Here is a 72,089-nt window from a genome sequence, read left to right on the forward strand (position 1 = left end):
GGAATGGGGAACCTCTGACCCCCCCCCTCCAGTTGTTGCCAGACTATATTCCCATCATGCCTGACTGCTGGGCATGGAGATGGATTCCAATTGCACCGGACAGGCAAGAGGTTCCTCACTCCTAGGATAAATGGGTGGAATTGTTCTCCACACCTGTAATTAAATAAGAATAAACACAGGCACAGTTTCATGCTGTGCATTTAGCAAAAGGTATGATTTGATCATCAACCTGTTTCTTCCCCACAAAGGTTCACACTATGCTTTGCTTTCAGTAGTTGCAGTAAGCCAAGTCAACCAAAATCTGATGTAACATTAGTTTTGCATGTCAGAAGAGGTAAATCTGACCTTGGGCAGATGCTAGGAGAGCTTTGGCGAACTGGTGCCCTCCAGATGTTTTGTCTACAATTCCATGCTGGCTGGGGCAGATGGGAGTTGTAGTCTAGAACATCTGAGGGACACCTGGTTAATGAAGACTGTCCTAGAGGAACAAAACCCCAAACTAGCAAACAGGGATGGATGGACCTGCAATTTCAGTTCTGTCGGTTACTCACTTTCCCAATATTAAATGCAATTCTCCACTTTTCTGCAGCAATTTGCTTTAAAAAAAAACTATTCATGAAAATCCACCAGCATTTTAATGTGACTTTCTCATAGTAAACAAGTTTTGTATGCCACACAAGCACACATTTGAGCAAAAGCAAATGTAATGCATATTTTGAATTTTATTTTCACTAATAGATGCATGTTTATGCACACTTTGCCCTAGTTTACACTTATTTATACACATTACTTTGCTGCTGAACTGCACTGCAAAATTCAGAGAAGTGTGAATTTCAAAGGATGGCCACATTTTAGTTCATATATCGTTTCAAAAAATTTGGATTTCTTAGGCCTACCTTTTAAATATGACCCAATTCAAAGTTCTCCCCCAGGGGAGGTTGGACTGGACAAAAAATCCACACAGGAAGAGTGACTTTGTGTTAAATCTCACTTGATATTTATCTCAGAAACTGTGACAAAGAGGAAGATAATAACAAGAAAGAACTGTTGGGAAAGATTGGGAATATAATGGACTATAATGATAAGATTGAAATTTGGACTAGGGTGGCAGCAAGTATCATTATTCAGAATCCCCAGATTTTGAAGCATGGGAAGTAAAAAAAAAAGTGATTTGGTATAATATTTGGTTTAATTGATATGTATTTGTATAATTTGGAATAATTGATATGATATAATTGGTTTGTAATTGGGAAATTTAATAAAAATTGTTCAATTCAAAGTTCTCCCCCCAAACCTATTGGCAAAACAGAAACCTGCACTAGATTATTGGTGGCAGGGAGAGGATGATAATCCACAATGGATTATTCTCCTGAATTATTCTGAGACCTAATTGGAGCATTTGCATGAAAAATTGCTCTCCTTGCTCATCTTCATGCTACCAGGAAGGCAAACCATTTTGAAATTATGAAGGGAGAATACAAAGAGTGTATGAACCACCTGCTCATATTTTGGACTCAAAGTGTTTATATTTCATGGCATCTCTTTGGTGTAGATGTCATTCTTCATTTCCCCCTCTTGCAGTGGTTGATTGGGGGAGAAAAGGATCAAAGTATAAAAGCTTTGCTTTGGGGGATATCTGCTTTAATGTTCAACAGATGCCATCAATCTGCTCCCTTTTAATGAGTTGCAGTGCGAGTCCCTCAGAATTAATTATCTCCCGACAAATATTAGCCTGTTGTTTATTTTTATTTTTCTATGCTAAATGCTGAGTACAAAAAATAATAATAATGTAATCCTGTGGCATCAAATAATTATAAAACAAGAACAATGTGCAATAATTCTGTTGTTGTTGTTTTGGATGATGTCCTTGAACCGTATCTTTGTTTGTAGAACAACAGTTCCACTTGAAGGACCCAGTTATCACAAATGTCATTCTGAAATCTAAAATGAAATTATAATTGGATGTAATCTCACCCAAGCAACACAGGTCTCTGTACCTTTTCTCTTATTGCCCACTCTAGTTTATAGAAAAAGGTTCAAGATTGATGGGTTGTTCCCCTGCCTCTATAAAGCATTTTCGTGTGTGTGTGTGTGTGTGTGTGTGTGTGTGTGTGTGTTTAATTCAGAGACAGTTATGGGTATTTTTTTTAAAAAAAGAACAAAAACCCTGAAGAGCCTGTTTTTCTTCTGTGTACCATATCATAATTAACAGTGCAATCCTTGGGACTTATTCCCATGTAAGAGTAGGATTGCAACCTAAATATATAAAAAAAGCATCGAAACACTAAAATAGCTATTGCTACCAAAATTGGGTGCCTCCCCCTCTCTCTGCTGAGCGGTGGCAAGAGTCCATGGGATTCCAGGCACTTACCCATGTTTCTTTGGAGAATTAAGCAATGGCAGAGACTGTCATAGCTTTAAGAAACTTGGTTTATTCACCTATTTACACCTTCAGTCTGAATGGAGGGAGTCCAGATCTTACAGCATGGTCATTTTAAGAGGGGCTTCTCCCCCACAGCAGTGCAGCCATAGAATCTGAGGCATCTCTCCCAGCTTGTCTTCAGCCAGCCTGCCCAAAATGGATCCCAGTCTTTTCTCCTCCTCCTTCTTCCCAGCAACACTTGCTCAAGACTCCCTTTTTCCTATCACCTCAAACACACACACCCCAATCTCCTTGGCAACATTTGTCTCCCCAGGCCAAAGGATTGCTCTCAGATGGCCCATCAACACCTTTTGTCATGTTAACAGATTTGCTTTTCACTAGGCCAACAAGACTATTTTGCATAAGCCAGGCCAGTGATTCCTTGTCTGGCACAGTTCTGCAGCTTGTACTTTGATCCATATCCCAATAAATCAAAATCCTACCATTTATTAATTTATTGGCTTTAGCCAACTAAGTTTGTTCTGTGCATGCACACGAGAGCTTATACCCAGAACAAACTTAGTTGGTCTCTAAGGTGCTACTGGACAATAGAATCATAGAGTTGGAAGAGACCACAAGGGCCAACCACTCTAACCCCCTGCCAAGCAGGAAACACCATCAAAGCATTCTTGACATATACCTGTCAAGCCTCTGCTTAAAGACCTCCAAAGAAGGAGACTCCACCACACTCCTTGGGAGCAAATTCCACTGCCGAACAGCTCTTACTGTCAGGAAGTTCTTCCTAATGTTTAGGTGGAATCTTCTTTCTTGTAGTTTGAATCCATTGCTCCGTGTCCGCTTCTCTGGAGCAGCAAAAAACAACCTTTCTCCCTCCTCTATATGACATCATTTTATATATTTGAACATGGCTATCATATCACCCCTTAACCTTCTCTTCTCCAGGCTAAACATACCCAGCTCCCTAAGCCGTTCCTCATAAGGCATTGTTTCCAGGCCTTTGACCATTTTGGTTGCCCTCTTCTGGACACGTTCCAGCTTGTCAGTATCCTTCTTGAACTGTGGTGCCCAGAACTGGACACAGTACTCCAGGTGAGGTCTGACCAGTACAGTGGTACTATTACTTCCCTTGATCTAGATGCTATACTCCTATTGATGCAGCCCATAATTTCATTGGCTTCTTTAGCTGCTGCATCACACTGCTGACTCATGTCAAGTTTGTGGTCTACCAAGACTCCTAGATCCTTTTCACATGTACTGCTCTCAAGCCAGGTGTCTCCCATCCTTTATTTGTGCCTTTCATTATTATTTTTGCCCAAGTGTAGTACTTTACGTTTCTCCTTGTTAAAATTCATCCTGTTTGCTATGGCCCAGTTGTCTAATCTGTGAAGGTCATTTTGAAGAGTGATCCCACCCTCTGGGGTATTAGCCACCCCTCCCAATTTTGTGTCATCTGCGAACTTGCTCAGGATGCCCTCAAGCCCATCATCTAAGTCAGCCCCAAACAATTATGGTTAACTTGAAAGTAGTTCAGTGAGTGGTGGTAGTCACCATTCAGTATTGACTCCACCACAATGAAAGCCCTGATCCAAGTAACAGAGGGTTGCTCTTTTGCAGATGAAATAACTGTCAAAGTAAACACGTATTAACCACATGAATGCATTGGACCTGCATGTTCTTTTTATACAAATAGCAGCTGAGGAAAAGGCCAAGCAGCCTTTGTATTATGGTTGTGGGGAAAGGAAGCTGGAATCTTTTTTTTGGTGTCACAGTTCTGCCGTGCATTCTATATCCACACTATCGTGAATAAGAGGCAGTACAACCAGGGAATGGAGGACGGTATAGAAAGACCATTGTATTACAGCAATAGGACAAAAACTATTTCCCCTTTTTTCCAGCATCTTGTATAAAAAACCAAGTGATTCTTCACTTTTCTGGATTGACTCTATAAGTGCTTTGTGCTCATTCGTATTGCAAAAGAAAGGGTAGTTACACACACACACACACACACACACACACACACACACACTTTTCCTCTCACAAAAGATTCACAAGACAGTAACACTTCAGCGTTCAATGAGGTAAGAATTATAGCACTGGAAAACGACCCTGTTACTGTGATTTATTATTATTATTATTATTATTTAAAAAGTAGATGCAGGAAAAACTGAATGGGGAAGAGAGCTCTTTTGTTACCCTTGTGTTGATTTGTAGTGAAAGAAGTGCAAATACAGTAATTTGTTGAAACTGTGCTAATGCCACCATTTCAGAGATGATGGGGAGAGGGGGGTGGGAAGGAATGCAACATCGAAAGTCTCCCACTTTCAAGGTTAAAACTAGGGGTTTGGTTAATTTCTCTAACTCCACCCCATCTTCATCCTAAACTGGGTGAAGCTTGGATTATTTTTTACTGTTTCACAATAGTAATATTGGTTCAGGTATAAATATAAACATGAATCAGCCCTCCCCCTATGAACATTATTTCAGGATTCAGATTACATTTCTTTGAAGCACAATTTATTCTACAAATTGGGTTGGGCTGCAGTCCTACAAGTAGACTGGATCGTCAATTGGTTTCTGCTTTTTCAGCACCATTTCCCCTTCCTTGTTGTTACTTCCTTTTACTTGAGTGATTCCATCCATTTTGTTGTTGTTTAGTTGTTTAGTCGTGTCTGACTCTTCATGATCCCATGGACCAGAGCACGCCAGGCACTCCTGTCTTCCACTGCCTCCCACAGTTTGGTCAGACTCATGTTGAGAACACTGTCCAACTATCTCGTCCTCTGTCGTCCCTCATCCCCTTCTCCTTGTGCCTTCAATCTTACTCATGAGTGATTCCATCCAGGATCGTGAAGATGCCCCAGTTTTCCACAACAGCATGTTGGAGGGTATGCAACTGAAGGCAATTTAAGCAAACCCCCAACCATTTTTGCAAGGAATGTCAAAGGGGATTGGAAATAGTAATGAAACTACTAGAGCTAAATTGGTGCCACTGCACATGAATGTCAATAGTTGAAAACATCTGTCTCTTCCTCCAGTGATTAACCATAATGTTGGTTTTCTTGAATATTCAAAGTTGCTTTTGAGCCGGTCTAATGTCAATACTGTCTGTTTAAGAAAAACAGGTACCAGTAATCTCTATTTAATTGCTCACAGGTGTGGGCTCTACTACTTGTATATAAGGCTCTGTTGGAAAGCATTTTGTGTGGTAGTTGTGTTGGAGTATGGTGGGAGGTTTGAAGGGTTGGAATGTGGGTATGTAAAGTTGCTGGGAGAGAGAGTGTTTATCTTTAGTTTAAAGTCTCTTCCGAGTCAGTTTGTTCTTCTGTTAAAGAAAGCCAACCTTTTGTTTTTCATCTGTATACTTTAAACAGTATACTGCTAGTCAGGGGTTTCATGCTAGGTTGGTCTTTAAACTCTTGGTGGTGTATTTTAGCCAAGTCAATTTCTGTTTGCGTATTTTGTTTTTCTATATACTCTGTGTGCAGCGTACTTTGAAGGGCCACTGGGGTATATGATTTATGTTAGCACTCTTAATACCCAGTGTTCCCCAATATTATTTCATAATACATAACTATACAGCTCTGCTAAATACTGGGGGTAACCTGATCATCAGTCTTGCCAATCAAGAATCCCACAGAGGTGCTGCCACAAGATACTTCTGCTCACTTTTTTATTTTGAAGTTATGGCAGAGTTCTGTCCTATTCAGAAATACTCCACCAAATACACTGGGACTTACTCTGAAGTAGGTGTGCTTATTACATGTCTGAAGTAGAATATGGTGGCTAGAGTTTTCACAGGAGTTTCTAACCTTCTGATGGTAACAAAAAAACACCCCAAAACACAACATTATAAACTTCAAGCGAATAATATGTGAGTTTTGTGTGTACTACTCAGCATGTAAGGACTGCTTCCATTCCACCATTGAAACACCTGTTTCCCCAACCTTTCCTGTTTATTGACACCTGGTCCCAATGCTCTGCAGTCAGGTGGGGTGTTAACATTGCATTACTTGTCTACAAGCTGAGCTGAGCCTGTTTTGAATAGTTGAGTCTAATCAGATAATGCTTTTCTCCGCAGAAAGAATTTGGACTTTTTGTGCATACTTGCCTGCTCCTTTTTTGATGGCAATCTTCTAATCAATTGTACAAAAAAAATGCTTCTAATACACCTTATATAAACAGTGGCATCTCCCTTTTTTGCCCTACCTTGTTTCCCTTAAAAACAACTATTAGCTTGGTGTAGCTGGAGCTCCACAAAAGAGGAAATAGATTTACTACCCACCAGGGTCTTTGAGAGACATATGTGCTAAATACTTCCCTGCTGGAATCCAGTTTGTAAATATAGACTTTATCGCAGAGAGATAACATTTGGGTGAATTGACACCTTTCGTTAAGATACCATAAGTAGCGGTGGTGGTGGGAGTTATGGCAGCTCTTAAGATTTTTAAGGCATGTTCCCATTGGGAACTAAAATACTTCCGCCTGCAACATGCGAACTCATTTCCAGAAGCTTGCTTCTTTCCTACAGTTCACTTTATCTATAATCCTTAACGTTTCTATTCCTGTAACATTTCAGAACGTTCAAATGATTTCATATCCAATATACCAATAATTGCTAATCAGCCACAGTGAGATTATGAACCGCTGGCCTTATGTGAGGTAGGCTGAAGTTCTGCTAGCAACTATCACTTGTAAATAAGAAGCAAGGATTGTACAAATATCCCAAATTATTCTCTAGCTCAGATTTGATTAAAACCTGGAGAATAATATCAGTCTGTCCTCTTTCATGCCTCTGGTCTTCCTCTCTCATTCCCACCCACTTGGCTCCAAGTATCCCCAAACCCCTCTCCAATGGACCCATCTCCACACCTTCCTCATTCTCCTGTGGTGGGGAAATTTCTTCTTTGCTCTTCCCATAACTGGAGCAGCAGCAAGTTTTGGCTGAGACAGGAAAGGCAGGGACCAATCACTGAAGCAGGAAAAGAAGGATCTCTCTCTCCCCCCCTCGCCCTCCCTCTGACACCTAACCCCAATGCTGCTACATGCTATGGGACAAAGCTCAGTGATACAACAGGTTCAATCGCTGACATTTTTGGGTAAGGCTTGGAGAGAGACCTGTCTGACATCCTATGAGGGACAGTCCTGGATTTACAGAAGTTGTCCCAGTTTCAGATTTGATCCCAGAATGCTCTGCTTTTCTTTAAAGGTTAAGGTACCCCTGACCATTAGGTCCAGTCGTGGACGACTCTGGCGTTGCGGCGCTCATCTCGCTCTATAGGCCGAGGGAGCCGGTGTTTGTCCACGGACAGCTTCTGGGTCATGTGACTAAGCCTCTCCCCCCCCCAAAAAAGAAGCCAAGGAGATAAGTATCTATACAACCTTTAGAAAGGACCTGAAGGCAGCCCTGTATAGGTTTTTTAAATGTTTTTATATATGTTGGAAGATGCCCTGAGTGGCTTGGGCAACACAGGTTGGATGGGGTATGGGGTGGGTGGGGTATAAATAATAAATACAGTGGTACTTCGGTTGCGAACGAGATCCATTCCAGAGGTCCGGCTGGATCCCAAGGTTTCCACAACCCGAGGATCACTGTTCTGCACATGTGCACAGCGGTAGACTGCTTCTGCTCATGTGCGGGGGTGGGGGGCGAAACCCGGTCCGATACTTCCGGGTTTGCAGCTTTCGCAATGTGAAGTTTACATAACCAGAGGGTTACGTAAGCCAAGGTGCTACTGTATTATTATTATTATTGAACAGGACATCCATATTTTCATCGGAGAAATGTTGGAGGGTATGAGCTACTGTCAATCATTGTAGGCATTACTGAGCTAAACAGATCAATGAATTGACTCAATATAAGGCTGCTTCCTGCATTCCTATGTAGCAGCAGAGCTGGCCCAAGACATTTTCCTCCAACAGAGGGGAACAGTCAAGTGCTGCTGATGCCCTTCCACAACTGCTGTCTGTGGCGGTTGCTTCCCTCTGCCCAATGTTCACACCAGCCATGTGTAGCAGACAGTCAGACATCAGGCACTGTGGAAACTTAGTAAGGTTACCATAACTTCCGTCATAGAGCTTCAGTATGCTGATGACAATGTAGTGTGTGCACGCTCAGAGGATGACCTCCAAACCATCCTAAATATCTTTGCAGAAGCTTACGAAAAGCTTGGCCTATCACTTAACATCCAAAAAACCAAAGTGCAAAATAACCCCTGTGCAGCGCCACAAATCCAGCTCAGTGGTGTAACGTTGGAAAATGTTGATCACTTCTCCTACCTAGGCAGTTACCTTTCCACAAGGGCCAACATTGATGCCGAAATCCAGCATTGCCTGAGCTCTGCGAGTGCGGCTTTCTCCCGATTGAAGTGCAGAGTGTTTGAGGACTGGGATATTCGCAGGGAAACTAAAATGCTTGTTTACAAAGCTATTGTACTACCAACCTTACTATATGCTTGTGAAACAAGGGCCACTTATAAACACCATCTCCAACTCCTCGAAAGATTCCATCAACAGTGTCTCCGAAAATTTTTACACATCACTTGGGAAGACAGGCAAACTAATATCAGTGTACTGGAAGAAACAAAGGTCACCAGTGTTGAAACAATGATTCTTCAACATCAGCTTCGTTGGACTGGTCATGTTGTGTGTATGCCTGATGATTGTCTTCCAAAGCAACTACTCTATTCTGAACTTAAAAATGAAAAGCATAATGCTGGTGGTCAACAAAAGAGGTTTAAAGACTGTCTCAAGGCAAATCTTTAAAATTGTAGTATAAACAGTGACAACTGGGAAACACTGGCCTGCGAGCGCTCCAGTTGGAGAATAGCCCTTGCCAAAGGTGTCATGGGCTTTGAAGACACTCGATCTCAGGATGCAAGGGAGAAACATGTAATCCACACCATGATCAACTTCCACCTGGAAACCAATGCCCCCACTGTGGAAGGACGTGTGGATCCAGAATTGGCCTCCACGGTCCCTTACGTACTCATTGTTAAAACCGTGTTAATGGAAGACAATCTTACTCAGCTATGAGTGATCGCCAAAGAGAAGAGAGAAGAGACTGTAGAAACTGGAATGTCTTTGTGCTTTGTGTGTCAGGGAAGTAGCTGGAATATGCTTGGTGGGAGGGAAGGTGGAAAGGAATTGGTTGCCACTGTACCCCTCCCCTGACTGGAATCTGAGTTAACTGCATTTTCAGTAAGATAGTATAAGCTATGGAAATAAGAAGAAAAGTTTTGCTTATTGCTACTTGTCAGGAAATGTGCATTTCTGTCTCTCTCTTATAAATGTCGCTATGATCTTCAAATCTATAACACAGTGAAGAAAAGCCTTCTTTCCAGTTATAAAGTTGAATTTATCTTGCTACGGCACAGAGGCTTTTGAGTGCATTCAAACTGAAATAACCATTTGAGTTTTGAAAAGGTTCATGCATTAGGCAGAGTGCATTAATTGTATCCAAAAGTTGCTGAAGAGGTATTAAATTGTCTACTGGAAAACAGACTTATACAGCATCTTTTTATATCTCAGCTGTTTCTCTTGTCAGTGTTGGTTTTATGATTGCAGAAATGTAATAGTTTCTTTGCATCTTTCAGAGAGTTCAAAATTTCAAGCAGCACTAGAAATCACCAGTTAAAATTGAAACAGAAACTTTGTTTTCTTTTCCTTTGCCTTCCCGAGAAACCTCTTCAGTGCCTTCAGCATGTATTTGAAATCTGCAGCATAGCATATTTACCCGTAATTCATACTTTTGACATTAATTTTCTTTTTTTCAACTTGCATACAGGTAAAGTAGGAAGGAAACTGCTCAACCAAAGGAAACAGGGAAAAAAATAGCAGCTAATTATTGTGCTTTGGCATATTCAAAACGCAGTGGGCTGGATCCAGGCAATCTTGGTTGAAAATTGGTCCCATTAAAATGAACAGTGCCATTTTTCTAGAAAAAGAGGTGCTGGAACTCACCCCACCTTGTTTGTTCTCTTATAATGGAACGGAGTTCTGGCAAGTTCCAGCTGAAGAAAAGCCCTGGAGTTGAATGAGATAAGTTGCTCATGACTTAACACATGGGTAGGCAAACTAAGGCCCGGGGGCCAGATCTGGCCCAATTGCCTTCTGAATCTGGCCTGCAGACGGTCCGGGAATCAGTGTGTTTTAGAATGTGCCCTTTTATTTAAAATGCATCTCTGGGTTATTTGTGGGGGCCTGCCTGGTGTTTTTTTTTTACATGAGTAGAATGTGCCCTTTTATTTAAAATGCATCTCTGGGTTATTTGTGGGGCATAGGAATTCATTCATATTTTCCCCCCAAAATATAGTCCGGCCCCCCACAAGATCTGAGGGACAGTGGACCAGTCCCCTGCTGGAAAAGTTTGCTGGCCCCTGACTTAACGAGTCACTGATTTAATTGGGAACTATGTATCAGCTTCCTGCCAACCTAGCAGTTCGAAAGCACGTCAAAATGCAAGTAGATAAATAGGAACCGCTACAGCGGGAAGGTAAACGGTGTTTCCATGTGCTGCTCTGGTTTGCCAGAAGCGGCTTTGTCATGCTGGCCACATGACCTGGAAGCTATACGCCGGCTCCCTCGGCCAATAATGCGAGATGAGCGCGCAACCCCAGAGTCGGTCACGACTGGACCTAATGGTCAGGGGTCCCTTTACCTTTACCTTATGTATCAGCTACTTTAGTTTGGATACCAATCCAATGATCAGGAGTTGATCTCATGCCAAACCTTGGGTGGGTTTAAAAGAGGATTGCACAAATTCATAGGGGACAAGGCAGTATGCCTCTGAATGCCAGAAAATGGGAATCATAAGTGGGGAGGAAGGCTGTTGCTATCACGTCCTGATTTGGGCTTCCCATAGGGATCTGGTTTACCACTCTGGCTAAGATGTTAGCTTCGGCCTGTTCCTGCAGGGAGAATCTTCTTATGTCCTTAAGAAAATAAAGCAGTAAGAACAAAGGGAGTTGATGAAGTCAAGAACTGGGAAAGCAATGTACACCAGACATAAGCCAGAGGAACTGGAGGTGGATGGGTGTAGAAATTTGAAGGGATGTCATGTGATCGGTAAACTCGTACCTCTCTCCCAAGCAATATTTCTCTCCCATCTCCTTATGAAACTTGGAACTGTGAAGAGGGAATGTGGGAGTTTGCTGTGCATCCTTTATCACCGCTTCCTTGCAACACTCACAGTGATGGTAAGTGGTTTGTGAATCACAGTGTTAACAATGCAGCTAACAATAAAAGTCTTGCGCTTTGTCACTTAACATCCTCGTTGCAGACAGATGGAATGTTATCATTTCATTATGAATACTTTGCAAGGTTTAATGTTTCATAATGGAGAATCGGGCAGGCACTGAAATTACTGTCAATCAATAAGAAAATGGCTTTTGCGATAATGTTTATGCTTCTCTGTTATGGAAACATTTGAGCAATAAAGATTCGTAGATCAGCTTTCTGTGAGTTCATTCAAATGTACTTGATATCCCTTTTTTAAACACTTAATTATTCATATTTGAGATGTAGGTTAGGGAATGAAGTGAAAGCCAAGTACTATGTGTGTTTTTCTTTTAAAAAACAACAACCATATCTTTTACATTTAAAATGTGGTGCTGACATTACTTTTGATTTCTAAAACTGGTGATATTAATTGGCCTTTTAGGTTTACAACACATGCTGCCGACGTTACTTATTATTACTAACACTGCTGCTTCTTACAGTGTGGAAAGAGCTGGGATTAATCATTTGCCTTTCTCTTCTTTGGCAATTAGGGGGAGGGATGTAGGTGACAAAGATTTTCCCTACTGTCGGTGTGGTGGGGATAAGATCCCAGTAATTTTTGGTAGGACCCAGGGCATACCATTAAGATGAAGTGAGAGCAGGTAAAAAAACCCTCTCTCTTAATTGTATTACTTGGTCTCTCTCTCTCTCTCTCTCTCTCTCTCTCTCTCTCTCTCTCTCTCTCTCTCTGCGAGGTCATGTAAATTGGCCCATTGGAAGGTAAAGGTAAAGGACCCCTGGACGGTTAAGTCCAGCCAAAGGCGACTATGGGGTTGCGGCGCTCATTTCACTTTCAGGCCAAGGGAGCCGGCGTTTGTCCGCAGACAGCTTTCCGAGTCATGTGGCCAGCAGGACCAAACTGCTTCTGACACAAAGGGACAGTCTAGGGCTGATGGGAGTTAGAGGCACATGCACACAAGGTGCTGAAGTTCATAGAATCATAGAGTTGGGAGGCCCTGCTACACAAGGACCATCCAGTCCAACCCCCTGCCGAGCAGGAAACGCCATCAAAGCATTCTTGACATATGCCTGTCAAGCCTCTGCTTAAAGACCTCCAAAGAAGAAGACTCCACCACACTCCTTGGTAGCAAATTCCACTGCCGAACAGCTCTTACTGTCAGGAAGTTTTTCCTAATGTATTAGCCACCCCTCCCAATTTGGTGTCATCTGCAAACTTGCTTAGGATGACCTCAAGCCCATCATCCAAGTTATTGATAAAGATGTTGAATAAGTCATGTTTCTTAACATGAAAGCATCTTATGCCAAGCACTCTTAACTGAGCAATCATATACACATCTACTCAGAAGAATCCCCCCCCAATCGCTAAGGCGTGTATAGGATCGCAGCCTAAAATTCTCAAACCAGAGTGCAGAATATGTTCCTTGGTTTCGTTTTGGCTTAGTAGCAGGGATCCACTAAACTCACAGCTGTCACCAGACACAGAGTCTGAACAATTATGGAGGAATTTCAGGCTTTATCTCTGTTTAGCAGCTGGCTTCTCCAGAGGACAGAAAAATGAGCTTTGGTAAATATCCAGCCTATTAGCACCTCATGCTCAGATCTCCTAGCCTTTTCCATAATGTTTATCCCATCACAGATGGATCAGTGCTTGTGAGGATGGTACAATAATGCTTTCTACCGCTTCATAGACCTATTTCCTGATATAATATTATATGTATAGTAAATCCTTTCAGAAACAGCAGTGTCCTGATTCTATTTATATGATGCATTACTCAACAGAACACATTCCTAGCACAATGCCTGAACTGTTTTCTTTTAAAGAGAGTTCATCTTATTTTTGTGTGGTTCCCCATGGCTTGGCAGCCACAGAAGTTTCATATACGGTATATATATATATGATATTTTGGAGGACTCTTAGTTTTCTTTCCCCTTCAGCTAACCTATAAACTCAACTGGAATTAATTTCCTAATAACCAGGATTTGAGAAAAGAAAGGAAATAGCTTTTAAAGATTTTAATGCAAGTTTCCTGCTGTGTGGATTTTGCTTGTGCGACTGAGCGTGTGTGGATGAAAGTCTGCTAAATTTTAGCACTTCTAGTTTGGCTCGGATGCAGAACTCATGGAGAGAACAACTCCAGTGAAGAAAATTCATTGGATGAGTTCACACAATGATTCTCTTCGCTCAGGTCTTCTCTGCAGGGCTTCAGTTCAAGAACATAGCAGGGGGTAAAAAATAGTCCTTAAATCAGTGTGCTTCCCTCCCCTGCTCTAAAAATCTAACTCTGGACAGCTGTCCTTGAATATTCTGTTTTGCCTTACAGCTGCAATGCCTTTACCTGCTTTCTTGTATTTGGATGAAACATCTACAATATGAGTCATCAAAAATTAATGATGGTTGGCTGACGATGGTATTGCACAACCAGACCAAAATTAATAAGGCAATCCAAAACACTGTTTGATTACCAAGGCAATCATAACCATGTCCACTCAGAAGTAAGTAAGTCCTATTCAATTACAGTGGTACCTTGGTTCTCAAACTTAATCCGTTTTGGAAGTCCGTTCCAAAACCAAAGCGTTCCAAAACCAAGGCGTATTTTCCCATAGCAGGTAATGCAAAACGGATTAATCCGTTACAGACTTTTAAAAACAACCCTGAAAAGAGCAATTTAACATGAATTCTACTATCTAACGAGACCACTGATCCATAAAATGAAAGCAATAATCAATGTACAGAACTATAAAATAAATAAGACAGTACTGTAGTTGATAAAAATTGAAATTATTATTTTTCTCACCTGCACTGAGTTTAGTCATTGTTTAGATGGGGTTTTTTTATCCATTTCTGCAACCACACAATCAATCAATCAGTAGCTGAACTGGGTTCCACATGGTCACAAAAAAGCCTCAAAAACAAAAAGACAAAATAAATAGCAAAAACAAAAGTGCCAAACTTAATCCATTCCAGAAGTCTGTTTGACTTCTGAAATGTTCAAAAACCAAGGCACAGATTCTGATTGGTGCAGGTGTCCTGGAAACAATAGTTGACGTCCGCATTGGACGTTCGGCTTCCAAAAAATGTTCGAAAACTGGAACACTTACTTCCGGGCTTTTGGCGTTTGAGAACCAAGGCGTTTGAGAGCTAAGGTAAATGGGGTTTGCTCCCAGTGAGCTAGGGTTAGAATTGCAGCCTAAATTGACTTTAATAACACTGTTTTGCCACATTCTTGGATGGATGCCCTTACATGCCTGCAAGGGTTTAATAGCAACTGCTGAGCTACATGAACACAAATCATATGGTGCAGTTCTTGCTGGTTGGCAGTGACAACTCCAAATTGTGTAACCTCTTGAGCAAGACTCCTTCCTTGGTGAGACCAGCTCCTCGGTGCTTGGCAATGCCAATGGCTGCTGATGCCACATCTGTGTTGCCAAGTTCACTTTCCAGGGAGAAGGCTGGCAGGAAGGAGAGTGAGCCGGCAATGGCAGCTGCTGTTCCTCTTTCTCACTACTGTTGCTCAATCTCTCAGCTCCTATGGATCCAAGGAAAAAGACGACAAGCAAACAAGCAAGTCGATAGTAGTGCTGAGGAAGAGCAGCAGCAAGGACTAATAGTCTTTGATGATGATTCGCCTTGCAATAACAAGACCCTTGACTGGTGGCCATCCTAGCAACACATGATGCCATGTGGTATAGAAATTAGGGTCAGTCTAGATGAGGGGATACTTGATTCAAAACCAAAGTCAACTACAAAGCCTCCTGTGCCAGCTATAATCTTTCACCCTAACATACAGTGGTACCTCAGTTTATGAACACAATTGGTTCCGGAAGTCTGTTCATAAACTGAAGCGTTCATAAACTGAAGCAAACTTTCCCATTGAAAGTAATGGAAAGTGAATTAATTCGTTCCATATGTGTCCACGGCATTCGTAAACCAAAAATTCATAAACCAAGGTTCCACTGTACCTCAAAAGGTATTTGTGAGGATAAGATATGAAGAGTGGGGAAACCATGCCTGTCATCCTTGGAAGAAGGACATAATGATAATTTAATAAATCAACTCTAAATATTTACGAGTTTATCGAGTTTTGGGATTTATTTTCTCAGAGAAGTTGAATTAACTTTTCCTTTTAATAGTATTCTTTTGAATTGATGCGTACATTTTCCCAGACAAGAGTGTTTGCTTTTATACTTAAGTCCTTCATGTTTGCTTTTTACCAATGGATTTTGCAAATTAGCTTTCTAGTCAGGATCAGTTTGAAATATTTACATTCGGCTCAGTTCAGTATCATAATTTATTGTGCTAATGTTGGTGCATATATTGTTTATATTTTATTATCTAGGATAGTGTGAGACATGCTAGAAATCATCGATTTAATGACCATAGCATTATGGAGAGGGCTCTGTGGACCATTCCCCTGCTTGCTTGAAGAAATCCAGAGCATCCCCAACAGATGACTGCCTAACCTAGCAGAAGCCAACATGGTGTATTCCCTGGACCACAATTCCCAACAGCAGCAGGCAGCATGGACAATGATCAGGGAGGATGAAATTTATAGTCCATAATGTATTGAGGGCACCATGTTGGCCACCTATGGTCTAGTTTCTGCTTGAGGATCTCCAGAGAGGGAGAAATATAGAATCATAAAAGTTGGAAGGGACCAGGAGGATCATCTAGTCCCTGCAATTTAGGAATCTTTTGCCCAGTTTTGGGTTCAAACCCATGGCCCTGAGATTGAGTGTCAAACTGTTCTTATTCTTAAAATGTTTCACTTAATGTTCAACTAAAATCTACAATCTACAATCTTGTAACTTAAGCCCTTTGGATTGGCATAGAATAAGTCTTTGCCCACTTGTATGTGGCAGATCTTCGTGTATTTGAAGAGTATATGTGCACCCATCTGGCGTTGACTGTTGCGTTGGTATGGCTTGAACCTTCCACCAGCAGGGTCACATTGCATCATGCTAAATCTACCTCTGGCATGTGTATTCCATGCTTGCGAATGTCTACCTGTCTACTGAAGATAAACTCAGAATTCGCCTGAAGTCTAGCAGCAGAGAAACCCAAGAAACACTCAGCAGAGTATCCTATCCTGGTAGAGGCAAAGAGACACGCCTAAAGTCCTCCGGAAGCTGTTGGATCCTGAGGGTATTTGCACAGGATAAGCATGGAGAGGCAGTAACACTGAAGAACTGACATTTTGCAAATAGTAAGGTTCTGTTTCTGTTAAGAAAAATGTCATAATTCCACTCTAACGGTGGTTATATTGGAATTGTAGTGTGGGCTAATAATAGGCAACCGTGTGGGTATAGAAAGAAACTGCAAGTCCCTATGGACCTGGCACTGACGATCTCTGATTAATTAACTTGGAAGAGTTGGATTTAATCTCAAAAACTTATGTTTGTCACTTAATTTAATTAGGTGTTGCACTGTTTTCGCACAAGCTGGTGGTGTTTATTTCTGAGAGCAGGACTGGGTAGGAGGAGGCAACTCCCCCGGAAAAGTGGGAGACATCACAGAAGTTTAAGGAAGGGCACTTTCAATTCCATCTTGCTTCTGTTTGAGTGTGTGTGTGTGTGTGTGTGTGTGTGTGTGTGTGTGTGTGTGTGGATGTAGAGAGTGTGAGGTGCACATGACTCAATGTTTCACCATGCAAACACCACTCTGGTTAGAAGGCAGCTTCTATTTTTTTTGCATGACTTCAGACATTTTCACTCAATGCACATAATTACCCTGTTGGGCATGGGGGGGGGGAGAATTTCAGTGTGCGCGGTGTTTCAGCTTACCTTGCTTTTGTGATGTGGCTGAGGGTGGTGTGGGTTTCTTTCCATTAAACATTTTCTCCAGCCTTCCCAGCTACCTGAACTTTCAGACTGACAAAAACCACATTGGAGGCATTACCTTATGATGCCTCCTCCTGAGATTTTAACTGAAATGTGGGCACCTGCCAAGGCTGCAGAGATAAAACTCATGTAACTTCTACATGTCTGGATAGGCTTCCATAGCAGGCACCAAAAGAAAAGAAAAAAGAACACAAAGAAGGTACTTGTCTGAAGTCAATAGGCAGGTCATTCCAAAGTGTAAAGGTAAAGACCGTGACCGACTCTGGGGTTGCGGCGCTCATCTCGTGTTATTGGCCGAGGGAGTCGGCGTACAGCTTCCAGGTCATGTGGCCAGCATGACAAAGCCATTTCTGGCGAACCACAGAAGCACATGGAAACACCGTTTACCTTCCCACTGTAGTGGTATCTATTTATCCACTTGCACTTTGATGTGCTTTCGAACTGCTAGGTTGGCAGGAGCTGGGACCGAGCAATGGGAGCTCACCCTGTCGTGGGGATTCGAATCGCCGACCTTCGGATCGGCAAGCCCAAGGCTCAGTAGCTTAACCCACCCGCGTCCCGCATTCCAAAGTGTAGATGCATTTAAATAAGTATATATTATGTAGTTCTTGAGGTTATAACCACAACACAAAATTTGTAGAAGCAAAATATCCAACCTATTGTTACCTTTCATGTGTGCAAAGTAGGACAGCAGCATGGGAAGGTAGCAACGGCCAATGAGACAAGAAATCAGCTTCAAAAGAATTAATATGCTCAGTGAGGGGTCCCCATCCCCCACCATACCATTTCTTTATACTGTATAGGTATGTCACCTATGGTGGTTTTGAAATACATATCAAAATTCAAGAATATCCAGGAAAGCATCCTTTCAAGACAGAAAAAGGCAGCCTCAGCAACTTAAATTAGCACACGTAACAATGGAAGTCTAGTATGAGTAATAGCTTCCCTATTCACTTCTGAGTCCAGGGCAGCTGTGTCTATGCAATGAGGAAATATGCATGGTAGCGAGAAGGAAAATGTTGCTAAAATTAGAGATCCATCCATACACTGGAACTTCCACTGGGCTAGGAGTCAAGATGTCTGAGTTTCCAGCACTGCTCCCATGTCATAAAGGTAAAGGGACCCCTGACCATTAGGTCCAGTCGTGACCGACTCTGGGGTTGCGCGCTCATCTCGCATTATTGGCCGAGGGAGCCGGCGTATAGCTTCCAGGTCATGTGGCCAGCATGACAAAGCCGCTTCTGGCAAACCAGAGCAGCACATGGAAATGCCGTTTACCTTCCCGCTGTAGCGGTTCCTATTTATCTACTTGCATTTTGACGTGCTTTCAAACTGCTAGGTTGGCAGGAGCTGGGACCAAGCAACGGGAGCTCACCCCGTCACAGGGATTCGAACCGCCGACCTTCTGATCAACAAGCCCTAGGCTCAGTGGTTTAACCACAGCGCCACCTGGGTCCCTGCTCCCATGTCATAAGAGGATGCAATTTTGTCCATATACAAAGGCTATGGGAGAGAAACTAACATGGTTACGGGACAATAATGTGAAAAGCCAGCAGCAAGAGTTGAAACCAATCTGGGGATCCCTGGGGGTGGGGGACCACTGATGAATTTTAAGAGAAGCCTATTGTTTCAATAAGAATAGCACAGTTCCCAGGGTGGGGTGAGGCTGAACATCCCTACAAAAATGCAAAATATTGGGTAATTGTGCCCACCTGGCACAAAAGGCACTTCTCCGAATTTTCATTGATTCTATTCGTGCTTTTGAAGACAACAGAGCTAGCCACACAGATATGTTTGCAAACAGAAAGATGTTATGCACATTCAAAGGACAGACATTTTATAGATGAAGTGAATTGCAGGCTAGCTTTATTACACTAAACACTGTAATAAGGCTCATAATGACACTTACACATGAATGATTCAGTTGACTACCTCCTGCTATAACCAACATTAAAGTGAAGGCGCTTACATTGCAGGTGATAAATTATGAAGGCTCTTATTTTAGTGAACGTATTTAAAATAGTTAAGGGATCTGTTGAAAGACAGGTGCTATCTTGCATCACATCATTTGTCTCGCTGAGCTCTCACAAAACACTGCTCTGGAGGTATTGTACCACCCAGAAATTACGTGATCATGTATAGGAAATTATGCACCCAGTGCATAGCAAGGTGTCTATGGGATTGGACAGGTGTGCACAGGCCCGGAATGGCGTGGCATAGGTTTTTGCAAATGGTTTTTGCATAGGACAGGGATCCAATGATTGTGAAGCCCGCTTGCTGGCTAATTGCATCATCTCAAACCAAATGCTGGGATAACATTAAAGGGAATTGCATGTTCCCGGGGGGGGGGGGGCACTGCATGAAGCACTACTGCAGGGTTTCTCAAGCAACCTGGGACCGTGTTTACTATGCCAACTTCACATGGATCTTAGGACTTGGAGCAACATCCCAAGACTGCCATAAGGGGTCCCCTCCTGTGGAAAAAGGGTTTCCCCCCACCTGTTTATACAATGGGTCCAGACCAACCTCTCCAATGACAAGCTGGTACGTGTCCAGAGGAGGGCAACCAAAATGGTCAAAGACCTGGAAACAATGCCTTATGAGGAAGGGCTTAGGGAGCTGGGTATGTTTAGCCTGGAGAAGAGAAGGTTAAGGGGTGATATGATAGCCATGTTCAAAAATATAAAAGGATGTCATATAGAAGAGGGTGAAAGGTTATTTTCTGCTGCTCCAGAGAAGCGAACACAGAGCAACGGATTCAAGCTACAAGAAAGAAGATTCCACCTAAACATTGGGAAGAAATTCCTGACAGTAAGAGCTGTTTGACAGTGGAATTTGCTGCCAAGGAGTGTGGTGGAGTCTCCTTCTCTGGAGGTCTTTAAGCGGAGGCTTGACAGGCATATGTCAGGAATGCTTTGATGGTGTTTCCTGTTTGGCAGGGGGTTGGACTGGATGGCCCTTGTGGTCTCTTCCAACTCTATGATTCTAAGTTGTTACAAATGTCGATGTACATAAACAACCAGACAAATGCTGCTCCGAGGAAGCCAAAAATCTCACAGCCCTGGTCCTCCCCAAAAAGGCTGTAGATAAAATCCCTTCTGAGCCCTTCAGCTGCCAGGGGTTGCAAACATTTTCAGCAGGGTTTTTTCACACACACACCCCCCAGTTTTTTTCCAGGCCTTCCCATCTCTACACGAGGCTAGGCCTCTGGTTAAGGCTCTGAAGTGGACCAGAGTGAGAATTTTCTCCTGATGGGGTGCCATCTAGGGGGGGCGGACGGGCAATGCCACCCAAAAAAATTCAAGGTGGGAGCCAGGCCCTCTCAAAATTCTATGGCGCCCCATGCATGCACGCCACCTGATTGCCTCACCTTACTCATGCACGCTGTGGGCCATGCAGACATCAGTTGCACAGTCCACATGGCATGGGCCATGTAAAAACACGCTGATTCCCGGACCTTCCATGGGCCAGATTTAGAAGGTGATTGGGCCATATCCGGTCCCCGGGCCTTAGTTTGCCTACCCATGGTCTTATCCATTTGCAACCCTGCTAACCTGGAAAATCACAAGGGAGTTTTGTGCTGTAATTTCACATGAGAAGCTTTGGACTGGCATTTTGGCATACAGTGATACCTCAGTTTATGAACACAATTGGTACCGGAAGTCTGTTCATAAACTGAAGCGTTCATGAACTGAAGCGAACTTTCCCATTGAAAGTAATGGAAAGTGGATTAATCTGTTCCAGGCGGTCCGCGGAGTACTTAAACTGAAGCGTTCATGAACTGAAGTGAATTTTCCCATTGAAAGTAATGGAAAGTGGATTAATCCGTTCCAGACGGGTCCGCGGAGTACTCAACCTGAAGCGTACTTAACCCGAAGCATGGGTGTAATTGGTTCCGGAAGTCTGTTCATAAACTGAAGCGTTCATAAACTGAAGTGAACTTTCCCACTGAAAGTAATGGAAAGTGAATTAATCCGTTCCACATGGGAGCGCGGCGTTCATAAACTGAAAATTCATAAACGAGGTGTTCATGAATCGAGGTTCCACTGTACAGTTCTTTCCCACCATTTAAAATTCAGTGTGACATGGCAGTGTTTTCGTTTAGTCGTGTCCGACTCTTTGTGACCCCATGGACCAGAGCACGCCACGCACTCCTGTCTTCCACTGCCTCCCGCAGTTTGGTCAAACTCATGTTCGTAGCTTCGAGAACACTGTCCAACCATTTCCTCCTCTGTCATCCCCTTCTCCTTGTGCCCTCAATCTTTCCCAACATCAGGGTCTTTTCCAGGGAGTTTTCTCTTCTCATGAGGTGGCCAAAGTATTGGAGCCTCAGCTTCAGGATCTGTCCTTCCAGTGAGCACCCAGGGCTGATTTCCTGAAGAATGGATAGTGTGAGGGACGAGGGATACAGGGAAGTCCCTCCCATCTTAAGTTCCAGCCCATCCCCAAGCGCGGGAGAGAGTAAGGAGAGCTCTGCCTCCAGCGGAGAGTCAGGAAGTGGTGTCCGAGGCTCAGGCAAGGTTGTGGAGCCCAGGCCGCAGGTGGGACAGGAAGTAGGACGCACAGGGGGGAGGCCAATTCCCCCAACTCCCGAATTGCGACGCAAACGTAGGGGGAAGAGGTTGGGTCTGCCAAAGCTGTGGTGCTGGAAGAAAACGCGCCAATCGCCATTCGGGAGTTCAGACACCTCACCTTAAGGATGCATTTTTACTGCTCTGAACACTGTAAATAATCAGCACTTAATAAAAACCTTAAAAGACCATGCTGGAGTCGTTACTCTAGAGTAGCCATACCAGGCCCTCTGACAGCAACTCCCGAATCTTTTTTTTGGCTACTTTGGAGTGCAGCGATGAGCGCTCAAGAGGCTGAGCATTGGAGGCTGGAGGCCGAAGCAGCGAAGCAGGAGCTGCAGAACCTCACAGCGCACGCACAGCAGCAATTGCATGCCGCTCAGGAGGAAGCGCGAGGGGCGCAGGAGGAGCTGAACAAGCTGGTGGACCAGGTGAGGACAAAAGAGGAGACTGAGAAACAGCTAAGGGTGATGGTTTTGGACCTACAGAAGAAGTTGGAAGAGGAGAAAGCCGCTAGAGGTGGGGGGGTGCCCCAGCCGCAGCTAGTCCAAGTGAGAAGGGGACAGAGCCTAGTCACCAAGTTTAGCGGCAACCCTAGGGAGTACCTAGTATTCGAGACAGAAATAAATTATGCGCTGGAATTGCATGCAGCAGAATTCCCAGATGACGCGCACAGAGTCTCCTTTATCATAGAGCATTTGACGGGGGCCGCCCGAGAATGGGTAAGACCGCTCATCGCGCAAAAAAATCCTTGCATGAAGAACGCAAAATTATTTCTAGAAGCTTTAAAAATAATGTACGCTAGTGACAGTGAAATGGAGGCCACTAAAGAGGAGCTTCATAACTTAACACAAGGAAAATCGACAGTTAGGGACTACTGGGCGAGATTCACCATGCTGGTGCACAAACTGGGGTGGGATCTGCAAAGTGAGCCAGTGAAATCAGCCTTCTACATGGGTTTGCACGCAGACGTTAAGGATGAGCTGGCAAGAGGTCCCAAACCGCGAACTATGGATGAGTTAAGCAAAGCGGCGCTAGCGGTGGGGGTGAGACAGGAATCCAGATGGAATGACAAACAAGCGACGCGCGCAGCAAAACCTTGGTTCCCACGCTCCCAGGACAGACCACATCACCAAACCCCACCCCAGGGCCCGCCCCCACACCCGCCCAGGCCAAGCCCAGAGCCGGAACCGATGGAGATCGGAGGAGCGCGCGCGCGGGCTTTTCAAACCCCGGCGGCGCCAAGACGCAAGGAGGGAAGAGGCGGGAATTGCTTTCTCTGCAACTCCCCCAGGCATCGCGTCAGAGACTGCCCTCATCGCAGAGAGTGGCAAGGAAAGGCGGGAACGGTTGTACCTTCCCCAGCTGACGCAGCACCACAGCAGGGAAACGAGACAGCCTGGCTGCAGGAGACAAGGGGGAGCGGCCAGGCACAGTCAGCAGACAACAGCCCCCGCCCGCCCACCCGCACAGAGAGGAGCACAGCCAGCCCACCCCTCCCAGAGCAGGAGTGGTTCTAGAAGTCACGCTCACGCTCCCAAATGGCTATCCCCTGACAGTCCTCGCCTTAATTGACAGTGGGGCCTCAGCCAACTTCTTCTCGAGAAACTTTGCGGAAGAGCACCAGATCCAACTTCTGCAGCTGGATTTTCCCCTGCATGTGGCCACCATTGACGGCAGAGAGCTGCTGGGAGGGGCCATCACGCATCAAACCCCCCCCCCATGAGAATGACGGTGGGAAGGCACTCAGAGACACTGGCTTTCAACGTCACAACCATCTCAGACCCCCCCATCGTCTTGGGCATGAGCTGGCTGACGCGCCACGACCCCTCCATAAGTTGGCACCAGAGATGCATCACTTTTGGATCGGACTTTTGTCTGGAACATTGCATGCAGCACCAACCAGGGGAGGGGCCTCCGATAGCCACGGTGGCCACCATGCACGTCAAGGGGGGTGAGGCAATACCCAAGCCGTACTGGGACCTGCAGGAGGTCTTCAGCGAAGCGGAGTCCGACCACCTACCCCCACACAGGCCTTTTGACTGCCAGATCAACCTGGTGCCAGGGGCAACTATACCCCCAGCCAAGCTGTACGCCATGTCAGACCAGGAACTGGAGGATCTGCGCGCTTTCATCGACAAGAACCTCAAGCGGGGGTTCATCAGGGAAAGCAAGGCAGCAGGGGGCAGCCCGGTCTTCTGGGTGGACAAGAAAGACACGCAACAGCGCCGTCTGGTGGTGGATTTTAGACGGCTGAATTCGGTGACAGAGCCAATGGCTTTCCCCATGCCCAGAGTGGATGATCTCCTGACAGCGGCACGCAGGGGCAAGATCTTCACCAAGCTCGACCTAAGAGGGGCGTACAACTTGATTAGGATCCGGGAGGGTGATGAATGGAAAACCACGATGTTCACGCCTCTGGGCTCTTTTGAATATCTGGTGATGCCCTTCGGGTTGCAAGGGGGCTCAGCATGCTTCCAGGCCTTCATGCACCACGTCCTGGGGTCCCTCCTCTTCAAGAACTGCTTGGTCTTTCTGGATGACATCCTTATCTACTCCAATGACCCAGTGCAGCATGTGAAGGATGTCAGGGAGGTGTTGCAGCGCCTGAAGGACAACCACCTGTATGTGAAGCTGGAGAAGTGCAAGTTTCACACCAAAGAAGTGGACTTCCTAGGCTACAAGCTGTCAGACAAGGGGCTGGCGATGGACAAGGACAAGGTGCAGGCCATCCTGGACTGGCACAGCCCCAGGACGCGCAAAGATGCCCAACGCCTACTAGGCTTCGCGAACTTCTACAGGAAGTTCATCAAGAACTTCTCTCGCGTCACGGCTCCTATCACCGACTGCCTGAGAGGCAAGCAGAAGTTCCGGTGGACACCAGAGGCGCAAGCAGCGTTCGAAAGCCTCAAGAGGGTATTCGCTTCAGACCAGCACCTGTTCCACGTGGTGCAGGATGCGCCCCTACGCCTGGAGACAGATGCTTCGGACAAGGCTCTGGGAGCGATTCTGTTGCAACTGGACGCCAACAGAGAGTGGAGACCCTGTGCCTCCTTCTCCAGGAAGCTGACCCAGCCGGAACGCAACTACACAGTGTTTGACAGGGAACTTCTCGCGATCCACGCTGCGTTCCAGCACTGGCGACACTTCCTGGTGGGCGCCAAGCACCCCATCCAGGTGTGCACAGACCACAAGAACCTGGAGTTCTGGAGAACTGCCAGGGTGCTCAACCAGCGGCAGATACGGTGGGCAGAGTTCTTCTCGAACTTCAACTTCTCCATCCACTACATCCCGGGAGAGCAGAATGTCAGGGCGGATGCCCTCTCCCGCAAGCCAGAGTACATGGAGGAGGAGTTGCCACCGGCACCCAGGCATATTTTCCCCCCATCAGCATGGTCCTGCGGAGCAACAGTGGTGAGCGAGGCAGAACTCACAGCACTGACAGCAGCTGATGAATTTGCCACCCGCATCTTCAGAGAACTGAGAGGGGGGGGAGCAGGCCAAAGACTTTGAGGAAAGGAGGGGTTTGCTTTTTTACAAGGGAGCCCTGTACCTGCCAACCAAACAGCTGAGAGGTAAGGCCCTCAAGCAGATGCACGACAACCCAACGGCGGGTCATTTTGGAAGGGACAAAACCACTCACCTAGTCATGAGACACTTCTGGTGGCCAGGGGTGCGGGAGGATGTTAGGGATTATGTAAGGGGATGTGACACCTGCCAGCGAGCAAAGGTGGTCAGAGCGCCACCAGCTGGTTTGCTGGAGCCCTTAGCCACACCGCACAGGCCGTGGGAAGTAGTGTCCATGGACTTCATCACAGACCTGCCGTCGTCCAGGGGCAAGACCGCAGTGTTGGTGGTGGTGGACCTCATGTCCAAAATGTGCCATTTTATACCGTGTGCCAGGGCGGTCTCGGCAGAAGAGACGGCCAAACTGTTTGTTGACCACGTATTCAGACTGCATGGATTGCCTTTAAGGGTTATTTCGGATCGTGGCCGCCAATTTGTTTCCAGGTTCTGGCGGCGGCTCATGAACCTCCTGCAGGTGGAGGTCAGCTTGTCGACGGCTAGGCACCCGCAAACCAATGGACAGGCGGAGCGGGTCAACGCCATTCTGCAGCAGTACCTGAGATGTTACGTCAGCCAGAGGCAAACGGACTGGGTGGATCGCCTGCCACTGGCAGAATTTGCCTACAACAATGCGGTGCACGTCTCCACAGGGGTGTCGCCCTTTAAGGCCAACTACGGGCGCGACCTCAGATCTTTCCCGGAGAGGGAGGGGGAGGAGGAGGAAGAGGGCCCACAGGCAGAGGATTGGGCAGAGGACCTGGAGACGGTGCACCAGCAGCTCAGAGAACACTTGGAGAGGGCCAAGGAAGCGTACAAGAAGGGGGCAGATCGCCACAGGCGACCGGGAGAGGTCATCAGGGTGGGGGACAAGGTTTGGTTATCCTCGGAAGGTCTTCCCACCAGGGGGCGATGCAAGAAGTTAGCACCCAGGAGGCTGGGCCCCTTCACGGTCACGCAACAGGTCAACCCGGTAGCCTTCAGGCTAGCACTGCCGGAGGACATGAGAGTGCACCCAGTGTTTCATAGATCGCTGCTGTCGCCGTACAGGGAAAGTACCAGGTTCAGGGACAGTGATCAGCCTCCAGAGGGAGGGGGGGAGACGGGAGACGCCCGACAGCTCAATGAGGCAACTGAGATTTTAGACTCAAGGAGAGGGGTGAGAGGACTGGAGTACCTGATAGCATGGGAGGACACTCCGCCGTCCCACAATGAGTGGATACCGGCCACAGAAGTACCTGAGGAATTTTTAGTGGAAGAGTTCCACGCCCTGTTCCCCCACAGGCCCAAGCCCTGGCACATGGAAAGGGAGGGAGAGGGGGAGGGGCAGGAGGAAGAGATAGCAGGCAGCAGCTCTCCATGGAGATGGGAAGCGGAATTTGAGGACACGGAAGAAGAGGTGTGGGTTTCACCGAGGTCAACGACGTCAGAGGCAGGAGAGGACTGGCAGAACATTTTTACTCCCACCAGCTCTGACGCCACTGACTTCTTGGGATTCCCGTCTTCTCAGGGGGAAGGAGAAAGATCGCAGGATTGGGGGGAAATTTTTACACCCACAGGCTCGGATGCCACAGACTTCTTGGGGTTTCACTCGTCCCCAGCAAGCGGAGAGCCACTAGGAAGGGGGGGAGAGGAGCCTGGGAGGGGGATGGATGTGAGGGACGAGGGATACAGGGAAGTCCCTCCCATCTTAAGTTCCAGCCCATCCCCAAGCGCGGGAGAGAGTAAGGAGAGCTCTGCCTCCAGCGGAGAGTCAGGAAGTGGTGTCCGAGGCTCAGGCAAGGTTGTGGAGCCCAGGCCGCAGGTGGGACAGGAAGTAGGACGCACAGGGGGGAGGCCAATTCCCCCAACTCCCGAATTGCGACGCAAACGTAGGGGGAAGAGGTTGGGTCTGCCAAAGCTGTGGTGCTGGAAGAAAACGCGCCAATCGCCATTCGGGAGTTCAGACACCTCACCTTAAGGATGCATTTTTACTGCTCTGAACACTGTAAATAATCAGCACTTAATAAAAACCTTAAAAGACCATGCTGGAGTCGTTACTCTAGAGTAGCCATACCAGGCCCTCTGACAGATAGCTTTGATCTTCTTGCAGTCCATGGGACTCTCAAGAGTCTCCTCCAGCACCATAATTGATACATGGCAGTATTTCAATCCAAGGGCGTACCCACCACGGGGCAAGTTAGGGCAGCCGCCCTACTCTAGAAGCAGGGCTGGTGGGCAGAGGCGGAGCACAGCCCGGCGGAGTGCGAGTTCGCCATTCCCACCGCACCGCGCCGCACCCTCCCTCCAGCTCCCCGGCGCGCCCTCAGGCAAGGCCAAGCGCGGCGGGGAACCAGGGAGCGCGGCGCGGTGGGCGGGAACGCCGAACTCGCGCTCCGCTGGGCTGGGCTCCACCTCCGCCCACCAGCCCTGCTTCTAGGGAGGGGCACAGCCCGGCGGAGCGCGAGTTCGCCATTCCCGCCCACTTTGTGGCCCCTCCCCTTCTGTGCCTTGGCCCCCCCTTGCCCCCCCCTAGTTTTGATCCTGGGTACGCCCATGTTTCAATCATAAAGTCACAGTTCCACAATGCAACAGGTGATGCAGTACAAAAGGTACATTAGAATCCGGGATACAAGTGCTAACATTATAACTGGAAAAACTAACATAATAATCCCAACATCTGAATGTACCCATTCTGTTCTCATAATGGTCAAGGAAATGCCTGCATTAATTTGTTACAAGAACTACAGTTCTCTTCCCCTTAATGCAATAAATAATGCATTTAAAACAGAATGTGACGCCTTAGTCAGTTTGCCTCAAACTGCTGAGACATTGTCACTCTTTCAGTATTTACCTAGGAGAATTGTAGCTGACAATGCTATAAATATTAATTCAGTTTTTGTGGCTTTGTGCAAATCCTTCAGGTACCCTAGAATTATAATGGAATATGAGGGTATTGTAATTCCAAGATATCTGACTCCCTCGCATGGCCAATAAGAGTTTATTAAGCAGTATTAATGCTACTCAGAACATGGCCTGAATATTTTTGAAACTAAGCAGATGTGGCCTTGCCTAGGTTGGAGATCATCAGGGAGCTACATGTAAGCCACTCCAAGCTCTTCAGGGGAAAAATGATGCATAAAGTTAATTAGTATGATTATTATTAATAATAATAACTAGGCAGATCCACCACAAATTTATAAAGTGCCCCTTCATCATGAACAGATTTCCAAACAATCGTCCGTTAAGCACCTATAATATAAACCGTACATATTATCATTAAAGGGATTTAATGCTCTTCACACAAAAAACCCCTGATAACTGTGTCTTTGTGAAAGCATTAGAAATGTATATTTATTTTTTACGACACGGCCATGCTCAATTAGAACATAAAAAGGCTGCTCTGTTTAACAATGGATTATCTAGATGATAGTTTTTATCACAGCTGCTGAGCCGTAAAAAGTCCAGTTTTCTCCTTTCCAATATTATGATTCTGGTTCGCATCTAACCTTTGTAACGGCCTTTGGTTTCTGTACACAGTCACACCTAGCCAGGTGGAAAAGTGCCTGTCTCGTTGGTTTGGGAAATAATAATAATAATAATAATAATAATAATAATAATAATAATAATAATATACTGATACCTTGCCCATCTGGCTGGGTTTCCCCAGCCACTCTGGGTGGTTTCCAACAAAAGGGTTGGGTTCCCCCTTCACAGCCCCTAAATCTGTTCTGGGGGTTTCCCAAGCCTCAGGAATAAATCTGGGGAGGGTGCAATGTATGCAGGGGAAGAAGAAGGGGGAACGTACCATTGCACACGCAGAAATTCTTGCACTGACAGGACAAGGGTGCTGGATATTGCCCACCCAGTATTTCTAAGTTGACCTCTGGGCAGGAGGCAACAGTAAAACTGCCAACAAAACAATCCTTGAAAGCCTGAAACCATAAAACGTAATAACCTGTAAGAGACACATTCAGCACAAACTCTTAAAATACACAGCAGCAAAGTAGTATTAAGAGCAACATCTTAGCATACAGAGTTTTTATATGCTGCAGCAGAACTTAACTTTAGCTAAGTGAATCCTTGCTTGGAGCACAACTTTAGTCAAAAGGTATTCAAACTGAGATTTGGTATAAAGTACGAAAGCTTTCGTTTAGTAAAGGAAGCACATACTTGATGGGAAAATGTTCCATAGTCCTAGCTATCTATTTGGAGAAACAAAGAAGCCATGCTTGCCCCTTTGTTCTCAGAAGTTACATCCAAAATAACCTTTAACTGTTTCCATTATTTCATGTAGCTTGTATTTTAAACCCTGCCCTGGGATCTACCGTGATGAGAGATGGGTTATAAAGATGCCTAACAAACAACACCATGAATTAACAGCGCATATTAGAGAAAGGTGAGGGGAAGCTTGAAATAAAGTTCTCATTCTTGGCAGCGGCTCCTATGTCTCTTGTAAGGTTTCATTTCACCCTCAGCTTGTGATAGGATTACAGTGAGCTTTGCCCGTAGCTGAATGAGCATTTGCATGCGATTTTTTCAAAACATTTATGGCTTGCTTTCCTATAGCAAGCCCATATTTGTCAGGCCTTGGTAGTCATCATGCAGAAATGCCCTTTGATTCAGTGCCACCACCGCTGCCCTGTACCAGGCTAGCAGTAGAGGAGACTGCAGAAGTAATTTTTTTTTTTTGCTTGTTTGTTAAGTTTGCTACCTACAGGGGGAATCACTTAGAAAACCAGTCATTCTACCTGACACTTTATGCTATGCATATCATGTTCTAATTCCTGTGACTGGAATATCTGACCTAACAAAAGTGTTGCTGGGAATTGAGCTTCAGTTGTTTCATTGTAATAGGGCCTGCAGGCTAGCCTCTGAAAATACCAAAGCCGGGTGCTCCCTGCCATAATGCATTTTTGTTCTTTTTTTCCACTTATGCCATCCCCCCTCCCTTTCTCTCCTATGGAAGCTCAGTCGGTTTATGGATTACACCAGCTCTAGCCTAAACATAAAGAATCAGGGGCAGGCCTGTGCTCATTCTATGCTTTCCGCCCACACTGCTCTATAAACCCCACAAAAGTTCTACTGCACGGGTATATAATAATAATAATAATAATTAATTTATTATTTATACCCCGCCCATCTGGCTGGGTTTCCCTAGCCACTCTGGGCGGCTTCCAACAGAAAAATTAAACACAGTAATCTATTGAACATTAAAAGCCTCCCTGAACAGGGCTGCCTTCAGATGTCTTCTAAAAGTCTGGTAGTTGTTTTCCTCTTTGACATCTGTTGGGAGGGCGTTCCACAGGGCAGGCGCCACCACCAAGAAGGCCCTCTGCCTAGTTCCCTGCAACTTGGCTTCTCGCAACGAGGGAACCGCCAGAAGGCCCTCGGTGCTGGATCTCAGTGTCTGGGCAGAATGATGGAGGTGGAGACGCTCCTTCAGGTATACTGGACCGAGGCCATTTAGGGCTTTAAAGGTCAGCACCAACACTTTGAATTGTGCTCGGAAACGTACTGGGAGCCAATGTAGTGCACCCGGGTAACCAACATAGTGCACCTGCAAGACAAAATGTATCAAGGATTTAGTGATCTGACACAGTTACCCTTCCTGCCTCTGTTCCTTCCCTCTCTCTCACTCTTGTTAAGTTTTTTGATGGTGTGAGAACAGTCTTTAATGTTCTGAGAATGTTGGGAGGAGGTGAAGCCCCACAACAGCTGCCTTAATCAGTTGTGGAGGATAATGCTGTTGAATGATTGTGTAAAAGTGTCATTATTGTTTCACTGTACCTTTAAGAGTCAGGAAAGATTTAATGACTGGGGCTCTGCAGCTGTGGAGCAGCTCTACAGGTGTTGCTGTGAAGCTGATGATGCAGGGTATATCAGGGGTGTTGTGTGTTGCCTCTGTGCTGGGCGTTTTCCCAGTGTGCTCTTGGTGGGTGGTTTGGTTGTGCGGGTATTTTGTGCAAGCTTAATTTAATTTTTGTTAATTTTACTTTCTCCATTAAACCAAGCATTTGTTTAAGTCTTGGTCTCTATGTGTAAGTTTCTCAACCAGTTTCTGCTGATTTTGCTTTTAACCCTAACAAATGCTGGGTACCTTCTTTGATCTTGGACATTGTTTTGAGAAAGTGAGCCATTGGGAGGGGGGTGGCTAATGGATGATCTGCACGTAGCCAGTCTGGCAAGCCACACAGGCTATCTGTAAAATTGGACGGCTTGGGCAGAGTTTCTCTGAAGCTCGTGCATGGACTGATCGGCCACAGGGCTGTGCAAACTCAGGCTCCCTGGAGGAGTCACTTTGCTGCTTCTAGAGGGCTTCCAAGTGGCAGATTGAAGTGCTTGCTTGGTATGAATACATTGCTTGCTGTTTTAGAATAAAATCTTTACTCTTCTCACTCACTTGTGTATTTTGTGTTGCTTCTGAATCTCATTTTAAAAGAACCACCCTGCCTTTGGCAAGACAGTACCACATAGGCCACCCCTGTCCTACTGCAGCATCCCTATGGACTTCTGGGGAGTCGTGATGAAAAATATTAAGAGACCTGGTGGATTAGGCCCAAGGCCCCAGCTAGTCTAGCATCCTGTTATCACGGCATCCAGCTACTGTAGCTGTCCATGGAAAGCCCTCGAGAAGAACTTGAGTGTAACAGCACTCTGTGCACCTGTGAATCCAAGCAAGTGAGGCACACTTCCTCCAATCCCTTTCCTTATTGTGGCACCAAGCAAGCAATATGGAAAGCCAATTCAGATGAATATCAGTTGCTGTGGCTTAAAGACACAGAGAATCAACAGTGGCTGCAACCTTCTGTGTCAGAGCAGGGAAGTTCTTATGTATTGGAGGACCAGCATGGCAAAGTATTTAGAATGTTGGACCTGGAAGACCAGGGTCCTACTCAGCCATGAAGTTCACTGGGTGACCTTGGATGAGTCACTGTATCTCAGCCTAACGTGCCTCACAGCTAAACCACCGAGCCTCTTGGGCTTGCCAATCAGAAAGTTGGTGGTTCGAATCCCCACGATGGAGTGAGCTCCCGTTGCTCTGTCCCAGCTCTTGCCAACCTGGCAGTTTGAAAGCATACCAGTGCAAGTAGATAAATAGGTACCACTGCAGCGGGAAGGTAAACAGCATTTCTGTTTGCTCTAGTTTCCGTCATGGTGTTCCATTGTGCCAGAAGTGGTTTAGTCCTGCTGGCCACATTACCCAGAAAGCTGTCTGTGGACAAACGCCGGCTCCCTCGGCCTGAAAGCGAGATGAGCACCGCAACCCCATAGTCACCTTTGACTGGACTTAACCATCCATGGGTCCTTTGCCCCCCTTTTTTTACCTACCTCACAGCACTGTTAGGGGATAAAATGGGGAGAGGGAGAACCATGTATGTAACCTTGAACTCCTTGAAGGAATGGTGGGATATACATGTAATAAAGAAATAAAAGTTTTGAGGAACAAATTTTTTAGTTCCAGCTGTGGGTACCAAGTGAAACTCCACCAGTTTGTGCTCTCTAGCCACCCAGCTCTGCTAAAGATGTACATACCGTATCAGCAGTACTAACCAAGACAAAAAGGACAGAGGTATTGTTAACTCAAGGTAACACAGAATTAGTCAGAATCACTTCAGATCAGAACTCATAGATTTATTAAACCAAGGAATTCAGGTTTATTAACAAACACAAAGAACAGAGAATTGCTTGCACTCAAAGAAGTATAAAGAACAAATTGGTTCTAGCATTATAGACTTAACCTTGCTGCTATAATAGGCAGGTGCACTATATCTTATGTGGCTCCACATAGGGGGGGGGGAGGTTATAGTTTAAGTAGGATTGCCCAGTGGCTGAGTTGTTGGAAGTCATTTTCAAAGTGAGATTAAGGCTGCACACACAACTTTAGCTCATTTCCCCCCCCAAAAAAGAATTCTGGGCATGGTCGTTCATTAAGATTTTCTGTGAATTGTAGCTCAGCAAGTGGTAAACTTCAGTACCCATAATTCTTTGAAGAAATATGTTTTGAAGATATAGGTTGTACACAGCCATTTTTCCACGTGTTGCTTTCTAGAGACTGGTGAATTCACAGATCTACTTCCACCCCTTCAATTCACCTTTAAATATGATCCCTGAAGAGAATGTTGGGTCTTCCCAAACAACCCCTCACTCCCTGCGGCCATTTCTGTCCCCCATCCCACCCCCAAGCTTCTTGTATCCCCCCTCCCTGCAGCTAGTCGGACAGCATGACACCTTCATACTAAAATTAAATGTATTTTTTACCTCAGAGCTGGTCTGGCTTGTCCTTGGTTTCCTTCCTTTTACATATGTATTTGAGCCAACCTCTTGCTACTTATAGCTGACCCAGGCTTTTTAAGAAGTTGGGAAGTTCTAGCACAGGTCAGGCTAATTTTCAGTTGCAATTTCGCCTTTGCAAGGCTATCACTGAGCTTGTTTCTGTCCATGGTCTACAATTGTGCCATTAAACTGCAAACTATCATGGTAGAATTGAGATACACCAACTTAAGAGTAACCCACCCACTGTCCAGCTCCTTCTCTCTTCCTTCCTAGGTGGTCTCAGCAACTCCTTTCCCCCCCCAATTTTTTTTTATTGATTTTATATGAATACACACACACACACAAAAAAAACCCCATACCCACAAACAAAACCAATATCAAAAACATCTAAAAACCCCAACACTAAACACTAAAAATCATACATCTTATCATTTTTCATTAACATTGTCTTGTGGACTTCCCCTACCCGCCCTTCCTGATTTTCATTTTAGAATCTTCTTTAACAGTTTTCAATTTTTTCCCCAACCTTTTTCCAATCACTTTAAAATCATAATTCCATACTATCCATTCCCCCCTGTTAATTCTCCCTTATTTTCATTTCACACCCCTCCTGTCCCTCCCCTAGGTCTCCCCCTGCCATCAAGAGTCTCCAGGGGAAAAAAGACAGGTAAGGGTGGTCCTTTTTCCAGTTAAACCCTTGCCCCCCACCCCAGATCCCACCCCCGCCACCAAGGGGACCCAGGTCACGGGAGACAAACAGGAGGAGGAAAGCCACTCAACTACCCCAACATAACAATTCATCTTTCTAAATTATAACCCTAGTATTCCCTTTTCTACCATATTTATCATTTCTTTTCTTCCCTAGCCTAAATTTTTCTTCCAAAAATATTCATACATTTAAATATTCCTTTTTATTTCCTCAATTTAATTTTATATCTTTTTTTATCCTCCATTCTACCTCTACCTCCCCTGATCACGGCACTTCCCTTCCAGGTCAGCAAGTTCCAGAATCAACAGACCAGTTTCAGACCAAATTTATCCATCCTTAAAACAACAACAACAACAACAACAACAACATCCTTTTCCCTTCACCCCACTCCCTTTCTGCAATGCTTTGCAACCCAATATTCCCTCTCCCCCCCCGTTGCCCCCTTCTTTTTTGAACTTTCTGTTCCTTGTGGGAATGTTGTTTAATGAACAAATCTTGTTCTCCCATCTCTGAGAGAACTACAGCTCCGAGAATTATTTGGTGGCAGCCATCATGACTGGGTAAAATGGCGCCATCACACTTTACACTTAAGCTATTTTTGTGTCGAGCCCTCTTGTTCACTACACTGCCTCTGAGCATTTCTCTGCTTACATCAGTGGCAGTCAGAATTGTGCAGCAGGTTATGAATATATTTTGCTCTATGTTATCTGTCAAAAAGAAGAGGAGAGCAGCAGGATGGGGAGCAGCTCTGTGTTTGTCACAATGACAGCTTTCCACAAGCATAAACGTGCAACGCAAAGAAGAAACTCAATTGGGGTGCAATCCCAGTTAGATCTCTGACAAACTGTTGTCTTAAAAGGAGAGATGACTGAGAGAAGAGATCTCAGTCCCCAACCCCCCACCGCCTTACTTTGTTTTTGATGCCTGGTAAACGAAACTTTTATTTATTTATTAAAAAGCATTCTCATTTCCTGCTGTAAGATATAGACTATTGTTAGATGGTGCTATTTTAGTTCCTTGTAATTTCAGATTATTTTGTGTAGTGGGTAATTTGTGCTTGATTTGTGTTCAAGTGCCTAATAATTTTGATTACAGAATTGACAGAGGGAGAAGTGAAGAGCATCACAGATGGATTGCTTCTTTATGGAAATTCTCCATTGGTGGGAGCTTGTCTGATAGGTGTGCTTCTTCTTGTTTCTCTCGAAATGCTGGCTAGCCTTACAGTGGATTAGGACTGGGCAATGGGCAGTTCATGGGCCCACAGCCCTGAATGAAGTTCTCAGGACTGCAGCCTTCCAAAGGTGCTCGCCCAACTTTAACTTTGCACACATCTTAGGCATCAAATCACTTCAAAAGAATTGACAAGGTTTGTTGCAGTGTGCCCAATGCAGCAACAGCAATGATAGCTCACACCATAAGTAAGCAGTGAATATAATATAAGGCCAGAACTATTGGCTTGTCATAGGATCCTCCTTCAGCTTCAGTAGGAAAAGGTGTTTTGCTCTTGTGTTCTAAGTGGACTGGGCTATTGCTTATTGCTTTTTTATGCATTTATTTTATATTTCAGAATTACAAAACAGCATTACAAAACAAAGCATCAACAATAACATAAACAGGAAAAGGAAAAGACACAAAAGAAAGAAAAAGGAAAAGGGAAGAAAAGAAAAAGAAGAAAAAAATTGATAAATCATGTATAAAATTATAATCATATAAGATTCAAGAGGGGTGGCTAACACCCCAGAGGACAGGATCACACTTCAGAATGACCTTAACAGATTAGACAACTGGGCCAAAGCAAACAAGATGAATTTTAACAAGGAGAAATGTAAAGTACTACACTTGGGCAAAAAAAATGAAAGGCACAAATACAGGATGGGAGACACCTGGCTTGAGAGCAGTACATGTGAAAAGGATCTAGGAGTTTTTGTTGACTACAAACTTGACATGAGTCAGCAGTGTGATGCAGCAGCTAAAAAAGCCAATGCAATTCTGGGCTGCATCAATAGGAGTATAGCATCTAGATCAAGGGAAGTAACAGTACCACTGTATTCTGCTCTGGTCAGACCTCACCTGGAGTATTGTGTCCAGTTCTGGGCACCACAGTTCAAGAAGGATACTGATAAGCTGGAACGTGTCCAGAAGAGGGCAACCAAAATGGTCAAAGGCCTGGAAACGATGCCTTATGAGGAACGGCTTAGGGAGCTGGGTATGTTTAGCCTGGAGAAGAGAAGGTTAAGGGGTGATATGATAACCATGTTCAAATATATAAAAGGATGTCATATAGAGGAGGGAGAAAGGTTGTTTTCTGCTGCTCCAGAGAAGCGGACACGGAGCAACGGATTCAAACTACAAGAAAGAAAATTCCACCTAAACATTAGGAAGAACTTCCTGACAGTAAGAGCTGTTCGGCAGTGGAATTTGCTGCCAAGGAGTGTGGTGGAGTCTCCTCCTTTGGAGGTCTTTAAGCAGAGGCTTGACAGCCATCTGTCAGGAATGCTTTGATGGTGTTTCCTGCTTGGCAGGGGGTTGGACTGGATGGCCCTTGTGGTCTGTTCCAACTCTATGATTCTATGATTCTATTCTATAATCTATACATTAATGATTATGTGCCTGTCCTCATGATATCAAAGTATTGATGAGATGTTTGAATAAATCAGTTGGGGTGGTCTTTCACACACAAGACAATCCAACCAAGTAGAAAAGACTGGCAAAGGATCAATTATTGAGTTGGGGTTTATGAAATGAGGAAAAGAAGGAAAAGACAAGCACTGTGTAAAGTCATACAACACTTTGTAATCACAAAATCAGTTCGCTTAATAATGACCCAACAACAACAAAATTGTAATGTATGATGAAACAGTCAAACACATCGCAGCCACAGTTGGTCTTCCTCAGTCATATGAAAATGGACATTTGCCTCTCAGCCTGATTTGTCAAATGCTATGAAATAACAATGGCGGAACAGTGGTGTCACCTGCAAGATGGATAGAAATTAATTAAGACGTGAAAACTGGTGTGAAGAATTATTAATGATTAAGAATGATTAAAGAGGAAGACCAATTATGGTGAAAACACATTTGGATGGTTGTCATGCATGAAGGATTTTACGATTAGTTGCTTTTGTATTTCATTTCTAAATAGTCACTATTAGGCTTCTTGCTTTCAATTACTGTGGTTATAAAATACGTTATACATATGAATTTGTTAAGATATCTGAGAAATGTATTTGATGCTGTGCAACACAATTTGTTAGTTCATGCTTTGTAGAATTAACTACACATGTCATTGACTGGAATTTCGTATTTTAATACAGGTTTGGATAGGAAGCTAGATGCATCTATTATTGCAACCAACATTACTACTACTTTTTTGGTGCTGAGGAGCTGAAAATATTTTGAGTCTTATTCTGCCATAAGTAAACATTCATTCCTATTCCACGTGAGCAATTCAGTTCCCAGAAACTGCCTTCGGCAATTTGACATTTCATGAATGATGAGTGTCTCTCTTTCTTGAGGATTTTTATGGTACTGACATATGTCAAAATAAATCACAATCTATACCTTCCTAGATATTCCTGACACAATTGCAACATCATCCATTTCCCAGTTACATCTTCCTATTCCCCATATTGTAGCCAGTGATTTTGGTTTTTGTATCTGTTTATCTCTGGAATAAAATGTGTGATCCTATGGATTTAGTGATGCTTACTTCTGGGTTAGGATCAGACTGAAATGAAGTTGGAATTTCAATTTTTGTTCCTATTCCTATAATGAGCACTCACACTTTACATTATGGGTGCCCTTCGCGGGATCGCACATGGTGCTACAGTTCTCAGGGAGCTTGCTGGCAAACAGAGGCTGCCTTGCCTCTCAGTGGTTTTTTTAAAAAAACTTTTATTGCAATTTATACCATCAATACATTCAATACAATTCCATTTCTGCAATATCACCAACAACAAAAAAAGGAATAACGAAGATAACAGAAAAAGAAAAGTACATTCCAATTCATTACATCATTTTCCCCATCTCAATTTCCCGTCACCCTTTCCCCTTTCCCTCCCCCACCCCCCACCCCGGGTCGCTTTTCCGGCGTCTGCTGTATCTTTGTTACCATTTGTGCATTCTGTTTTCTGTACAATTCTATATTCAATTTATTTCTAATTCTATTTCCCCCCCCTTCATATCTCTTATTCTAAGCATGTTAGCATGTCATCTTTTGAGTAATGTTTCTTCATATAATCCTCATAGCATTTCCATTCGTTTTTCAGTTCCGTGTTAATTTTTTGAGGTTCACACCCAGCCTCAGTAATCAAGTTTCTTGCTGGGAAGTTAGGCCAGCCCCATTTATAATAGGGGGTGTAGCCAGGCAGTCGGCTCTGGAGATTCACCCTCCCTACCCTCCCTTTGTGCAATGTTTCTTGTTTACAGGTTAACTTTTTCTTCCTGTTTATCCTTTAGTCTTTTCTTCCCTATAGTGTGTGTGTGTGTGTGTGTGTGTGTGTGTGTGTGTGTGTGTGTGAAGTGGCGATTCACCCCCCTGTGGTGGCAATTTCACGGTCCCCTCTTAAAAGGGGTTATATAATGGGTGTCACTGGCTATACACCAAAAGGCTGTCAGTGAACTACCCTGTGTGCGGGGATATGGGCATGGCTGCCTGCTGCACTTAGGTCTTGCACAGCTCCCCCATATCCCATTTACCCTGATGAACCCCAGTTCCCCCAGTTGGGGGGCTGGGAGGGATACACGCCCAAGGCCTAAGGCAAGGTCTTCCTACATTTGGAAGTTTAATAAAGTTGTGGCCTAATTTTAATTCGATATAACATTGTCAGAGTCTTTATTCCTTCCTTATGATCCCTGGGGGCTGGGGCTGTCGCGCCTGGTCACGCAATGAAGCCTGGTCACGCAATGGTATCTCCTTGGACACTGATATGATTGCATCCCAGGATATGTTTCCCAGAATAATTCATTTCTGCAAGAAAACTAGCTGAATAAGGCAAGCCAAAACATTTGCCTATATTACGATAATTTTTTATACCTGGATATATATTTTTCTGGATTAAAATTTGAGGAACATTTCTCTTGCAGTGAAAAAAATCTGCTTTTCAATTAGAATGTATAATAATAATAATAATAATAATAATAATAATAATAATAATAATATTTGTACCCCACCCATCTGGCTGAGTCTCCCCAGCCACTCTGGGTGGCTCCCAATCAAGTGTTAAAACAATACAACATTAAATATTAAAAAAAACTTCCCCACATGTAGAGGCACGTTCCTTGCAACTGCATGTAAGGTAAAGGTAAAGGGACCCCTGACCATTAGGTCCAGTCGTGACCGACTCTGGGGTTGCGCGCTCATCTCGCATTATTGGCCGAGGGAGCCGGCGTATAGCTTCCAGGTCATGTGGCCAGCATGACAAAGCCGCTTCTGGCAAACCAGAGCAGCACATGGAAACGTTGTTTACCTTCCCGCTGTAGCGGTTCCTAATTATCTACTTGCATTTTGACGTGCTTTCGAACTGCTAGGTTGGCAGGAGCAACTGCATGTAAGCTCACTTAATACTTCCCAAACAGTTAGGGAATGTGATCTCTTGCTAACAGTGCTGTTTCTGACATTCCCAAATAGCTCTTGCCTCTAGTGCAACCTGCATCAGGTTCCTTCTAATGATGACCTTGCCAATACATGGATAGAGAAAGATGGGGTCAATACTGCACAAACTCCTTTAGGGTTTTTTCCTGCAAAGTTTCTCCTAAACCTACTTACTTGGGGGTAAAGAACTGGACTTGTTTCTGAGTAGACATGGTTAGAAATGCCACCACAGATACCTTTGTCTTCAATGTGTCTCAAAACAGAATTGTTTTCGCTGCAAAAGACTAGAAATTCATTACACTTTGAAAGGGAAGGCAATTCATTTGTAAGTATCTGTTGATGGCTGAAATATGTGTGTCTATTGTGTGCTATGATATACATTAAAATGTGTATATTTTCATATCAGTGGATGGTGAAATGGAAGGAAAACGTCTTCAGGATAAACCAATTGCAGTGGAATGAAAAAATATCAGATGAAAGTGTGAATGAATGTCAGAAGACACATTCGAGGTGTGCAAGCCTGTCCTGTGTTGTACCCCAATCATCTTACATGGAGTCTGGGGTTGTGTCTGGATGATATGAGATAAACTATTTCCCCTTTAGCTCACACACTCCTCCTCTGGCATGGCCACGAGGAATTCAAAAGTTTTAGCAGCTTGTTATATTGCCCAAACCTGCTGTTAACCTTAACTATGGCTTGTTAGAAACATGCCAGATTCCATACTTGGTTTATGAAGCCAGCTTGTTTCAACAACCATGGTTAAAGTAACCACAGTATAAGATTCAGACTTGGTACAAAAATGTGGATGACCTAAAATGGAAGCAAACATATCCAATCTCCTCGCAGCTGTGCTGGAGGGGCGTGGCGAGAGGAGTATGCAAACCTGAAGCTAATTCCCATTAGTATAAACCATGGTTTATTGTGAAATCCAAATACAGCCTGGGCAGTGCTATTTTTCTAGAAAAAGAGGTGCTGGAACTCAACGTGAATGCCTCCCTCTTAGAATGGCAATGGTCCCCACCTGGGAGGTGCCACAACTGAGCTCTTGCTGAAAAAAAAGCCATAAGCCTAGGTAAGTTTAACATTTTTCTATCAATATCTTCCCAAACTCATTGCACAAATAATAAGGGAACTTTCAGATGTCCTTGTCCAAGGCATTTTAAAAATACCTTAGTAGCCCAATAAACAAACAGCAGGAGATAAGCATATATTACTAATTTACTGGCTGCAAAGAATTGCTTTTTGTAGGCAATTTGTTGAGAGGCCTCTGAGAATTCTGTTATTTACAACAGTATTGCAATTCATTTATATTTTATGCAGACCTAGGAAATCCTATTCCCATTTGTCCAGCGGAAAAAGGAAAAAGAAATTACCACCGAAGAAATCATGCACCCCCGGGCATCTTCTGTTAACTATACATTTTTTGATAATTATCATTCATATAGATAGATATGCAAAAAGACAGAAGGGGGAGGAAACATCCATGATTATTAACATCTTAATAGATGATATTGATTTGCAGTAAAATGAGTTGTAAACAACAGGAGAAAATGATTGTGGTTTTTTTCCAGCAAGTTTAGACAGCTAGCCTTAAATAATATTAAAGAGTCTCAGTGCATTCCTGTTGATGACATTCTTAAAGGTTCAGTCTCACTTTGGCCGCCTATATGACTCAGGCTCTCTAGCGCACACACACACACAAAATCACACACACAGAAAACTAGATGTCAAGGAGAAGGTCTCTATCTTCTACTTCTTCCTGATATGCTTGGGTTTTATTAAATGTGCAATGTTGACTGGGGTTTGTAAAACCACGAAATCTTTCACCAGAGGATGGAAACATCCCACCTGCTTGGAACTTGATGAACAGTGATGTTTGGTGCTAGAATAAAATGAATCTTTCCATTGCATGACCGGGCCGCGACAGTCCCAGCCCCCAGGGATCATAAGGAAGGAATAAAGACTTCTGACAACGTGTTATGGAATTAAAATTAGGCCACAACTTTATTAAACTTCCAAATGTAGGAAGACCTTGGCTTAGGCCTTGGGCGTGTATGCCTCCCAGCCCCCCAAGCCAGGGGATTTGGGGCTCATCAGGGTAAATGAGATATGGGGGTGCTCTGCAAGACATAAGTGTAGCAGGCAGCCCAGCCCATATACCCGCACACAGGGTAGTTCACTGACAGCCTTTTGGTGTATGGCCAGTGACACCCAAAATATAACCCCTTTTAAGAGGGACCCTGGAATTGCCGCCACAAGGGGGTGAGTCACCACTCTCCCCCCCCCCATTCAAGGGAAGAAAAGACTAAAGGATTCCACCCAAGGCCATAAACCGCCAAAATTGTGACAAATTGCTATGGGGAAGACAAAACCTGCCAATGAAAGGAAAATTTCTTCCCGGTCCTTCAACAGCAACCAGTCAAAGACCGTAGCAGCACCCGCTAAACAGGAAGAAAAAGTTAACCTGCAAACAAGAAACATTAAACAAAGGGAGGGTAGGGAGGGTGAATCTCCAGAGCTGACTGCCTGGCTATTTATAAATGGGGCTGGCCCCACCTCTCAGCAATGAAACTTGACTACTGAGGCTGGGTGTGAACCTCCAAATAAAACACTGAGAGGCAGGCCAGTCCCTATATGCCAGTAAGTTCCCTGGGAACTGTAGCACCGTGCGTGATCCCACAAAGGGCGCCCACAATGTAAAGTGTGAGTGCTCATTATGGATCAGCTGGTGCCAGCCAAAATGCAGATCCACAAAGTGTCCCTATTTTCCAGCGACGGTCCTGGATTTACAGAAGCTGTCCCGGTTTCTGATTTGATCCCGGAATGTCCTGCTTTTCCTTAGGATGTCTCTATTTCTGTTGGAGAAATGTTGGAGGGTTTGGTAGGATGCCCCTATTTTCATGGGAGAAATGTATGGGGGGTATGGAGTTATGTGACACCCCCCCCCCCGAGCCAAGGAGATAAGTAACTATACAACCTTTAGAACACATCTAAAGGCAGCCCTGTATAGGTAAGTTTTTAAAATGTTTAATGTTTTATTATGTTGGAAGCTGCCCAAAGTGGCTGGGGCAACCCAGTTAGATGGGCAGGGTATAAATAATAAAATTTATTCTTAATGCTATTACTGTTTTTATGGAACAGGACATACCTATTTTCACCAGAATAATTTAGGAGGGTATGAAAATAGTCATACTACCAAAACTGATGCATCTTTTCCAAGTGTTTGTGTTTTCCTCAGTCATCTTGGTCTTTGCCAACAAAAGTTGAACAGGTTTATTTTTCAGTCAGCACAGCCAAGAATGTGGGGACGGTGGGGGCGGGCGGAGGAAACGTATATAAACACTCATGCCATCAGCAACTGAAGTTGGCTTCAGAATATTTCTTGTAGCATTTGTTTATTCCAGTACAGTGGTACCTTGGTTCTCAAACTTAATTCGTTCCATAAGTCCGTTCCAAAACCAAGGTGCGCTTTCCCATGGAAAGTAATGCAAAATGGATGAATCCATTCCAGACTTTTAAAAACAACCCTTAAAAAGCAATTTAACATGAATTTTACTATCCAACAAGACCATTGATCCATAAAATGAAAGCAATAAACAATGTACTGCAGTCACACAATCAATCCATCAGTAGCTGAACTGGGTTCCATGCAGTTGTAAAAACAAAACAAAAAGAGCTGCAAAAATGCAAAATAAATAGCAAAAACAGACAGACCTCAGTGTAACACTCAAAATGGTAGTGTGGCACTCAAAACAGAAGTGTAACACTCAAAACGGAGCATGTTCTACTTCCGAAAAAAGTTCACAAACTAGAACACTTACTTCCGAGTTTGCAGTGTTTTGATTCCAAGTTGTTTGAGTACCAAGGTGTTTGAGAACCAAGGTACCACTGTATTTTCAATTGTAAGTTACATTGGCAGAAAGGCCGTATAAAAATGTTAACAATATATAAAATAAACCTATATAATATAATGGTGCGTTTTCTCCCCTACACTCAGCAATAAAGCATAAATCAGTTAGCACATGACATTGTCAGAGCACACAGAATGCTGTCATGCCAGCTCAAAATCTCCCTATAAAATTAATATTCCATCTTACTTTAGCAGTCCCAAAAGAAAAAGACTTCATTCCCTACACTGCCATCTCCATCCAGAATTATATTTTGCTCTCGCAAAGGGAATCCTGCCTTCTATGGATGTCACCTGCGATGTCTTGTTTTCAGTTTCCTGTAAAGTCGGAGAAATGATAATGTATTGTAGGATAGGCAGAAGGATGAAGGTGGATTTTGACCCCCTCCTAAAAACTGCTAGTTTCCACAAGACTGGAGAGATTAAGGGGATGAGGGATTAAGGATAAAGTTTCTTGGGCTGCTGGGTTCTCTGTAGTTTAAATTGTGTGTTTTGGGAACATTTGATTGAAAAGGAAGGTATAATTCTTCAAAACAAATAAACACATGGACCGGGTTCAAAAATAAAAGCGCAAAGTTAAGTTGTAAACCAGATCGAGGTACAAGGTGCTAAATCCCAGAAGATACAGACAGAAAAAACAATATGTTTAAATAGAACTGCTCCATTTCATAGGGGGTAGGAATAGATTTTTCAAAAAATGAATGTGGTTGGAAAATAAGAATAGATGGTGTCTGGTTAGCCTTCTGAAGCAGTGAGTCACACAGACAGGGTGCTACCACTGAGAAAGCCCTGCTCTGTATAACCACAGGTCTCTCCAACAATTGCTTCACCAGGAGGAAAGGCTCTTTTGCCCCCTCTTATTGGACAGGAAGGTACATACTAGAGAGGAGCAGATACTCTCTTATTCACATTATGTTCCAATCTACTCGGTTGAAAATTTTCTCCCAAGTGATTCTCCAAATCTATTCCCTGACTGAGCATGCAGATTAATGCAGTGCTGGTAGCAATCAGACAAGAGACCTTGGTTGGTGAGCTTGTCAATTCATTTTTTCAGTTCTCCATCTCAAATGGGACTTGGTTGGAATTTAACTAGCCTGTAGGCATGTAGGTCATATTTCTCCGCCAAGAATTTATCTTTCTGAGTACTCAGATCATACGGGAGACAACACTTTGCCTCAGAGGCATTATACAAATTCCCAACATAGTTGATCTGCAGTGACACAGTGACACGGTTTCCCATGGGCATTAACACACACACACACACACACACACACACACACACACACACACACACAACCCTACACAAAACAATACTACTCACAACTTTTTTTCTGTGTCAACTTGAACACAGTGGTAGGCATCATGGTTGTAAATCATTCTTTGACCTACCTCTGCTCTTCATTCTGAGGTAATTGCTGTCCAATAGCAGCCATGTTTTGTCCAAAACATCTTTCAGCACCTTCCCAGTTTTGGATGCAATGCTTTCATTTCTTCTCATTTTCAGCAGTGCTTCCATTCAAATGTCTCAGGAAGAGAGCACTCATATCCCTGTTCGGATTATGTGAATATTACGTAACTGATATGATAGTCCCCCACATTGCACAGGGAAACAGCTGCAACTGGTCATTATTATTGTATTATTCCACACCCATAGTGAGGAGGCCACTGAGCTGTACCTATAATAAATAATAATAATAATAATAATAATAATAATAATAATAATAATAAATAAATAAATAAATAATAATAATTTATTATTTATGCCCCGCCCATCTGGCTGGGTTTCCCCAGCCACTCTGGGCGGCTTCCAACAGAAAAATAAAACACAATAATCTATTAAACATTAAAAGCCTCCCTGAACAGGGCTGCCTTCAGATGTCTTCTAAAAGTCTGGTAGTTGTTTTCCTCTTTGACATCTGTTGGGAGGGCGTTCCACAGGGCAGGCGCCACCACTGAGAAGGCCCTCTGCCTAGTTCCCTGCAACTTGGCTTCTCACAACGAGGGAACCGCCAGAAGGCCTTCGGTGCTGGACCTCAGTGTCCGGGCAGAATGATGGAGGTGGAGATGCTCCTTCAGGTATACTGGACCGAGGCCATTTAGGGCTTTAAAGGTTAGCACCAACACTTTGAATTGTGCTCGGAAACGTACAAATCAGTCATCTGAACAGCAGCAATAGGAACCAGGGTTCTTCAGCCCATACTTCCCTGGAGACGGTCCCTGCTCCAAATTCTAACTTTTCACTCTCCATGGTACTGCTTGCATGGAATATGACAGGCACAGCATGGAATATGACAGGCAGAATTCAAGATGCCAAAAAATTCTCCCAGGGTGCATTTTTTAAAAATATGGCAGGGGTGGGCCCCAAGGGCCATATTCCCTTATGAACAAGCTTCTGCAGTGTGAGCACATTTGCCACAGAATATTGAGGGGGGCCCAGCACCCTTCTTTTAAAAGTGGGAGGCCCCTCAGCCCCCTGCTCCCCCAGATGGTGCCCCTGATTTCCAGCCATTCAAAACCCAGTGCTTTCTATACACAGAATGATATTGCTCCATCCAGGAAGGCAAGAGGTGTTATCACCATTCAAGGACGCATTTCAGCCAGACAAAAGCACTCGTCAGGAGGACTGAACAAGACTGGTGAGGGCTATGGGCCGGGGAGAGTTCCGAGGACAAGATAGCAAAACCTGAAGGGCCACTTTTCACCCCTAGGCCTGAAGTTCCCCACCCCAGATATATGGGAAGAAGGAGCATTCATACATGCAATTCGCTTAATCACAGATTCCACTGTTTCTGCAGAGCAGAACTAGTTTGGATGACTTCTGAGCAATGACTAGGCCCCATCTGTGCTCTGTCCCACTTTTAGCACAATGCTGATGCTAAAGAAAATACTAGACTTATTTTTATAATTTTTTTGGATAATTTTATACATATAAAACAGCCATTTCAAACATTAAAATGCAAGGTTCTTTTGAACCTTCGGACCTCCATCCATCCCTTCATGGGTTCCATGTTTAAGACAAAATTTGCTGCAGAGCCGTCTTAAGCGCTCCCGGCGGGTGGGCAGGCACAGCTGCGCGGAGGACCGGTCGGCCAGCGGGTGGGCGCAGCTCGCGGCGCCCTCCTGGCGGGCCGGCGCCATGGTGCCCTGCGCCACCCAGCCTGCACGTAGGGCCAGCTCTGATTTGCTGCATCTTTTACCAGTAGCCATCTGTTATATAACCATAATTATCATAAATAATTCCACATTACAAGTGACATTGCATCCCTACCAAAGATTTTTACTGTTTACAGTGCTCTTTTAAATAAATTACAAATTTACTCATCTTTAGAAAATACTTGAACTTGATCTTCCTGGTTTCGGATCCCCGCTGTCCGTTTCATCTGCCATTCTTCTTTTCTTGGTACTTCTTCTTCCTTCCATCTCTTGGCTAGTAGCATGAAAGTACTAGATTTCTGTCATGATCAGCATTAACATAGGTTTTGAATGTTCTTTTATATTGCCGTTAAGATTGTGGAAGCTGTGGCTTCCATGGAGCTTAGCAATTCTATTCTTGATTCATTAAATTATCATGCAAATGGTGAGAACACATCAGCAACCATTTTGTTTCCATGATGCCTCCATGTTAGCATTATAACAATCCACCTACAAATCTAATCACCCAACTATGATACTAACATATACCCAACTTTGATGGCAGAAAGTGAGGAGGAATTAAAGAACCTCTTAATGAGGGTGAAAGAGGAGAGCACAAAATATGGTCTGAAGCTCAACATAAAAAAAAAAAAAAACTAAGATCATGGCCACTGGTCCCATCACCTCCTGGCAAATAGAAGGGGAAGAAATGGAGGCAGTGAGAGATTTTACTTTCTTGGACTCCATGATTGCTGCAGATGGTGACAGCAGTCACGAAATTAAAAGACGCCTGCTTCTTGGGAGAAAAGCAATGACAAACCTAGACAGCATCTTAAAAAGCAGAGACATCACCTTGCCTACAAAGGTCCGTATAGTTAAAGCTATGGTTTTCCCAGTAGTGATGTATGAAAGTGAGAGCTGGACCATAAAGAAGGCTGATCGACAAAGAATTGATGCTTTTGAATTATGGTGCTGGAGGAGACTCATGAGAGTCCCATGGACTGCAAGAAGATCAAACCTATCAGTTCTGAATGAAATCAGCTCTGAGTGCTCACTGGAAGGACAGATCGTGAAGCTGAGGCTCCAATACTTTGGCCACCTCATGAGAAGAGAAGACTCCCTGGAAAAGACCCTGATGTTGGGAAAGATTGAGGGCACAAGGAGAAGGGGACGACAGAGGACGAGATCGTTGGACAGTTCTCGAAGCTACAGACATGAGTTTGGCCAAACTGAGGGAGGCAGTGGAAGACAGGAGTGCCTGGCGTGCTCTAGTCCATTGGTTTCACGAAGAGTCAGACACGACTAAACAACAACAAATTATTAAAATGCTTCTAAAATGCAATGAGGCTGTGCTGCTTTCTTATTTGAGACATGCACCCCCCTAGGTTGTTTCCAATACCTACAAAATGTTGTGCCAAGGACAATTTTTTTAAAAAAAGAGTTCATAATGACAGACAGGATGATAATGTATGGGTATGAAACAAGGTAGCTCATGCTGAGAAAAGATCCATCTTGGCTATGCTAATTTTCCCCATCACTAGGAATGGAAGAGAGTAACATAAATCAAAATCAAGATCATCCCAAGTGGAAAGGAAACTCTTCTGGTGAGACTGTTGTAGACCAGATAACATTGTTGTATGGAAGCCAGGTCAAAAAAGTAATAAACAAGGGGGTAAAAATATAGACTTGAATCATGCAATAGGAAGAATTCATACACAACTTCAAGGGCAGTTAACAAACACATGCTCAGGCTGAAAAATCAGCTTTTGCTGGGTTATGCTCAAAGTGGGTTCCAGCACTTAAGGGTCTCTGCACTGTGTACCCCGTAAGTAAAGGTGCAACTCTATTTTGCCAAGATGATATTTGAGGGTCCTGGTCAGGGGGAAAATATGGAAACATGTCAGAGAGAATTAGAAGAATCTTTAAAAGTCAATTCAGATTTTCAGAGGGATGGGATATGTTTGCACATCTCTGGTCAGAAGAAAATGCAAATAATCAGCTTATGTGTTGGCATCCATTTGTCATGAGAGACAGTGGAGTGTGCCTCTGGGAGTGAAGTCAAACCATTGTGTTAGCAGCACAGAAGTGACTTGCCCAGGACACAAGCCTAGACAGTGTGTATGGAAGTCCTAGGATGCCCAGACAACAATACCTTTCTCTCAACCTTGCTGATGTGATCCAAAGGAAAGCAGAGCAATATGTTTGGCACCAGCTTGGCTGTAGGAACTTCTGGAAGGAGGTATACAAGCCATCATCCAACTGTCTTAGGAACTCCACTCGGAATTTTTACAAGGTTTACTCCTTAGCATTTTCTTTCCCCAAATATAACCTGCAAAACAGTGGAGGTGTAAGATCAGTTTTCCTTCTCCTAGATGGGCTACCTTGACGAGTCCCACCTGCCCCTCACTTTCCTCTACAGCATGTGCAGAAACCACGTTCTTGACCATTGGACCCACTCTCATCCGCACAACCCCCTGGAGCAACCAGGAAACATCAGACTTTGAAGGCATAGGTTATCAGAGTAGGCTTTGAAGGCAGGGAGATCAGAGTAGACTTTGAAGACAGTCTTTTGAACTTTGACACCCCTCCTCAAGGGTTTGGATTTTTACTTGGGGTGATCAAGGGGACCCCATTCATTTTCAAGGTAGGGCAAGCAGAAGGCTGCTCACATGTCCCAACAAGTGTCAAGGAATGAAGATGTCATATTTGTCAACGAGAAATTGGAGGTCTGGAATTCAGATTTGAAAAAGATAGAGCTTTACATTGTTGGATTGCAGAGCCCATTTTGCAGTTTGCTCTCAAGCATGACTTCCCAGCAGATAAAGTGTGATTTGAAACATTCACAATATAGTTATTATGATGTTCTTCTATCTGTTCAGAGCAAGGTCACACAGGTGAGTGAGACAGATAACATTAGCTGTTCAAACTGAAACTATGCATGTTTATCACAACTCAGAACAGCTCTTTGTTATGAATGAAATAGAGGTGGGAATCCTTTTGTTAGTTTCAGGTTACTCCAGACTTGTACTCATATCTTTTTAATTATTGTATTATTATCAATTTATTGTATTCCTGTTGATTAAAAATGAAGTACATCTCTTGTGCATGGATGAAACATATTTTGCATATATAAAAATAATAATAAAAGGATAATTTCCTGAAATGAGGTGATTTGTAAAATGTTGTAGCAGGATATGCTACAACAGCTCAGATAATTATGCTGTCAGGACATTTTGGATTAACAGGATGTAAACTTCAGAGCTAAACTGTGTTGTAGGTTTTAACTTATGGATGATTGTGTGTACGTCCAGTTAGTGTGGGAAAGTCTTCATGAAATACAATTTGGTTGAGAAGGATGCTGTCTTCCTCACCACCTGAAATATGTGTACAGAACATCACCAAAACAAATGTTTAAAACATTAACCCACACCCAAATAAAACTACAACATGCACAAGTGTAAAATGACGGATTCCGCTACAGATCACATGCCACATTAAATGGAAACATTGTTCCTCTTTTAACAAATATTAAAATGAAATGAAATAAATTAGATAAAATTAAGCTATGGCGATTGAATAAAGTTATGTGAAACCTAAATGAATAAAAGCAGGAAAACCCCTACATGAATAAAAGCAGAAAGCAAATGGAAAATTCTGGATCTCCCTGACAACACAACCGTAATCTCTCAATTTTCTCCTCTCATCTGTGGGAGCAGATATAAACATGCAGTCTTCACAGTTGCATATTTATGTTGTCCACTGGGTGGACTCTACCCTGTAGTTAAATTACAGACTCACAATCAAACCTCTCCCCATTTCTCCCTAAAATTCATCCCGGATATTATTTTCCCAACACGTTAAAAAAAGGACAATGTCTAATAATATGTGTAAGGAGAAGGAATGTCAGAACATGGCATTTCTTAAGCCTTCCTCCTGAAACCGCTGGGCTCATTCTTTGTTCCTGCGACTCCTTAGTATGAAAAAAATGAAGAATGGAATATCATGAGGGATAAAGAGAGAAGACCTCGGCAAAGGCCTCACGCAGCCCAGCCAATGGGGGCTGTTAGCATGGCTTCAAAACTTCCTCTTCATCACCACAGCATTCAGTGCCACCAAAGTAGGATTTCACAGCACTAGAAAAAATAACCCGCCTCGGCAGGCACTGGCATATGCTGTCATTATTGTCAGGGAAATTCTACTCAATATTGATCCAGAGCAGAACTCCAATGTATAGTTAGCAGAGTAAAAAACCTAAACACGTTGCAGGATTCCCCAAAAATAGACCAGAGGCATTTCATCCAGCAGAGCTTTACTGTTACTGGAGGCAAAGGAGCATCACGGTCACAAATTCAATACGTCCAGGATTGACACTGTCCATAAGAAATCCGGTTGCAGCAGACTTAACTTAAAGTTACAATAACTTATACTAAGTCTAAAAAACCTTAACACTATATACAGAACACCGCACCAGAAGGAAAAGAGATAGAAAGAGAGAGTGAAACCCAGGCTCCTTCTGGCCTCTTATTATAGTCAGCATGACCTTTACAGAAGAGAGAACAGAGCCAGTTTAAGCCAGCTGTACTCCGCTTCTCTGAAGGAATAACCCAAACGTCAGGAACCTTCTGCTTGCTTCTTTCGCACAGAGAAGCTTCCAGAACCCTCCTGAATTAATGAGAATAGGAAAGATTTCTACACATCAGATCAATACTTTCTGTACTAAGAAACACAAACTGACAATGAGAGAGAGAGTCAGAGTCTTGCCGATCCCTATGTACTGAGACACCTCTTAAGAAAACATAACCACATTTTTCATGATGATTCTTCAGATCAGGGAGCACTCAAGGGGAGCTGAGACAGCAGGCACATTTGGACTATCACAGCCTCACTGGTTCCCCTATACAAGGCTTACCACTTCATCAGGAGATAATGATGCACATTTAAGAATACTGCAGATTGCGTGACGAAGCTCCCAGAAATCCCCCCTAAATAACTCACAACTCACACATTATTTTTGGTTTGGGTTTTTGGCATTGTTTTGGCCACAACTTTATTTAAAATACATTTTTATTCTGAGTGTTGGCTTAGGCTTTGGTTAATCCATCTGTCCTCTCTAAGGGACAGGACCATTTCCATCTGCCCCGCTTGGGGCAGGACCATTCCATCTGCCCCGCTTGGGGCAGGACCAATTCCATCTGACCCATTTGGGACAGGACCCATTCTATCCGACCCCCTTTGGGTCAGGACCAGCTCCGACTTACCAAGTAAACACCCCAAGGGAGTGGAGGTACTGTTCAACAGACACTCTCCCCTCAACCCCGGAATGTTCCCCAAGGCTTGGCTCTGTAATGGCCCATCATCCCCACCTGGCGGGTATGTGACTAGAGTCCCTGAGCCCCAGGATTCCTTTAACGGAATACTTCTATGAGGAGCAAAATAGGGGGGTAAGCAATTTAAAGCCAGCCCCCTCCTATAACCAATTTATTAACCAAAGCCTAACAGCCAACCTAACAAGTTGTGACGATTTGCTAAGCAGTAGGCAAAAACCAAATGGCAACAGCTAATCAGCCAAGTGGCAAAATTCCTACTGGGCCCCTGAATACAGGCAACCCCTGGAAAGGTAAAGCAATGTCAGGCTAAGGCCTATAGAAAGCGGCGGGTGGGAGATTCAAAGGCTATTCGAGAGAGGGCTAGAAACGAAAGTAACTGGGCTGTCAGCCTGAACTAAAGCCTGCCCCCTCCCAGATTTCTTTAAGCTCTCCCGCAATCCCCATTACCCTCTATGGAGGGTAATGGGCTATAGCATTCTTGTTGATATATGATGGGCGCCCACAATCTGCACTTTGCAACTGAAGGCATTTATCCAGCTTTCCCGGACGTATCTGCTTTCTCATATTTTTAATGTATCTGGTGTTCTTTTAAAGGATTTTATTTTTTGCAGTTTTTTATTGTGTATTGCCTTGTGACAATTGTATAGAAGGCAATTGGGGCAAGGAAAAGTAAAGGACCATAGTTTTAACTTGGAGTCAAAGGGAAGTTGTCTGACCAAGCAGACCATATGAGATATTCTCTCCTAGCTATCCACCTCCCAAATATGCAGGATACCCATCTTGAGGGTTGGACAGGAGTTTTGTAGAAGTCGCAGATCAGCCATTGTCACAAACAACACTTTCCTTGGAACAGAATTCTTTAGACCCTCCCTGCAGGTGGCAGGATGAAATCTGACACTTCATTTATGGTGGGGATGGGTGTGTGTATGGGAATATGGGTGGGTTTCTCATTTTGGCAAGTCAGATTAATTGCATTAATTAGCAGGGGGGGAAGGAAGACAAGTCTCTGCAAACTTAGTTGTACTTAAAGAGCTTTGATTCGGTCTAAAGCAGGTGCTCGTTATAAGATAACTCGGCAATCCACTCTTACATTTAGCTTAAACTATGGGCTTCCCATTTACCATAAGCCCCCGTTAACACTCCTGCAGCAATTACATATGCCATTTCATTTGCATCCACTTTAAGGACCTTCCTACACTGCCAAAGTAGTTTAATGAGGATTTAATACATTCAAGAGAATGAAGCTTGGGGATTTCAGAAATCTTACTGTCACAAGTACTGCATTTTATTGATATTAAATTAAGAACAACTCTCAGCAGTATCCAAATATTTCCAGTTGCACATAAAACACTTCTTACAATTTAGTGCTGTATGTTTCTTTTAAAAAGTTGTCTGAATACCATGCAATTTGAATCTGTTACTACTGTTTTTCTATTACCATTATGTAATAGAAATAAAGGACCCCTGACAGTTAAGTCCAGTCGCTTATCTCGCTTTACAGGCTGAGGGAGCTGACGTTTGTCCGCAGACAGTTTTTCCGGGTCATGTGGCCAGCATGACTAAGCAACGGAACACTGAAACCAGAGCAGTGCATGGAAACGGCGTTTACCTTCCCACCGGAGTGGTACCTATTTATCTATTTGCACTTTTTGGTGTGCTTTCAAACTGCTAGGTTGGCAGGAGCTGGGACTGAGCAATGGGAGCTCACCCCGTTGCGGGGATTCAAACCGCCGACCTTCTCATCAGCAAGCCCCAAAGGCTCAGTGGTTTAGACCACAGCGCTTCTTAGTAATGGCAAAATCCTTGTATGTACTCCAAATCACAGCTAAATCACAGCAATTCATTATTATACTTTGAAGAGAGAGGGTAGGTGAAAGAAACTTCAGGTGGATATTTGTATAACCTCCATAAAGACAGTGGACAATGGTCAAGTCACGCAGCTAAACTGCCATTGGCTGAAATTCTGTGTCCAGATCTGGAAGGAAGCTTCATTGAACACGGTGTGATTTACTCCTTGATAAATATGCATAGGATTGTGTTGATAGCATGCACATGTATCTAGACTGAGCTCCACGTATTCAGCACATGTTGAAACAAGGCATGCAAATATACCTTGACAAAGGCAACCCATAATTCAACCCACAATTACTTGACAAATATAAAACTGCCAAAAGGTTGTTTGTGAAGGAAAAGAAGACCTGTCTATCTGCCTCTCTAGCCCCATGGACACATTCCTCATGTGTGAGGCATATACACGTACAAAACAGAGCAGGGTCACCTTTTCAGACTTACCACTGACATCGGATCTTCTTTTCTTTCCCCCTTTTTAACAATAGTTTGTTGAGCATGGCCATTTTCCTGTAGGGATGGGTGGAATTCAATTAAGCTCACATTGATAGCTGCGTCTATCAAATTCACACTTTCCAGAGCAATTTGAGAACAGAAACACAGCCATCTTTAAAAACTTGTACTTACCTGAACTTCACAACGCAGGTTTCCAACCGATTTTTACAAAAAAAAAACATATATTAGAGGGGAATGTTCATAAAATGACTTTATTGGTGAAAAAATGCAAAAGTGCATTCTATTAGGAGAAATTGCATACAAAAATGGTGTGAAACCACTTACAAAAATGTGTTTATTAAGAGAAAGTTGCACCAAAATGCTGAAGAACTTTTATGAGGATTTTTTTAAAGCAATGCTTACAAAGTAGAGAACTGAATTTTAAATTGAAAAAAGAGAAAATGAGAAAACCAAAATTGTCAGATCCTTTCATTCCCACCTGTGTATCAGAGATGGAGAATCTGTGGGCCTTCCAGGTGTAGCTGAAAGCCAGCTCCCAATTTACTCAGCCAGCATGGCCAATGGTCAGTGATCATGGGAATTGCTGTCCAGTAACATTTTATTATTTATTTATAAATAGTTTTTATTAAAGATTTTCTTTACAACCCAAGAAAAGAGTCAAGACACATAACTTTTGTCCAGTAACATTTTAGACTCTCAACCAGGGTCAAACAATTCAATGCACGTGTGTTGGAAACACTAGACCCAACATCAAGGATAGGGCTAAAAATAGGTCCTTGCTATGGTCTGTACAACATCGACTTCTTCAATGGTCTTCTTCAACATCCACTTCGTTGGACTGGTCATGTTGTGTGGATGCCTGATTATCACCTTCCAAAGCGACTACTCTATTCCAAACTTTAAAATGGCAAGCACAATGCTGGTGGTCAACAAAAGAGGTTTAAAGACTCTCCAATTGGAGAACAGCCTTTACCAAAGGTTTCATGGGCTTTGAAGATGCTCAGTCTCAGGAGGAAAAGGAGAAATGTGCTAAGAGGAAGGCACATTTGGCAAACCCTCACCGTTATCAACTCCCACCCAGAAACCTATGTCTTCAATGTGGAAGGACATGTGGATCCAGAATTGGCCTCCACAGTCACTTATGAACTCACTGTTAAAACCGTGTTCATTGAAGACAATCTTACTCGGCTACGAGTGATCGCCAAAGAACACGAACATGCCCTTCACGTGTGTAACATCCATAAGGCTTTCTGCCTATCTATCTGACATTTCAAGACTTCCTTTCAGCACGTATGTTAACACGGCAGTTGACAGCTGCTATATGTCCTACGTGACATATGCTAATACATTAATTTAAAAACTTGTAAGCCAGATGGGCGGGGTATAAATAATAATAAATTATTTATTTATTTATTTTATTATTATTGGTGATGGTGCTTTAGAGTTTGCAGTTTTCTCTTGCAGAGCTAATACTATGTTGATCATCCTAGGATGATCAACATATTATTAGCTCTACCAGGGCAAACTACTTTGACCTCACTATTGCTACTTCAGTGTGGTATAGTGGTTAAGAGTGGTAGACTCGTAATCTGGGGAACCGGGTTTGCGTCTCCGCTCCTCCACATGCAGCTGCTGGGTGACCTTGGACTAGTCACACTTCTCTGAAGTCTCTCAGCCCCACCCACCTCACAGAGTGTTTGTTGTGGGGGAGGAAGGGAAAGGAGAATGTTAGCCGCTTTGAGACTCCTTTGGGTAGTGATAAAGCGGGATATCAAATCCAAACTTCTCTTCTTCTTCTTCTACTCCCCACCGCCATCCTTTGCAGTACATGGCGATAATACCACTGTCAGGAGCCCAGGCGACAGCATGGCATCATACAAGAGGCATATTTTCTTCACCATATATATTTTGTTCTATTCACTCCTCGGATAATTCCTCATAACTGCATGGATTCACGCCAACAAATTTGATGTTTTGTTTCAGTGCAGAGAAGAAATGGCTTTCGATCAATCTACAAATATTGTTGCAAGTCAGTTATGGTCAAAACACAAATATTGATTGAACTCAGCTGCCCAATGAACTCAAACACAATACCTTAAAATCAAATTGATCACAATAGAAGGTTGTACGCATCACGACCTCTTCAGTCCAGTGGTTCCCAATTGGTGGTCCATGGACCTGTGAGGGTCTGTGTAACCACCCAGGAGGTCCATGGCACCATTCACATAACAAAAACTATCATAGATATATATCATTTTTTTCAAAAGTAAGGGGTTCATGGCTTGACTTTTGAAAAGCAGGGAGGCCACAGTACTTTGCTAATTGGGAGCCACTGCTTTAGTCAATCACTTCAGGACCATGATCAGCTCCCAGAAGGCTAGGAAACTAATGTTCAGTGAATGCTGAATCCTTTTCTGCTGTAACACCTTGAGCCCTTCCAAAAGATAGACCTGTAGAACAGGAGACCATCAAGAGTGATGGGCTATAGAGTGTGGAGGGGGGAATCAGCGCAGATAAGCAAGCATCTCACACGTAAATAGAAAAGCTTTACATTCATAGAAGCAGATTTTTGGATCATGACTTCCACATAATAGTGTGGATGCTCTGTTGTATTGGTGCAGATACTCAGTTGTAGCCAGCTTAATTTGCAGTGAATAGATCCAAAGTAATATTACAGATAAAATGTTATATTCTTATGTACTCAAAGCTCAGAGTTGAGTGTGGGTCTTTGTGGACTCATCAGCACACCTGGGAGGAACTGCAAAGTTTACCGGAAATAGTGGAAATACCCTAAAAGCAACTCCTTGAAAACTGGCTAGTGGACCTGAACCCAACAGGATTGAACTCTCTACACATTGGCTGAGGTGTATGTGGCAGATTAAATGCTGCTTTGTGCAAGGCTGGGACATATCAATCAGTTCCCAGCAGAAACCAGCCAGTGAACCCAGCTGCTTTGACCTCCGCACACATCATTTTCTGTAGTTATGTGTCTACCTGCCCACATCTGAAGCCACATATGACATGAGGTGGGTGTGCTTTCAGAAAAAAATGTCTTTGTGAGCCGAGTGGGGAGATGTGGCAGTCCAGTTGGCCCATGGGTTAGGGTTTCTCCACCCCGACCTAAATGCACATGTGGATTGTGCACCTTAAAACATTGGTGGTGTCATAAGAATAAGCCTTAAGAATAAGAAGAGGAATTATACTTCTAGAAATCTGTTCCCATTGGATTTTTTTTTTCTGAAAACCGCTCAGCCTTGTTAGTTCCAAGCATTAAAAACATGGTGGCAAGGATTTTTTGAATCCGCTTGGACGACTGCAATGTGCTCTTCGTGGGGCTACCTTTGAAGGTGACCCGGAAACTACAACTAACCCAGAATGCGGCAGCTAGACTGGTGACTGGGAGCGGCCGCCAAGACCACATGACACCGCTCTTGAAAGATCTACATTGGCTCCGAGTACGTTTCCGAGCATAGTTAAAAGTGTTGGTGCTGACCTTTAAAGCCCTAAATGGCCTCGGGTCCAGTATACCTGAAGGAGCATCTCCACCCCCATCATTCTGCCCGGACACTGAGGTCCAGTACTGAGGGCCTTCTGGCGGTTCCCTCATTGCGAGAAGCCAAGTTGCAGGGAACCAGGCAGAGGGCCTTCTCGGTGGTGGCGCAGGCCCTTTGGAACGCCCTCCCATCAGATGTCAAAGAAAAAAACAGCTACCAGATTTTTAGAAGGCGTCTGAAGGCAGCCCTGTTTAGGGAGGCTTTTAATGTTTCATAGATTATTTTATTCCATTTTTCTGTTATAAGCCGCCCAGAGTGGCTGGGGAAACACAGCCAGATGGGTGGGGTATAAATAATAATAATATATTATTATTATTATTATTATTATTATTTTTATTATTATTATTTTATTTATTAACCCCATTTTGCCCATGCTGTTGCAGGATTCATATTGTTTGGCTAGCTGTTAGATTCTCAAGGGAACTGACTGATGGTAAGAAGTGCTATATGGTAATACCCTGTAAATATGCTAATCGAGGCATCCTTGTTATGTTTACATGGAGCAAGTGTGTTAATGGCTGTCTAATGTGTTTGCCCTGCAATGTGATTTCACTTCAGACTATTTTAAAAGTGTAATTGTTCACAGCTGCCTAGTGATGATGGACAGCTGATACTTGGGCCTTAATTGCTAATCAAGCACCTGGGAGGGCTTTTTACTGTGGTTGAAATGGTTCACTTCAATTTGTTTCTGATGATGTTTAAAAGAAGTATATTCCACTGTTAAGAGCAATAGATTGGTTCCAGTTCAGTTGGAAGGCTTTTGCCAAATCTGTTTGTAGACCAAAGTTAATTTGAGGTGTTTGCTTGCTTGTTTTTCATTTTTTTAGCTCTTAAGATTGTTACTTCTTTTCACATGATGAAATGAAATTCATTTCATGTACAGTAGCAACAGTCTGCACTTCCATAGGCAGGTCCCACTATCTGCCTTCTCGCTATATGAAAATTCACTTATCTAAATGTAAAGATCAGATATCTGAACATGCAGAATTGGCCCACTCCCTTGCTTTTTGTGTTTTCTAGTCAGCATAAGCCATTTAAGGGAAAGCATGCAGGGAGGGAGGGAGATTGGATGAATCAGAGAGCAGGAGAGATCAGACAAACCAGTTTTTCCTTTGTCTCTCTTTAGCTGATTGGTTGCACCTATTTCAGGAAGAAACCATTGGAAAAGGGATTGGAAAAATCCTGGATTAGAAATGTTCCCCTAGAAATCACTGGAAATTGTGGACTTGTAATGTGATCACCTGATGAATGAATTCAAGGGAACACATTGTGTGTGTGTGTGTGTGTGTGTGTGTGTGTGCACATATTGGGTGGGATATTGTTTGGGGCAGTGGTTCTCAAACTTTTCCCCCTGGGCCACACTTTGAGAATAAAAATTTGCTCACACCATACCAAATAATTTATTCATAAGAAATACATTGGAAAACAAAAAGAAACAAGTCACGGCAGTGCTTGATTTATAACATAGACCACAACTGCTTTATAGTATGATCATGGGGCATCCAGAAAGTATAAAACCATGCAACTACATAAGAATGTGAATCATTCCCAGAATTATAAATGAGTCTTCTCTAGTACAGTGGTACCTTGGATCTCGAATGTAATCCATTCCGAAAGTCCGTTCGACATCCAAAATGTTTCCGATTGACTGCAGGACCTTCCTGTACTCAAGCAGAAGCCACGCCGGATGTTTGGCTTCCGAAAAACATTGAAAAACTGGAACACTTAAGGCATTCAGGAGGGAATTTGTTCGTCAACTAAGCCATTCGAGAACCAAGGTACCACTGTACTCTGTTCAAATGGTGATTCTGGATGACAACTAGGATTGCCCTCAGTATCACTTGGTGCTCTTGATTTCATTTTGAAAAGATCTTTCCATATTCTGCAAATAAATAAACAAACTGATGCATACCATACCATACCATACCATACCATACCATACCATACCATACCATACCATACCAGTGAAATGTTTATTTGATTGTCCCCAAATCATAGAATCATAGAGTTGGAAGAGACCACAAGGGCCATCCAGTCCAACCCCCTGCCAAGCAGGAAACACCATCAAAGCATTCTTGACATATGCCTGTCAAGCCTCTGCTTAAAGACCTCCAAAGAAGGAGACTCCACCACACTCCTTGGTAGCAAATTCAACTGCTGAACAACTCTTACTGTCAGGAAGTTTTTCCTAATGTTTAGGTGGAATCTTCTTTCTTGTAGTTTGAATCCATTGCGCCGTGTCTGCTTCTCTGGAGCAGCAGAAAACAACCTTTATCCCTCCTCTGTATGACATCCTTTAATATATTTGAACATGGCTATCATAGCCGTTCCTCATAAGGCATTCTTCCCAACACACTTGCCATCCTTTCTTGCCATACTAGCATGGTGTGCCACACCTTTTGACAACCATTCCTTTAGGGGTTGTTGTTGTTGTTGTTTGGGGGGGGTTCAAGATTTTGTTTCGAAGGTGCTTTATTTTTGCTATTATTTTCTCTGTTACCTGTGTGTGCGTGTGTCCCTCCCATGCCATAGAATCCATGCTAATGCGCCTTTCTGCCACTGAACAGGAAACACCACAAAATTCTGTGGCCTTTGCTACTTGTGAAACTCATACTGTTAGGTTGACCCACTGGCAGAGGAAGAGGAGTGCGGGGGGAGCGCACCGCCCCCAGCAGCGCAATCCTGCTGGGGTGCCATCGCAGCTCCCCCCCACACCTGTGCTGAGCGCTACACCCCTGCTGGTGGCATGCCCTGCCACCAGGATGTGTGCCACACTCACAGGATGCTCTCCACCCCCCGGTGCTGGAGCATGAAGCTCCGCCACTGGGTTGGCCATCTACATTTGAGATGCTGCCAAGTAAAAAATGGCTTGAACTAGTAAGTATAACAGAAAGACACCCAACTTTCACCATTGCAGTGATGGAAACCAGTATTAGACTATAAAGTGAAACTCTGAACTCTCGCCAGGTGATAATTTTCGCAAATGACTTTGTTTTCCCAAAAAAGAAATGAACTGGCTGTTTGATGTGGAGAAGCTCATTTTGTGATAGTTTCAGCTGGTATCTGACATGAGTTAGGGCCTTTTAAAAACTGAAGCCAGTTGACTGGAGTGGAATTTAAAATATGCTAAACTGATTTAATACCAGATGATGTGATAAAACTGTTCCTGGATGAAAGTACTTCAAAGTACAGGTGGAAGGCTACATGATTTGAATGCATCCCATTAACAGAACAAAACCATAAACTTACACACAGAAAACTCAAAACTTGTTCAGATGATGCATGCAGAATGAACATGTATGGTGGGTCAGAGAGTAGCAAGCTCTACCTCCAATCTTTTCCCCTTCTTTAGAACACTTGCATAGAACATTCTGCATGTACAGCTTTGTTCAATGTACAAAGGGCTAGGGAATTCAGGAATTCTAAATCAATGAGCATTGTCACCACCCCTCCACAGGCCTATTTTCAGTGTGCAGCAAAGGGCTACAGGAGGTTTCTGGATTAGTAAAGGAAAAGGAAAAAGGAAAGGACCCCTGGACGGTTAAGTCCAGTCAAAGGCGACTATGGGGTTGCGGCGCTCATCTCGCTTTCAGGATGAGGGAGTTGGCATTTGTCCACAGACAGCTTTCCAGGTCCTGTGGCCAGCAGGACTAAACTGCTTCTGATGCAACAGAACACCGTGATGGAAACCAGAGCGCATGGAAATGCCGTTTACTTTCCTGCCACAGCAGTACCTATTTATCTACCTGCACTGGCATGCTTTCAAACTGCTAGGTTGGCAAGTGCTGGGACAGAGTCATGGGAGCTCACCCTGTCACATGGATTAGAACCGCCAACCTTCTGATCAGCAAGCCCAAGAGGCTCAGTGGTTTAGACCACAGCACCACTTTGTGCAGCTCCCCTGCTCCACATGTGCTCTCCCCACTTGAACACATGCTCTTAAACATGTGCTCTCCCTGCTTGCAGTCTGAAGTGTGCAATCCTGAAATGCTTTTCAGTTGGTAGAGCATGAAATTCTTAATCTCAAGGTCATGGGTTTGAACCCCACATTGGGCAAAAGATTCCTGCATTGCAGGGGGTTGGACTAGAGGACCGCCATGGTCTCTTCCAACTCTACAATTCTATGATTCTATATGGTCTATCAATTTACAAAGGTGTGACTTTCAGGCCATGGCAGAGATTCTGCTTTCACAATTTTGCATCCGCTGTAGCTGAGAGGCGGAACATTCTTGTTTTGCACCAGCAAGTCTTTGGCATCTCCAGGAAGGTCTGGGAATGTTGCTTGCCTGACATCCTCAAGACCCATTGCTAATCAATGTGTCATGTGTGGAGACTCCCCCCTTCCCATCAGAAATTCAAAGACAATAATTAACAAGCACTTTATATTTTATAGACCTTTTTATTCAGTCATCTGGTTACAAGCAAAAATCCAGTTGGCTACTCTAAATCCTCCCCCTTCTGTCGCTCGCAACACCCAGGGCGCAAACAGGAAGTTCCTCCTCCTCCTCTCTGCATTCTTTGTTCTCTAATACGGTCGGACCTCCTAGTTCATGGGGAAGGAAGGTCTCCCACACTCTCTAATGCAGGCATCCCCAAACTTCGGCCCTCCAGATACTTTGGACTACAATTCCCATCTTCCCCAACCACTGGTCCTGTTAGCTAGGGATCATGGGAGTTGTAAGCCAAAACATCTGGAGGGCCGCAGTTTGGGGGTGCCTGCTCTAATGAAATCTCTGCTGGCTGTTCCCTCCCTTCTGTTTCTCTTTCCATTATCTCATAGCTAGGCAACTGCTTGGTGTATTGTGTCTCTCCCTGTTTCTGAAACCGCTGGAGACCAGGGTGAGGCAAATCTTCCCCCTCCAACTCCTCTTCAAAGCGGAGCTGATCTGCCTGAGAATGCATTCTCCAGTCCTCTGATTCGGAGCATTCCCTGTCACACTGCAAACTTTACTAAGATACTTTATGTGGACTACTGGTCTGACTAGGAACAAAGCACCTTCCCATGTTCCTTCCCCATAGAAGACTAATTTCCAAATGTTGTTCTGAGCCATCATAAGTGCTTGTCATCATAAGTGCTTCCATTAAGTGATAAAATAAATTAAAATTCCTTGCGAAAAATCCATGCCCCTGCCAGGGGTAGGAAAAATAATTATTTCTGCATTTTTTCCATTCAATGAGTTTGCAGCACTAAATCATGCAGACATGCAGCAGAATCAAAGGACTCAACACGGTTGACTCTCTGCATGAGTCCCTGATTCTCAGGAGCTGCTGTGCCTGTGCACAGACTCCCCACCCCACCCCAATGCAGTAAGTCACTGCACTGCAGCCAGGGTCGGCCCTACGGCCAGGCTGGGTGGCGCAGGGCACCACAGCGCCAGCCCGCCGGGGGGGGGCGCCACGAGCTGCACCCGCCCGCTGGCCGGCCGGTCCGCCGGTCCGCCGCGCAGCTGCGCCCATGGCACGCGCGCTGTGCCTGCCCACCCGCCGCACAGCAGCGCTTGTGGCAGCTGCGCTGCACCCGCCCACCTGCCCACCACGGTACGAAACAGGGCGGGGGGCGCCAGAGGGATCCGTCGCACCACGGCGCCAGGGGCGCTTAAGACGGCCCTGACTGCAGCAGACAATCTTTTCAGGGAAGTAACTCATACCCTCCAACATCCCACTGATGAAAATTAGGATGCTTTTTTGGTCTCAAGCTCTTGCAGGAGCCAGCTGAATAGTGCAAGACCCAAAGATGCTTGTTTTTTCATCTGGCATTCTGGTGTGAGTTAGATGATTTGCGCAAGAGTGTGAGACAAACCAACAAGCAACTTTTGGCCCTGTGCTCTGGCGCAAGCCAGCTGACTCATGCCAGAGTGCTAGACCAAAAGATGGAACATTCCGGGATCCAATCAGAAGCTGGGATGGCTTCTGTAATTCCGGGAAGTTGTGCTCAAATAGGGATGGTTGAAGGGTATGGTAACTTCAGTCCCTGGGTAACTAATGCTGACCCTCAGACTGATCACTGGATTGTGTTAGGATTGTGTTAGGAATTGGAATTGTGTTGGAAAATGGAGGCACTCTAGTCAAGAGCATAGCTGCCAAGTCTCCCATTTTCCTAGCTGAAAAAAAGGGATTTTTTTTGTTTTTTCCCGGTTTATTCTGGCGCGACGGCCATTTTGGAACTGGGCGGAGCATGCTCAGAAGCGACTTTTGATGCTGCTCTGCCCAGTTCCAAAATGGCTGCAGTGTGACTTCTGGTGCGGCGGCCATTTTGGAACTGGGCAAAGCAGCATCAAAAGTCACTTCTGAGCATGCTCCGCCCAGTTCCAAAATGGCGGCAGTGCTACTTCCAGTCTGCTATTTCCGGCCCGGTCCCTTATTTCTCTGACAGCAACTTGACATGTATGGTCAAGAGAGGGCAGGTGATGTGTATGTATTAGAAAAGCAAACTGTTTTGGAAGTGGGAGTAAAGCATGTCTTCAATTTTAACTGACAAAAAAGAGTGTGCCAGCTCTCAGAAATTGGGTAAACACAGCACTAGCGTTTACATAAAAATGCCAAGCACACCCTACTAGATTTACTCTTTCCTTATCACCCACAAGATATAAATGGGAATTGTCAGCATGGGTTGTGTATCACTACTATTACTCTTCCATATTCTAATTTATTAGGTTAAACATAAATTAGTCTCCGAGTAGTTGCAGAAGGTTGTGCATATTAATTTGCCCGTTATATATCACTTGCTGGCAAAGGGCACAGATTTAGTTGTTGTGTACGCAAAATGCGTCTATCATTTTGTCCATGGGCAATGCTTCCTGAAAAGAGTTCAGAGCCACTAACCACGGCGATGTTTCCTTCTCACTTTCTGTTAAGCATTTGTCAGTTTTCTAAAAAGAAAGAAAATAATTTGTTGTAGTCAATTAGCCAATGCATTGTGCTTTGATATCAGCACAGTATAGGCTATTTTGGGATAAATACATCAAGTGGAGAAGAACCTTCAGCAATGTGTAATAATGTGTTTAGGTGCCACCTATATGCATACACACCTTGCATTTAAAACACACACAAACAAGAATCCCACAGTTGAAGTGTGCTGGGAATTTTAGCTCTGCAAAGGGAAAACTACAGTTTCCAAGACTCTTGGTGGGGGGTGGTGTGCTTTAAATGAATGGGGTGTATATCACCTCTGTTTGCATGTGTATATGTGCGAGAGAGAGAGAAAGACAGCTGGACCCTTTGTGAGAGATGGGGAACACCGTAATTGCACAAGTACAGCCCTATTTCTCTCTCTGAAACATTGCAGAGTACACAGAATCCCTTTATTTGTTCCATTTTCGTCTCCTCTTCATCAAAAGGCCATTTTCTGGACGCGGTAAGCAATGCTTTCCTGCCTTCACCCCAAGCATTTTGGCTGCTGCTGTTGCTTCTTCGAGCTGAAACATGGGATGGAGAATGTATTCAAGTAACGCTATAAATGGTTAAAAATAAAAGTGCCTCTGGCTGCTTGTTGCTGTTTTTTTATCCCCTCCCGGAAATAGTCTTCAGAAAGAGCTCATTGTGAAGCCCAATTAGATCCTTTAAAAAGATAATTTCTCCCTCACTGTAATGAATCCCCATTTTGTCTACTGCTTCTGTATTCATCTGTCTGAGGCAAAACAAACAGGAATTCATGGCTGCAGCTCAAATGCACATGGAATTGTTTATACTTTGATCCAGGAATATCCATGTTGATTGTTTTTTTAAAAAACACACATTGGTGTCAGGAAACAAAAGGGCCCAAGTTTGGTAGTTTTGAAAGCATCCATTTGAAGCTCCTTAGAAAAACACTTTCAGAATGTTTTATTTTCTTGCCTACTAACTTCTACACTGCAAATAGGGGTATTACTCCTTTAGTCTCTTTTTTTATTGTGATAGAGGTGCAGTCCTAGCCATTGGGGAAATGCTATAACTGACTGGTAATTGTAGAACATGCAGAAGGTCCCAGATTCAATTCCTGGCATTTCCCAGTTGTGCTAGGAAACTCCCCTCCCTGGAACCTTTGAGGGCAGCTGCCAATCTGTGTCATCTTCTTCTTCTTTGGTGATCCTTCGTAGGTGAGTAAGCTTGTCTTCCATAAACACGGTGGATGGATCAGGCAAAGTTATGGGCGAGACAGGAAGAACAGTTAGGGGAATGAGTAATTTAAACAACAACAACAAAATCACCACCAAGCTCCAAAGGGCTACAAATTATGCCCGCACGCCTGCACCATTCATCTTCTCAACCTCATGGTCTCCCAACTGTGCCCTTGGACTTAAAGGCAGCACTATGTGCTAATGTCACACATCATTCTGGCAGTCGATCATGTCTCTCTTTAGCTAGATTGTACAGTGCAATTTGTATTCATAAGGTACACAATGACTTTTCATAGAATTGAAAGGGATCCTGGGTGTTATCTAGTCCAACCCCCTGCAATGCAGGGATCTTTTGCCCAATGTGGTGCTTGAACCCGCAACCCTGAGATTAAGAGCCTCGTGTTCTACCGACTGAGCTATCCCAACAGGATATGTTTTAATTCACTGTGATATATTACACACAAATACTGGCTTGCAAAATTTGCTCCTGCGAATCCAATTTCCACTTCTTGACGTCACCATGTTTTTCATCCCAAAATGGATTATTCTCTTGGCTTTCAGTAACTTCAGATGAGCATCCTGCACATTTTGCTCATTAGAATTCGAACCCCCAGTGTAATAATTAAATTCTTTCAAATGCAAATGCTAATATGCTATTTTCTGAATTTGTTTGGTATCTGGCTGTTTGTTTGTTTGTTTGTTTGATTCCTCCCCCCCCCCTTCCCTCCGGCTCACGAAATTGGGTAGGTCAGTTTCAGGCATTAAACACCAGTTAGCCTGAAGAAAATCATCAAAAGTAAATTTTAATGGGACAACCTTTCCCTTCCAGTCCCATCAAATGCTAAACAAAATAAATATGCTTTATATCTTGCCTTGACAGTTTTGCTATGCTCAGGCTCTGATGAGCTGCCAAGCAAAATGAATGCAAATATGGAGACTTGCCACTGAGAGAGCTGTACAGCTGGTCTTTGAATGCTCAGATTTATTAAAAAACGAGCACACATTGCTGGCATACACAAATTTACCTTTAGAGGCCTGACGACTGAGACAGCCAGCTGAAAAATAAAAAGGGCAGGGGAGCTACATTTCCTAGATCACCCCTTTTATAAACCTCTTCAGGGTAACGGGGTCCTCTTGGGGTCCCACCACCTCTGCCAACATCTCCCTAGGACACACCCCTGACAGCTTTCATTCAGTCGCCCAGTTGCAAGAGTTTAACCACCAGCAAGTGATCTCGAGCCAGTGTCTTTCCACAATCCGAATGCACTTCAAAAGAAAGCACTGATGGAGGGGATGGGAGTAGCTTGGCATATATGCTTAATGGCTTGTACATTATGCTGACAGCAGAGAAATGGGAAATTGATATTAAATGAATTAAGTCAACCATCCTTGTTTCCCCATTCCCAAGAGAGCAGCGAGTTGAGTGAAGGGGCACAGATATCTCTGCATGAAATAGTATAGCAGGAATGGGAGAGCGGAATTGAGGCTGAACCTGGGAGAGAGATTAAGCCAGGGGTCACCAAATTTAACCGCGCTTCGGGCCAGTGCCTGCAGCGCCGAGCGCGCGGTGGACTGGAGCACACGCCCATACCCGTGTGCACACGCTATTTCTGCACGCGGGCCTCCTCCAACCCGGAAGTGCACCGAAAATAGTGTGTGTGCATGCATGCAAGCTATTTCTGGTGCTCCTGCAACCTGGAAGTTGGCAGCCACGGCGGTAAGAGCAGGTAGCGGCAGCGGGCAGCAGGGGTTGCCACAGGCCGGATAAATGAGCCCTTCAGGCCGTATCCAGTCCCCGGGCCATAGTTTGGGGATCCCTGGATTAAGCCCTATTCAGGCCTTCAACTCCCGTGTTAATTCAGCTCAATCACTATCACCCTTTATGAATTAGAGTGCAGTTGATGGCAGCAGGGAGTCTTGCTAACTCATAGACCTCCTGCATAATGTACAACCCCGGTTTCCCAGGTACGCCACACAATTACATGTTAGCTATTTTTCTGAGTCATGCAGAGTGATGCAGCAGTTTCACCCTCGAAGCCCAGTGATGAAGTAGACTCTACGCACAAGTCTTTGAAGATGACTCTTCACTTGCAGGATGACAGCTATTAACAAGCAGTCAGCAGACAATGGTGAAAACAACCGGCCAATCTTCAACTCCCACCTCTCCTATCTAAGACACACACAATCACTTAACCAGTTAACCAATTAACAAGGCAATGCTTCTGTGACTTTAATTGGAGTCACAATATTTACTGCTGTTTACATTACATTACATTGGTCTTCTTTTTCCCCAGTACAATTTATTCTTTGTAAAAAACATTTCCGAAAAAAATAATACAGTGGTACCTCGGTTTATGAACTCAATTGGTTCTGGAAGTCTGTTCATAAACTGAAGCGTTCATAAACTGAAGCAAACTTTCCCATTGAAAGTAAAGGAAAATGAATTAATCCGTTCCAGATGGGTCCGCGATGTTCATAAACCGAAAATTCATAAACCGAGGTGTTCATAAACCGAGGTTCCACTGTAGCAGTACAAATAGTAACAGTACATCAGACTCCACTCTCCACAAATTCACCCCAACTCCACACTCCCTTTCTCCCCTGCAAGTTGATTTAACTCAGAAGACAAACACTGACATTCTGAAGAGTGGCAGATGTGGGGTCACAACTACATTCTCAGACACTTGGTTTCAAGATGGAAAATGCCTTGTGAAATATTTCCTACTGCACTTAGGCCCTATCAGCAATATACATTTAAAGCAATATCATAATACTATTTATCTACTTGCACTGGCATGCTTTGAAACTGCTCAGTTGGCAGAAGCTGGGAGAGCAACGGGAGCTCACCCCATCACGCGGATTCGAACCGCTGACCTTCCGATCGGCAAATCCAAGAGGCTCAGTGGTTTAGACCACAGCGCCACCCGCTCTTTTAGAAGGCCTTATGGAGAGTATTTGTCAGAGGGATCCTATTGACTTTAATGGTACTTGAAAGGTTGAAGCTGTCTAGTTCAGTCAAATTACAAATTAGCCGATGGGAATTAAAAATAAAAAAGAGCCATCCGTTCCCACTGCTCTCCCTGATTTGGTAAATGTCCTGCAGCATTTGAACTAGTGAACTGTAAATCAGAACTGATGATAATTATCTGTCTAAACTTCTTCCTTTTTTTTCATCTATGCTGCTACGACTCTATGGTTCTTTTATCTTTCGGTCTTGATAAAGCATGTCACAATGCTTCAGAGAGGAAGATGCTGAAATGTGAACTGCAAGAGCAAGTATAATGGGAATGCCTGCAGTGTTTGTTAGAGGGCGGTGTGCTATTATTTCCATTGTCTTTTAGGTCAGCTGCAGAGAGCCCAAGTTTACACTTGGCGTGGTGTCTGGGTCATGGGTGAGGGAAGTAGAGGCATGCCTTCAGTACTGGCATCAAGATTTGGAGAGCACTGAGTGATATAGAATAGAGGTGGGGGACTTTTCCCACCCAAGGCACACATACATTTCTAGAGCCGCCCACATACCCATTATGGTCTATGCCAGATTGAAAGTGGAGCAGTGAATATCCCTATCTGGACAGGGATAGGCTAACTACTGTTGTCTACACTCTGGTAACCTCGTGGTCAGATTACTGCAATGCATTGTATGCAAGGCTGGCTCTGAAGACAGTTCAGAAATGTCAGCTAGTGCAGAATCCAGTGGCCAGGTTGCTCATATTACACTGATCTTGGTCTGACTGCACTGGCTACCAATTAGTTTCTAGGCCCAGTTCAAAGTGCTGACCTATAAAGTCTTCAACAGTCCAGGATTTCATAGTAGATTCTGTTCCACCTTAAACAGGAACAGGCTTGGAAGAGGATGTTGAATATGTCACATGATGTATACTTCCGTTTGTTGTACTATTGTAATGTTAGTTACAGGTAGGTAGCCGTGTTGGTCTGAGTCGAAGCAAAATAAAAAAATTCCTTCAGTAGCACCTTAAAGACCAACTAAGTTTATATTTTGGTATGAGCTTTTGTGTGCATGCATTTCGTGGTGTATCTGAAGAAGTGTGCATGCACACGAAAGCTCATACCAAAATATAAATTTAGTTGGTCTTTAAGGTGCTACTGAAGGAATTTTTTTATTGTAATGTTAGTTCTCTTGCTTGTGCTTTGCTGGTGAAGACAGACACGTTTGGTCTTGCTTCTGAAATGCTTTAGAATAAACGCTTCTATAAATGCAAGGATTTCTCTCTGAGTATTCTGTCTTGCTGCTGTTGCCTTCAAACCACGCTAACGCTGGAGATGAACTCTGCAGATAACGTGTCCAGACTCCAAGGAGCCTGGATCATGTTACAGCTGGCACCGGAGGCAGAAGACACCCGGCAGAGGCTTACCGGGGGGGCTTGGTGGCCCAGGTCTTCTGCGGTTATGCCAACACACCATACCTCAAGGAAAGCCTGTGTCTCCATGAATCGATCCAGACTCTGCAATCATCATGTGAGGCCCTTCTTTGTGTGCCTCTTCCACGAGAGGTCCAGAGGGTGGCAACACAAGAACGGGCCTTTTCTGCAGTGGCTCCCCGTTGTGGCATGTGGAAACCCCAGGGAGGTTTGCCTGCCGCCTTCATAATACACCATTATACACTTGGGTTGAAAAACACCTGGGTGCCAAGAAGGCTCAGTGAGAGGTGTGCCCTGCAGAGAGAGGAATGGATAGAGAGCCTTCTGCCTCTAGGCCTGAAGTTCCCCACCACTGACCTGGAAGATGTAGGGTATACAGATCTCTTTGTGCTGCCTCTGGGCGTCTTGAGTGCTGCAGGCAAGATGCAAACGACAGTACTGTTTGGGTGTGGCACGAAAGGTCAACCAGCATTGGGCAATTGCCAATAGCTCAAGTCTTCCAGCTCCAAGGGGCAACAGCCACCTTGAAGCTGACCCAACCAAGAACCAGCCCTGGTATTTATAGTGTGATATTTGCGACAGAGAGGCAGTGTGGTGGTTTAAAGTGTTGGACTAGCACTGCAGATGCACTCCCTGCTCTTCCTTTGCAGCTAAACATCAGCACAGCACTCTTGAAAAAAAATTACACCTTTTTCTTTCAACCTCCATGGCTGTAGAATCTCCTCCATGAATAGTGTTATGTAGTCAGTGGTCTGTGTTTGCCTGAGCTTGAGTGTGGACTAAGGAATCTGAGCCCCTGTGTTCTGATTTGATGCATGATATCCAATCACAGAACATTTCAGGATTTGGGCCTCTGCCACTGGCCCTTAAACTCTGAGTCATGATTCGCAGCTTGGAAGTTTAGGCAGCCAATCACATTGGGAGTGGGAGTGGTCCAGGTCTTCAGAAATGTATATAAGCAGTTGCTTTGCCCCTGTTGGCCCGTTCTGTTAGTTCAATAAAGGTACTTGCTGTTATCACTGTGTCTTGCCTCCTGAGAACCCACCTACACTTCAGGTAAAGGTAAAGGGACCCCTGACCATTAGGTCCAGTCGTGACCAACTCTGGCGTTGCGGCTCTCATCTTGCGTTATTGGCCAAGGGAGCCGGCGTACAGCTTCCAGGTCATGTGGCCAGCACGACAAAGCCACTTCTGGCGAACCAGAGCAGCAGACGGAAACACCATTTACCTTCCCGCTGC

This window comes from Zootoca vivipara, chromosome 7 (assembly GCF_963506605.1).
Source record: "Zootoca vivipara chromosome 7, rZooViv1.1, whole genome shotgun sequence".
Classification (NCBI taxonomy): Eukaryota; Metazoa; Chordata; class Lepidosauria; order Squamata; family Lacertidae; genus Zootoca; species Zootoca vivipara.